Source organism: Dermacentor silvarum, chromosome 1 (genome assembly GCF_013339745.2).
Source record: "Dermacentor silvarum isolate Dsil-2018 chromosome 1, BIME_Dsil_1.4, whole genome shotgun sequence".
NCBI classification, from domain to species: Eukaryota; Metazoa; Arthropoda; class Arachnida; order Ixodida; family Ixodidae; genus Dermacentor; species Dermacentor silvarum.
Window position 1 is genome coordinate 81,399,426 of NC_051154.1, and position 71,892 is coordinate 81,471,317.

The 71,892-nt window shown below is 45.7% G+C and overlaps 3 protein-coding genes across 3 annotated transcripts in view; all 3 read right to left on the minus strand.

Annotated features, from left to right (window-relative positions):
* Positions 1-18,726: 18,726 nt before the first annotated feature.
* LOC119449937 (uncharacterized) lies at positions 18,727-37,037 on the minus strand. The gene is made up of 7 exons (XM_037713241.2): positions 36,881-37,037; positions 29,524-29,593; positions 28,358-28,519; positions 26,317-26,355; positions 23,211-23,307; positions 22,322-22,443; positions 18,727-19,973 (listed from the first exon to the last, which is right to left on the minus strand). Exons 2-7 carry the CDS (start codon positions 29,573-29,575, stop codon positions 18,841-18,843), a joined length of 1,605 nt encoding a protein of 534 aa, XP_037569169.2. The 5' UTR covers positions 29,576-29,593; positions 36,881-37,037; the 3' UTR covers positions 18,727-18,840.
* Positions 37,038-41,026: 3,989 nt separating this feature from the next.
* Positions 41,027-56,563, minus strand: LOC119449947 (uncharacterized). Its single transcript, XM_037713253.2, has 7 exons — positions 56,221-56,563; positions 54,807-54,921; positions 47,664-47,806; positions 46,640-46,769; positions 45,222-45,370; positions 42,770-42,905; positions 41,027-41,277 (listed from the first exon to the last, which is right to left on the minus strand). The coding sequence occupies exons 1-7, from the start codon at positions 56,306-56,308 to the stop codon at positions 41,136-41,138; spliced, it is 903 nt and encodes a 300-aa protein (XP_037569181.1). The 5' UTR covers positions 56,309-56,563; the 3' UTR covers positions 41,027-41,135.
* Positions 56,564-58,206: 1,643 nt separating this feature from the next.
* The window catches only part of LOC119431589 (uncharacterized), a 37,382-nt gene continuing 23,696 nt past the window's right edge, over positions 58,207-71,892 (minus strand). The window contains exons 13-18 of the mRNA XM_037699071.2: positions 69,146-69,260; positions 68,917-69,077; positions 68,057-68,219; positions 64,651-64,829; positions 59,592-59,730; positions 58,207-58,515 (exon numbers count right to left, since the gene is read on the minus strand). Of these exons, the coding sequence (XP_037554999.2) occupies positions 58,302-58,515; positions 59,592-59,730; positions 64,651-64,829; positions 68,057-68,219; positions 68,917-69,077; positions 69,146-69,260 (971 nt within the window). The 3' untranslated portion in view covers positions 58,207-58,301. The remainder of the gene's footprint in view (positions 58,516-59,591; positions 59,731-64,650; positions 64,830-68,056; positions 68,220-68,916; positions 69,078-69,145; positions 69,261-71,892) is intronic.

The window sequence follows — 71,892 nt, forward strand, 5'->3', positions numbered from 1 at the left end:
GTATAGTGAAGAGAAAGGTGGTAGAGAAAACAATGTGAGACATAGAAACAAATAAGGAAACATAGAACGAGGGGGCGGCGTAAAAGGGAGGTAATCATACAACATGATTATCTACATTTATACAAAACACAGGAAATTAACTAAAAGAAATGTCCATCCAGGCAGAATACTTATTACATGTTTTATGGGGTCGAGTCATAGGACAGTCTCTAATCGAAAAGGCCGCGCAGAAAACTCGGAATGCTGCCTGGCATACTTTACGCCATGAAAAATTGTAGACGATCAAGAAGCTTTGAACAATGTACAATGCCATGGACCACCTTACAGAGGAACAGAAGGTCTGATTTAATACGTACTGATTTTAATGGTGCGAGTTGAGGTATATTTGACAGGGCAGGACTATGGTAACCAGAACGGCAAAAGCGGTGCTTGAAAATAGATATCAGTTTATTCCGGACGCGTTCAGTGAGGTCCGAATTAGATTTTCACGTTCAACCCCAAACTGCAGAGGCATACTCTAGTAGTGGATATGGTACATAGCAGAATACAATTGCAGGAAGGCAACAGGGGAGTTGTAGTCATGCGATATACGACACACAATTTCAAGAGCTCGAAGGGCACGTTGTCACGCATATTTATCGGGTGAAGATAAGCTTAGCGTTTTGTCGAAGTACACACCAAGATCTTTCCATTTCATCGAACGAGCAGGGGAGCACCACGAAGAGTGTGTGAAAATTGAAAACGTATTTTATGCCTTTAACTTATAACATAGTTTTGGAAGCATTTAAGAGTAGCTTTGTGTCTCTGCACCAGTTTGAATACGAACAAATGTCTTTTTGGAGGTCAATACAGTCGTGAACACTGTTTACAGTCTTCAATAGCTTAAACAGCTTTAAGTGGGGCTTCTCTCTCGTACTTCTTTCTAAACACGCTCAACCTGCGCGGCCTCCGAGACGAGAAGCGTGGCACGCCGGTGTGTGCGAACGCTGAGAATTGTCCCCTAGCTTGTCGCACACCCAGTGTTACACACACAGTGTCTCAAGATGGCGAGATGTTCATTCAGGAGTGGCGCATACCCAGTGCATTCATGGCACAGCTGGCTAAAGCGTTGGCGTGAAGGACGTTCATTCCTTAGGGAAACCGTGTGACGTGGGTCCGATTCCGCCCAGCATCGCATAAATTTAAATGATCTTTTATGTCATTGTAGAGCGGCGCACACCTACTGACACATACCCAGTGACCCATGTTCGCATCAAAGAGGTTCATTGAAGGCCAGGACAGACAGATTCGCACATACCCATTGCTCCAAGTCGACGTCAAAGAGTTTCACTGAGGAGCGGTGCACACCCAGTCCCAAATCTTCAGTGACCCATGTCGGTGGGAAAGTGGTTCGTTGAAGAGCGGCTCATATGCACACATTGCCTCATACTCAGTGACTCAAGCTGATCCGATCGCCGGTTGGTTTCGAACCCTGTCCCCTCAGCTCTAACCATTCGATCATGGACTACACAGTGACCAAGGTTGGCGGGAAAACGGTTAGATGCAAACATAGATAGATGGATGGATGGATGAACGGTACGAACGGACGGACCCCGGAAAGTCCGCGAAGTACCCTAAGAAAGCCTTTCCCTCGGAGAGAGCATGTCCGGCCTCGCGAAGCGACGGGATGGCGATGCGGCTGGGGCTTTGGTGTGTAGTTAAATTCGGTTCTTGAAATGCGTGAAATTTGGTCCACACACTGGCGGAGCTTTGTAGTAATTCTTGCATACGGAGGATATGGTTGTTTGATGGGATTTAACCTTCTAAAGCAGCACATTGGGTAGGAGAGACGCCGTATTGCCGGACCCATTTGAAGTTTTTTTCTTTCTTTTTTTTAATATAGACAGGGTCTTGAAGGTGCGCTCAAAGAGCGGTGCACGAGCGGTCTTGCATTCCGGCCACGTCCGCCATGCGGCCGGTATAGTGGAGCCAGTATAACCTCGTGCTCAGCAGCAGAACGTCAAAGCCTCTGAACAACGGCGGCGGGCGTAAGCAAAGGCACTCCTCCAAGCATGGAGGAATGAGACAGAACAGGAGAGGCCCTGATGTCACATTTTTGAAGCCGGAAGTGCAGCCATGTTGGTGTGCAATCACCCTTTGAGTCTCCAATCAGCTCGCCGGAGCATATGGCGCGAACTTTGAAATTGCATTGTTACGAGTCGCCGGAATCGTGCGTTGCTGACGTGCGTCAGAACAAAGCCTACGAAACTTCTGTAACAATTTTAGTGAAGCAGACGCGCCCCTGTGTTTTTCGATTGCACGTTGACGAAGACGACGAAGACCAGTGCCCTGTAGTGTGTATGTTGTTGGCTGACACTCACGCTCACAGAACCAAAACACAATTTTCAAACTTGCACACCACACTCCAAACTTGCTTCCCTCGCGAACGGAATGTGCTTCGAGAAAGACCCGGGCCGAAAAACCTTATATCGCTTTTCGGAGGCCGAGAGCAGCAGCGATAGCTTCAGGAACGGGGTTGCTATGGCAACGTTGACGTTTGGACAACAAGTCCTAGTGCTGTTTTGCGAAAAACTGCACGTCACTTCCGCCACACTTTCTCCAACACATGCACGGGCTGTCTGGGGCCTCTCCTACGCTTGCATTCCTGCGTGCTTCCAAATAATGTTTATTGCTTACTTCGGTAATTTTTGGCCGGCATTGTTGTAGAGGAGCCAGTGTCACGATATAATGGACTCGCTGATCGGTATAGCGCGATGTTTGGAGCCACGATAATCCCTCGCTCTCTTCGTGAGCGGAAAGGGAGTTAATAAAAGGAAACACGAAAATGCTGAAAATGTGTGAGCAGTTCCCATCCGGCGAGGGAAGTGGAGTAACTGTGGAGTCTAATTACCTAAAATTTCCTCTCAACGTTCTACCTTGGACAGGTAACTGGGCCTATGCTGAGTCCTGCGACATGTCATGTGCCGACAACATGGGCCTACAACATGTACTTGTAGCACGTCACTTGGTCGTGCCACGTGTCACGAATTGCTTGTGGCGACATTTATATTGCCATAGGCAATTCGTTCCATGCGGTTTGTTAATCTTCAGGTATACGAATACGTACGAATAGATGGGTGCCTCATTTTGAACCCCCTGCCACACACCTGGTGCAACTTTTCGCAAGTAAAGCTGTGGGCAACGCAACCGCCTGCCTTTGCTGTTTATTTTCGCATTTAATGAAAACAACATTTCTCAACCAAAGGTGTCTTAACAGGCTGTCTGACATCTTCTACGCGACCATGTGAAATTTGGAAGACCTTAGTGCGGGGGGAAACCTGGAAAACCGACGCATTAAGTCACAGTTGCCTCGTCAGCGTCCTATGCCGAAGTCGGCGCTAGCAAAAGTAAATAAATAAATATACATCAAGTAAATCAAGTAAGGGAAAGGAGGCCCACGATGGGGCGAGCATTTCGAGAACGTCGGGAAAAAAAAGCGAAGCCTGCCGCTTGGCACTCGTTTTCAGTGGCACACATTAGAATCGATTGCTGGCATGTTAAAGACCTCGGGTGAGCTCCGCAGCCTTTCGGGAGATGCGCGCTAGTTTCCTCTGACGGCTGGCGCGGGCTCCAAAAAGGGCACCCCTTGATAATTAGAATGCATAATTAATCCCTTATTTACATGACGTCGTTCAGTCAGGGAATGATTGGGGAGCGCGGATGCGCTCAGAGAAAGAGCACCAGTCCGACATTAAAAAACAGCGGTGGCATATGCAAATACACGGCGATCGAGGCCAAAAAAACACAAGGGACGAACAAAAGCGGCGCGCGTCCTTTCCTCTGCTTTCTTGTTTTCCTTTCCCATTTCTGTATATGCAGAGAAATGGTCGGGGGAGCCAAGCGCTGCGTCTACTGCGGTCCCTCGTGTCGCCGTTGGTCCGCACGGGGACGACGGAAGGCGCGCCGGAGGCGGCCGGCGCCGATATTTGCGCCGGAATCGTGCTCGCCGCGCCGAGCGCGCGGCTGGGGCGCGCGCGCCACATCAGTCAGCGCGACCACCTCCGATTCGTCACAGTGTTCAAACAAAGATAAGGTGCCGCCGCATCGCGGCGGCGAGGTCTCTAAATCATGGCCGCAGCTCCCAAACAGAGCCGAGTCCGGGCGCGAGTTCTTTAGGACGCCCGCTCGCCTTGGACGCGGCGAGTGCGATTCTCGGCGACTGCGCGAGGAGGAGGTCCTGGTGTGACCGCTGAGTTATGGCGGGTACACACGTTGCTCCGCGGCACGATATATAAAACACGTCTTTATCGGCACCATTGCACTTGTTTCGGGGGACGATGAGAAAAGAGCGGGCCCTCCCCGGAGACAAAGGCGCTGCTGCTCGAGCCGCCGAGATAGCCGCCGAGGCGGAGACGGGTCTTCGCCAGCACCCCCCCTCCGCCGGCTTGAGTCCACAAAACCCGGAGCGCACTATCTTGGTGTCCCGTTGTTTGCGGCGTTCGAGCGCGGTTGGCTCTTCTTCACTACCTCTGTCTTTCGCCGCGACCGCTCCGCACTTGGCGTTGCTTTGCTGCACACGCTCGCAGCCGTGCATATACGTATAGAACCGTATTTGAGGGCGACTGCGAGCACGCTGCTCCGGCAACTATTCGAGCGTGGGCAACTGCGACGCTCTCAGCGGTGTTCGGTGGATGGGAACGTGGATTAGTTTGCCCGATTCGTGAAATGCCCGCGGCGAATAAAAGTTCATATGGCCGCGTGCACGAACCTGCTTTCTAAATACCGTGGCAGCTGCATACCGTGATGTCATCTGTCGCCAGCAAGAGAAAGAGAGAGAGAGAAATTGGTGGGCAAGGCAGGAAGATTAATTTAGAAGAGAAACATGCCGTTTGCTACCCTGCATTGTGGTAGGGTAAGGAGAGGCATAAAGATAAAAAGGATAGCGGAGAAAGAAAGCATTTGCACCGCAGAAAGCGCGGGATCGAGTGTGTAAGGCACACTGAAGATAAACGATAAATTAGTTTAGATTGATAAAGTGTTCTTCCAAAACTATAATTTCGCAATGTCTCGGTAAGAGGTTGATTACTAGTAGAAAACGTTGAGATGAAACTTCGAGTTTGACGTCACAGATTTGACGTCACAGACTTCAAAATATTTTAACGCGACAGCGTTAGGGCCCCGTGTCGCAGAAAATCCGGCGTCGGTGTCGGCTTTGGCGCCCGCGCCCGAGGAAAGCATCCCCAACCACGCAGGCCCTCAGGTATGCCACACCATTCTATCATTAATGTTGCTCATACCTCGTCTTGCATTCTTGGCAAAGCTATTCCTCGGAATTTTGAGAGTGACAATCCACAAACAAACGTCATGAAACAAAACACCCACAGCGCATGCCTTTTATGTTAATCTTCTCAGACAGAAATATTAAAAGTACGAAACAAAAACGGAAACCTGAAAATTATGCAATTTTTTTTTTTTTTTTTTGGGGGGGGGGGGGGGCGCGGCTGTGCAATATCTCTGCGATCGCCCCACGCAAGAGGCCGCGTTTCTACCAGAAAGCTCGCCCTCGTGCATAGCGTTCGCCGCCAATGCTTCCCGGTGTCGGGAAGCGTGAGAAGCAGTCAGGGATCTTTGAATGCTATCGCGTTCCACTCTTAAAAGCGAAGCTTAAGCGTCCTCCCAATTTTTCTTCTATACCTGTCATTCTGCGGCTATAAATGTTCTCGAAACACGATAGATTCAGTCTTTGGCTCCTTTAGAACGCAACGTAGTGCACCTTTACCCATAAAACGCTAGCTAGGCCCGAGTAGGCACCTTCGAAATTCTTGATTTGCATAGTTGTCTCTCGTCCTTGCCTTTTTTTTTTTTTTCTAGCACTGTTGTCTTTCTTGAGGACGACTGGCCTACGTGAACGCCTTTGAATTGCTCAGGCCCTCCGCGAGCGTGCGCTAGCTCACCGTGTCCTTCCTCCCCTCCTCCTCTCTCTACCTCATCTTTCTATTCCCTCTTTCCCGTACCCCAGAGTAGGGTAGCCAAGCAGACGCATTTCTGGTTAACATCCCTGCCTTCTCTTTCTCTCCTCCTCCTCCTTATCAAGCTTCCTTTCATGGGCAAAAGCTACTTTTTTTTTTTTTTTGGTAATGTAGAAGCTTAATTTACTAATAGAGCTCAACTTATTTTTCTTTTTAATTTCCCTGTAAAATCGTTTAAGTAAATCACTTGAACGCAGGAAGCTCTGTAATGGCTTCGTCGCTTTCTGTTGTGACAGGCCGCTATTCGAGGATCGTCTGGTCCGAAAGCGGCCGGTCGTCGAAGCGTGCAAGAACTTTCCAGAGTGACCGCTAGCAATTGAGCGTCAATACTAGAAGGACGATCATGTAATTCAAAGCTTGTTGCAGGCACCAAACATAGGCACTTTCAGCAGCCCGATCGGCAATGCATAGGCGTTATCTATTTTCCTTAAAAATGCTACTGATTTCATTCTTATGAGTGAGCAAACTATTTCTAGACTGGAAAACTGGCGCAATACTGTTTCATGGTGTGATAAGGGCAACAAACTTGACAAGCATGGAAACATGAAAGACAGACAGAGAGAGAGGGATAAAATAGATAAGTGATAAGGAAGAGGCAAGAAGGTTAACCAAGCTGAAGCCGGTTGGCTACCCTGCACTGGGAAAGGAGGAAAAGGGAATGAGAGGTTAGAAGAATGAGAGAAGAAAAGTAAGTCACGACAAACAGCAGCGAACCCAGTCGCGAACTTGCGTGCTTAGCCGAGGCCAAACGAAACGACTGGAAAGAAGCTTCTGTGTCGCCCGTATTGCAGGATGCGATACGTTGTACGTACACGGTTTCGTATAGACGTCTGCGAAGGGATGCCGGAATGTATGGTCGAGGTGCGCCGGTAGAAATTTCGCAGACGACGTACGTGTGCCATGTGGAGTCAAAACGACGTCCTCCAATCTCAGGGACGTTGACGAATTCCGGAGATTACGAAGTTCAGTGTCGTCACGCTTTTGACTGGCAAGCAAGTCGACATCGATAATGAAAGGTTACGACGTCGACGTGGAAATGGCATTGCCGCGACTCAGAACGTCAGATGGAACTTTGTCGGTGTCCTTGATGTGACAGAACGTTGTTGTAAACTCGCAGATGTAGGAAAGGTGTCAACTCTTGCGGGGCGAGTAACAGGACCCCGAACAGTTCATTGCGTGTACAAGGGGCTTGTGGTCTGTCAAGGCAGTAAATGCACGGCCTTCGAGGAAATTGCAAAATGTCTAATAGCTAGGTAAACGGCGAGTAATTCGCGGCCGAGCACGCTGTAACGGGACTGTGCAGGCTTCAATTTCTTGGAGAAAAAGGCGAGTGGATGCCATGCATTGTTGATAATTTGCTGCAGAACGCGCCAACACTGGTGTTTGAAGGGTCTGTCATGATGGCGGTGGGCGTGTCTGGCTTTGGGTGTCGGAGCAGCGTGTAGTCGGCGAGGGCAGACTTTACTCTTGTGAAAGCATCGATAGCTTCTTCAGTCCACTGAAGCACTTACTGACGCTTGTTTCCCAGCAGAGCGTCTAGTGGAGCCATAAGTTGTGCGTAATAGGGAATGAATCGGCGATAGAAATTGACGAACCCAAGGAATTGGTGAAGCTTTGTGAGCATGGTCGGTCAGGAAAGGTCTTCGATGACGCGAATCTTGGACGGCAGTGGTCGAATGCCGGTTGCGTCGACGATATGCTCGAGAAACTCAACTTCCGGTTGACCGAATTCGCTCTTGGTGGTGTTGCTGACAATTCCTTTACTGCCAAGACGTCAAAACAACAACCGCAAGTGTTGATGTTCTTCTGCGGAAGAGCTTGCGACGAGAAGGTCGTCAATGTACGCAAAAACGAAAGACAGACCTCGAGTGACAGAATCGATGAAACGCTGAAAGGATTGGCCAGCGTTCCGTACGCCGAAGGGCATGCGGAGAAATTCAAAAAGACCGAACGGTGTGGTGATGGCGTTCTTAGGAATGTCTTCTGCAGCGACTGGTAGTTGACGATAGGCGCGAACGAGGTCGATCTTAGAAAAGATCGTCGCACCGTGAAACACCACCGTGAAGTCCTGAATGTTTGGGAGAGGGGTCATCATCATCATCATAATCATAATCATCATCATCATCATCATCAGCCTATATTTATGTCCACTGCAGGACGAAGGCCTCTCCCTGTGATCTCCAATTACCCCTGTCTTGCGCTAGCTGATTCCAACTTGCGCCTGCAAATTTCCTAACTTCATCACTGGGAGAGGTTAGCGATCAGGAACTGTAATATTATTTAGTGCCGATAATCGCTGCATGGGCGTCAGTCTCCAGTCTTCTTAGGCACCATGTGAAAGGGTGATGCTTAATTACTGGAGGAAGGGCGGATGACGCCAAATTGCAGCATGTGTTCGAACTCCGCGCGAGCGATCTAGAGTTTTTCCGGGGACCAACGCCGGGGTCGGAAATAGACTGGTGTGCCGGAGGTGACCATGTGATGGCACTCGTAATGTTAGATCGGTTACGTCCACTCCGGCAGGCGCGTTAAAGTGGGAAACTCGCGTTGGAGCTCGGCGAACGTTTCGTCCAACATGGCAGAAATAGGCACGATCGGCGATGTGCTTGTTGCTTGGACACCGGGAACGGAGTCCATGAGATGGCGTTGTTGAACGTCGACAAGGAGTCTGTGGTTGTGAAAAAGTATGCTCCAATGACTGCTCGACGGACGTCTGCAACCAGGAAAATTCAGTGGAACGCTCGTCGAAGGCCAAGGTTTAGAATGACGGAGCCTGGCGCCATTGATGGCTTGCAAAAAGACACAGGTGTCGCTTTTCGGTCGGAGCGTTGGGCGGGAATATTGCTTATGTCACCTCCGGTGTCGACTAGAAACTGTTGCCCGTAACTTTGTCCGTCAGGTAGAAAAGGCGACTTGTGTGTTGGGCCGGACCGCTCGTTGCCGTTAGAGGTCAGGCGGCCTACTTCCCTATCCAAGAGCAGGAACGCCGACAGTGACGAGCGTCGTTTCCAAAAAGGCGACGGTAGTAGCAAACGCCAGACCTTGTAGGTGTTTCATGGCGGATGACTGGGCGTCTTGATTTGCTGGAACTACGCCTGCGTGGTCAACGAGATGACGTGCGGCGATGTTCTGCTGCACAGATGAGGCGTTCCAGGCGCTCACACAAGGAGTCGAGAGAAGATTGCTCTTTTGAAGAGCAGGGAAAGGTTTGCAGGGCGGTTGTATTGTCACCCGGAGACGATGTCGTGGCAGCGATGACTGGGGCGGCTACTTCCATTACTTTGTCGGCCAACGCAGCAAGTCCGGTAAGATCCATGGTAGAGGCTTTCGCCAGGACCATCTGCACATTAGCGGGGAGTCGTTGCAAAAACTATTCGCGCAACAGCGCGTCGTCGGTGGATCTCGCGTTGTCTCCGAGCGGCTGCCTCATTCGGCGAAGAAGTTGACTATGGCGTTGGTCGCCGAGTTCTTCAGTGGGCAGAAGCTGCTAGATGCGAGAACGCTGTGAAGCTGCTGTGCGCTGTAGCAGGGCTGCGTTGAGATCGTCATAGGCGGCGGTAGACAATGGGGCGTTCAACAAATCTGCTACTTCGTCAACGGCAGCCGGCGAGAGCGCTGCAACGGCGTAATGAAACGTTTAGGCTTGAGAGCGGATACCAGCGACTTGAAATTGCGATTCTGCCTGAATAAACCACGCAGAGGGATGCTGGTCCCAGTACTGTGGGAGGCGGACGGTGATGGCCGAACAGGAGGGCTGACCGCGTTCGTCGGAAGGGTTCTGGCGTTAAGCACTCGTAGCGTTGGTCGGGTTCATGGTCGTCTCTACCACAGGAGCGTATGGCTGTATCACATCCGGGACACCAATCTGTGGCGACGAGCGACCTTGTAGACCAGTAAAGTCTCGGCCTTCGTAGAGAGAGAGCAAACTGACACAGGTCTATTAGTATGGTATGATAAAACTTTATTACGGTCCCTCAGAACGCGCGTCAGCATGTAGCGGGCCGCTCCCACGTCGGTACAGAAAGGCCGAGCCTCTCTGCTGCGTCGCGGGCCCGATGGACAGCCCATAACTGTGCTTCAAGATCGGGGCTCCTTAGGGCAGCCTCCCATTTGGACGACGTGACATCGTCGCCGTCGCGTAACGCGGGGCACCGCCAGAGCATATGTTCCAAGTCAGCTAGGTCTGAGCATAGCTCGCAAACATTGGTCGATTGTATCTCTGGATAGATTCTGTGTAACAGTGCGGTGTTAGGGTATGCCCCGACCTGGAGTAATCTGAGTGTTAACGGCTGTGGTCTTTGTGTAGCATATTTAGGGGCGAAGCTCCTTAGGGTGTGGGTCTGTCACTCCTCTGTAGTAGTAGTAGTAGTAGTAGTAGTAGTCGTCGTAGTAGGTAGCCACGTCTACTTTTATGAAAAAAGAAATTCCGAAAGTTGTGTCCGTAGCGCGGAATCGAACCAGGGACCCCTCGCTTCCGAACGCGCGGCGCTAACCACTACGCCACGAAGCGCACATGGGCACACGCACCACGATGACAATAAATACCCAACATTAACGAAAGACTGCGCGTTTCTAACGCGTTTGTGCTAGCGCGTTACGGCCCGTGCAAGAAGCTGGTGTAAGACGCTGTGGCCTCTCCGCCTTACCCCCGTATTCATAAACGCTGATGGCGTCGGCAAACGCGGTGCACGTTCCGGCATGTGTAAACGGCTGCGTAAGACGCTGTGGCCTCTTCCCCTTAGAGTACTGCACGTTTCTAACGCGTTTGTGCTAGCGTCCCCTTAAGCGGGAGATGGTGCAATTATAATGAAGGGCGCTGTTATAAAATAGGAATGACGTCACATATGGCGCGTGTCATTGGTGGAAGTCAATCGTTCGATTTAGTGCGGCGAGACTGGGCGAATTACACGGAAGATTCACGGTTTACCGATGATTCCCTCCGGAGCTTCGCCCACTCATCATCATTCACCCCGTGGATATGCGGTGTTTTTTTTTTTTTTATTTGTCTCGGAACGCCAGCACGTGCCGGTGCTAGCAAGCAGCACCTCCCTCGTGTAGACGCTCTACGTAATTATGATGCGCCGCCGATGCTGCTGCTGCTACAACAGTATGCACGCGTACACATGCAATAGCGTTCGTCATTCATTCAGTAAGAGGTGGTAATATAAGCTAGTGGACCTCAAGAAGCGCAGCAGAGCTTCCGTGGCCTTCCACATCACAGACGCAAGAGACCACTGTCCCATATCGTGTGAAGATCATCCTATATGATGCCATTTGGACTGCTTTAGGGAAACTAGGTGACAAACCCTTTACAGAACTGATAATGGAAACATCAGGTCACGCAGTGCGGTCAGCAAGACGTTTAAGTACGCAAAATATAGTTAAGGAATGCATGTTTGGTACCCAAGCAGAACTGGCTGATGTCCGATGATCTGCAAAACATGAAACATCTGGCTGCCCACTTTCTCGGCCAGCCAAACGTTGACAATAATCAGGCCACGCTTGGTGGCCACATACACCAGTATAAAATCAAAGAGAGTGAAAGAACGCAGCAAGACCATTTCCTAATCTCCGAACAGACCAGCCGGAAAGCAAAAAAAAAAAAAAAAAAAAAAAAGAATCGACGTAGTGCACAGTCGTCGCAGTACACGTTATTGGTTCAAAATTTCATTTTTTTTTTTTAGTGAGAGCCATATGTTTCTAAAATACTTCAATTATAATGACTCGCTACCAGCTCCGCAGCTCAAGCGGGCACGATATCTTGTGTAATATTTTAAACCGCTGTCACAAAGTTTGATGCGTCACACCGCACCACAGGGGAATGTGCCAAGAAATAGCGGGAGATACATACTTGCTGCTCCCATGACCAACAATATTTCATTGCAACGCTCGTAGCCTTAATAAAAAATTGGATTCCTTCACCTCTTGTATAGGACGGTATAATTTTGGTCATGACATTGTAGCTGCCTGCGAAACTTGGCTCAAACGAAACGAATCAATTTCGATACAGGGTTACAAACTGCAGTTGCTACCTCGTGACTCACGTTCACGAGGTGGAAGCGTAGGCCTTTCTGTGAAGGCTGAGAAGGCTTACCAAGGTCTAACGGCGGCATGTGTTATTAATGATATATTGGAAGTTTTGGTCATAAAACTTATTGGCGGTCCAATAGCAGGGGTCGTTTTTCGCGCCCCGAGCACATCTGTACAATCCTTTCTTGTGTAACTCGAGGCTGGTCTCATGGTCATCGCCGCTGCATTGTTATAGCCGGTGACTTTAATATTGACACGTCCTGTGAGAACTACACTAATGAAAGCTTTCTATACTGCAATCATATAACCTTCGAAAACGTATAGCAGAGGTAACACTCGTCACAAGCACTTCTATAGTACACTGATTGACTGTGCCCTTTGCAACTGCGAAAGTGATGTGCATGCGCGCTGTTTATGACGCTCCCATAACCGATCACTCGCCTATCTTTGTTGTTATTAATAAGTGCTTGCGTTTTGGTGTGAAACTGTTTCGTTCTAATGCATGCACAAAAATAGATTACACTGTTCTTAGGGAAAATCTAGAACGAATAGACTTTTCTGTGTTATATGACGACAGCGTTAAACAAATAATTATGGCATTTTACGTACCAAATTCATCTTCTGATGAATTTGGCACTCCGCCGTGGGGTCTCCGGAATAATTTCGACTACCTGGGCTTCTTTAACGTGAACCTAAGTCTAAGTACACGGGTGTTTTCGCATTTCGCCTCCATCGAAATGCAGCCGCCGTGGCCGGGATTCGATCCCGCAACCTCGTGCTTAGCAGCCCAACACCATATGACGACAGCGTGAACAAGGAATATGAGACATTAGTTGATGTCCTCACCACTGCTGTATTAGAAAGCTTTCGTAAGAATGAACGTTGTCAGTATGAGAAGCCTGTCTGCCATGGATGACTCATAATATATTAAAAGTTCTAAAAGAAAAGTATGTGTGGTACCGTAAATGTAAATAACATAAAAAATTTATATTATAACAGTCGTGTCAACAGTTTGCAGAATGGATTAGTTTCCATAATGAGAAAGAGGGAAAAAATAGAGTATTACATTCAGCCTTTCGAACGAGCATGTGGAAATATACTAACAGCTAAAATATGTAGCTTGGTCAACGAGGCCATTGGCCTTCATTCAAATAAGAAAATAATGCCTAATTTGGTAAAAAACAAGACACATTATTTCAAACAGGACAATGATTATTTCATAAATGTAGGCTCACAATTTGCTACTCAGTTCACTGATGTGACAGACCGCATCCCTGCAGGGATATCTATATTAAATACTTGAGTCTTCCATTTAGTAGAGCGGTCTGAAGTTTCAGAAAAAGTCCGGTGTTTTCAAGTAAACAAAGCAGATAGTTTGGATGCAATCGCAATTAAGCTCGTTAAGGAAAACGGAGCTATTCTAGGGACACACCTCCAGCATTTGTTTAACCGCTCCCTAGACGCAGGACTACGCTATAAGGCGTGGCGCCTGACCGGCTTAAAACTGCTAAAGTAGTGCCAGTTTATAAGAATGGGGATCATTATATGCCATCTAGCTACAGACCAATATCCATTTTGGGCGCAATAAACACCAATTCTGAGAAAATTATCTGTAAATATATAAAATACTTTACAATCAAGTATAATATCAGCACTACCCACCAACATGGTTCCAGAACTGGTGGGTGAACTTCTACCGCAGTTTTGGTTCTCCCCCAGAGATTAAATACAGCTCTGCACGACAACCGAATCGCAGTCGTAGTATTCCTAGGCATCAAAAAAGCATTTGACACGGCCTCTTATGTCATTATTGTGCGTAAACTTCTCTGGTACGAGTTTAGAGGCAAATTTTCGGAGATAATTGCAAGTTACCTCTCTAACAGACGTGAATGTGTTGTAATAAAAGATTTAACTTCCTTAGCCCAAAGAATACTAACAGGAGTACCACAGAGCTCCGTTCTAGGGCCTGTTCTTTTCAGCTTACATGTCAGATTTCCCATTTATCCTTAAGTATTCTGAAGCTCTGATGTAGGCTGATGATACAGGATTAATTTTCGAAGCCTGACGCACTGGGTGAACTGGAGGATGCTATAAATGAGGAGTTAAATATGTTCAAAGATGATTTAACAGTAATCAGCTCAACATTAATAAAAACAAAACAAAGTACGCAATCTTTCATTCCGAGAAAAAAAAAGCATATTATGAGAATTTCCGAGTACGTCTAGATAATACCTATTTGTATCAAGTAAAGTATTTTAGGTATCTCCGCGTCACTTTTGAATCTAATATGGACTGGGGTGCCAACATTAACAATATCTGCAACAGCGTGGCATATGGGTGCCATATTTTGTTAGGGGCGCGTGAATTCTACCCAACGTATATTTTGCGCTCACTATATTTTGCTTTTGTTCCAACACACATAGACTATTGTATTGAATCCTGGGGAGCCCCATATTGTAGCTATCTAAAACCGCTTAGCCAAATACAAAAACGCACAATAAGTGTTATAACGCTCTCTAGGTCAACAGATCACAGTGTACCTCTATTTAAATCACTTCGGATATTGCCACTGTTTAGTGGCAATATCCAACAAGGTCGCCCAAGTCACTGATCAAGTGTTAGCTAAAAACGAACCATTTCCATTAAGTGTATTTACACTACCTACACGGAATACGAGAGTCTACACTAATAATCACTTTAACCTGCCTGCTTGTAAAAATGTTTATGGAAAGCGATTGCTCGAATTTAATGGAGCCCTAATTTGCAGTTGTATTCTGAATAATGTTAAATCTGATCACTTTTTACCAGCACTGAAGCAGTTCTTATTAAATTATTTTTCGACGCAAAAAGAATGCCGAGCGATAATATGCGTTACCGCGAAATTCCTACCTTACCTATATGGTAGGCCCTTCAATGTCGTCAGTGAAAACCACGCCTTGTGTTGGCAAAGAACCCTCCAGACCAGTCAGCGCTGATCCTGTTTTCATGTGACTCTATTTCGTCCTTGGCTAGTTCGCGCGGAAGATGTTCGTCTACCTTTCTCTTAAGAAACTCGTGCCATCCTCAGGATTCATTCTAAGTCGATATGTCTTGCATACTCACTAGCTACATTTCGTAGATAGAAATATGGGTCGTAAAGCAATGAATGAAATAGATAATTAGCGTAATTATGTCAATTAACAATTAAACATCTTGATTGCTCGAAGAGGTAATGACTGCCTCATGGAGTAATTTAATTCATGGGGTAGAATTGTGCTATCTGCCACAGGCAATTAAAAAAAGTTAGAGCAGCTAATGAAAACAACCTTTATAAAACCCCTGTCAGGACTAAACTGCGGTACGCTACATCAGCAGAGGCGTATAGCCAGAAATTCTTTTCTGTAATGGGATGCGGAAAGGGGGGGGGGGGGGGGGGGGGGGGGGGCGCTCCACAATTGACCAAGGACGGGGAGGGTGAGGGCGGGTTAGGGGATGCTGCGCAGGCCACATACTAAGCAGAAATGTGCCCCCCCCCCCCCCCCCTCCCCCGCCTTCCCTGGCTACGGCACTGTGCATCACTATGGGACCCCACAGCACACAAATTTCACCCATTCACTCGAAATGGTTCATTACAATTCTGTTCGTTTCATACTAGCTATTTATGACCGTCCGGCTAGTATAATAATAACATTGAGTTTTAGCCTAAAAAACTTCGCAACTTGCCGTAATATAGCTCGTTTAGAGATTTCTCATAGGTTGTATCATCACGATGATCTGCGCAAGCAACTCATTCATCCCACGCAATACGTATAACAAGAATATAACAAGGACTTGATCACGTTCATAAAGCTGTTGTTCCACCCATTGCAGGATGACTACATTTTCAAATTCAGATCTGCCACGTACATCCAACGAGTGGATTGACCTTCCCGCATCACTAGTCACCATTAAATGTGACGACGCATTCATAAAAGTATTAGCTAACATTGTATGATAAGTAAATGATTTTTTCGTAATGTGTTAGTATTGTATAGTTATTAAGCTTGGCCATGTTTGTTTGTTTTTTCATTATGGTTGCGAATATTTCTAGATTAATTCTCATTCGCGTGTAGCGGCATATTGTTTAACATTTATAACATATTTTGTTCTCTATTTTTGTTTCTATATTCTGTAACCACTCCCCTCTGTAATGTCTTTTGACCTTAAGTATATTTTATGTTAATTTAAATACAATTTCCACCCGACACATGAGAAATGCAGTCATCTGTATTTAAACTCTGGGCTTGATTTCCGCAATCTTCTAATTAACTACAGATCTTCCTTTTACTTTTGCAGCACTACTTTGAGCGAACCTGCAAGATCCAGCGTTCAGATTTCTTGCAGTGGATTGAACATTTCGGGCTGTCAGCGAATTGTCATGTGCAGTCGAATGCTGAAAAGAAAAGCATCTTGTGGCCTGCCCTCTAGGAGGAAAAAAGTGAAAGCTCCTATAGAAGGAACTAAACAAAATAGAGACGGTTGCATTGTACCGCGCGAGCGCTTTCGCGTCTGTTCGGGCATGGGGCTCGCCAAACGAAGCGCCACACGGTGCTCGTGGCGCCATCCCACAACTATGTCAAGACACTACGGCGAGGCGCGCTGCTTGCATGCCGTTGTTTTCGCTTCCAGAATTTTCCCTCTTTGCCAACGTGTGGCGCTCAAAGCGCTGTTATCATAACTGCCGGAACGGCGCCAAAATTGACTCGCACGAGATGGGAGCATGAACGTTTCCGTAGGATCTTTTCTTCTGATCAAAGCTTAATACGTGTTACAGCAATATGATTTTGATAATAGTGGCACCATCTGCAGCGACCACTCTAACTAGAAAAAATGTTTGCGCGCTGCCATCGGCTGTAGATGATGCGCATTTCCGGCTTGTTTTCGAAAGCACACAAAGATGTTAATGAGCTCAACAAGCTGCCTTTTAAAACGTCCGTATGATAGATAATTCACGTGCACGTATGCTCCGGAGAGACCTGATTTAGCGAACAGACTGCTTATTTGTTTCTAATGATCCATATGGGGAGGAGGGGGGGGGGGGGGGTTTATGAAGTGTGCTTTGTAAACTGCAATATAATGACAGAAGCTTGCTAATTTGGTACAAGGATGTGCACGCTGCTCAAAATTAATGGTCAGAAAGGCTGCTCATTAATCGAAAACTATTCAAAAACAATTTAACATTTGATTCGATTTGCTTCTGGCCGCTATTCAATTCCTCTTCGATTTGGTCTCAGAAGCTTCTCCGCACAAGCCCTGCTGATTTCACTGTTCGAACGCCATCTTACGTAATAACATCCACTGAGAAGATAGAGAGAGCAAATTTGTTTCTGAATAGACAGAGCTCAGCGTTAGGCATAGACTCCACACAGAAAAATGACAGAGTCGTGGAATGACCCTTGCTGAGCGCCATGATCCTAACGTTTTGGTCATTGTAGACGCGGTGCAGATTATTCGTTTTAATACATCTAGATTTGCCAGTCAAAATAATCTTCCATTACTTCGTATATTATGGGAAGCAAACAATTCGCCATAAAAGTTTGGAATGACTTACCATTTCGCATTAGATTTGCCGCATGCCATAAAGTATCGAACGATTGATAAAAATACGTAGTTCGTAATTCATATAATAAAGTGTTGTCTATTTTGGTCTTTTTCAACATTTCGCTGTTCCTGATGGTTTTCCAATTCTAAATTTACTTTTTCTCGCTACTGATGGTAATTCCGTACACAACCACTTTGTATAACTGCTCTTGTAATTATGTTTTAAGAGCCATTATAACTAGAGGTTCTATTACAGTGCTTCACTCTTGGACCAAATTCTCTATGCTTATTATCGCCTATACTGTACCACATTTGAAACGAATAAACTGAAACTAAAACTAAACATAACATTGACATCAATCAGACTGAGGCTCCAGGTGGTCTCTTCTCCATGTAGCTGAGTATCCGAGTGATTTAAAGTTAAAGCCTGCCTTCCTTTAATCGCAGGCAAATGACGCAACGAGCCAGCCGTTATAAAGTTGCTTACATTGCTTATAGTATGCAAATCAAGGTAGTGTATCGGTAGCTGTTAACCATCATGTTTGTTTAGTGCATCGGGCTTAAAGTTTGTTGCCAAATCTAATTTTTGTGCAGGCTCTGAACTGTAATTTTGAACAATTATGGTTTATTTTGTATGCTCATAAGGGCACACAAAAGAGCGAGAAAACGTTTATTTATCTTGCGCCCCCGGCACGGGGGCATGTTGCTGTCGGAATAGGTTCACAGGGGGCTAAAATATATAAAAAAATAATAAAGGGAATGGTGCGACGCGGTTGGCGTAGTTTCTTGAATACGGTTGGTCCGCGTCCTCTGGTGGGGCTGAGCTCAGCCGCTGTGGTTAGCGCCATTATCGCGGGAACGTTCGCCGACCCGACTTGAAAACTAGACCAAATAAAGAAACAATTCAAACGCAGTGAAATAAAGAACGGATCAGCGCTGGAGCAGCCTCCTGCGCTTTCTGTCTCTCTACCTCGTCCATTGTCTTTCTTTATTCGAAACAGTGTTCTCGTTATGAATCGCACACAAACTAAGCCAAAAATAAGTCCTTTTACGACTAGACGTTCATTATGAGATCACCGGCTCTTCCGATTCATGCACAGAAACAATCAGTGAAGCACTTCGCTCTGAGTACAAGGACATTTATTCGCCAATCGGGATGCACGCGTATGCATCGTGCGGACGTGGTTTACCTTGCCCCGGTTTTTCTTTGTCAAATAATAATAATAATTAAAAAAGAAAACGCCTACCCACTATATCCCAGACTGTTTCGCGTCCACGCGTTTGTGCGCGCCACTGTGCGTAGCATGCCCTTCGTGCCTCCCTTCGTACCGCCCAGTTGGGCCACCTTCTGGTGGCGGACACCTCCGCTCCAGGCACTTGACGAGGCAGTTTGCTGTCCAGTAGCTTGCTCACTGTACAGGCTCGACTGCGCAGGTACGCTCGACACCTCTTGGAGAGGTTGCTGCACGTCTGCTGCCTCGCTCGACTGAGCAGCGATTTCTTCCTGCGACGACTGTGAGCTGGTCTCTTCTTGTTGGCTCGCTGACGTGTCTGCTGCACCGACCTGGCTGAACTGGTGCTTCGTCTCGCGGTAAAAGCCACCGGAGGAAACGGCGGCGTCGCGCGCTCCGGGCACGTGCTGCTGGGTTTGCTGCTGCGCTGCCGCTTCCGAGAGAGCTGCGGAGGTTGCTCCTGATAGGCTTGACGCCGCTAGTTTAACAAGCTTTGCACTTTTGACTTGAGCCTGCAGTGCTTCCTGGCCTGCGCTCGAGGTGCTGAAGGGCTGATAGCTCTGGACCGCAGTTTGTTCGCTGGCATGCCAACCTCCGTCTCTTGTCACTCGTCGTTTTGTCTGGCCTTGATTGTCCGTGGCCACCCGTCTGCTCGAAGACCAAGTCGGGACGGGCGTGGAGAATTTCCGCATGCTAGCTTCACTTATAACGGCCAACCCTTTGTCACCGAAAAGGTCCTTAAGCATGGCGCCTTTACTGGCAACCGATGCTGTCGGCGAATACTGTTGCAATGATTCTTTTGTCGTGTATTGCCCTTGCGTGAAATCGTACGGCTGCGCCAAGTAAACAAAGAACAATGGAACTTGTGGATACATCATTCCATAGCTATACGCCAATGGTTCCGAAATCCGGCTTTGTAGCATTAGCGACCGGAGTTCAGCGCTATTGTAAGCGGAATCTAAAGCAGCTCCTGCTGTTGACGGCAGTAGTTTTTGCTGACCCTCAGAGTACTGCAAACTAGGCTGCTGCTTTAGTTGAGCTTGGGACCTTTTGGTTTGGGCTGTAGAGTAGCGTTGGGACTGAGTGACCTGAGTTTGCAGTGCTTCCGCCGACGATTGGGCGCTGGAAATTTGGGAGTTAGTTCCTGCAAAGAAAAACGGGGATGGGCCACACTTATTTAGTTATTTACACTCCCGTTTTCATGCTTCCTAAGATTGCAACCAAATTTACATGGCGCTCACGAAAAATTACATTTGGTCCTCATAAGTTGCGGACAGAATGCATTGCTCGCGGGAAGTGAAATCATTCATGTTTGGAAGCCGTGCAATGTGCTCACAATCCACCGTGATATACGGGGTGATCATTTTTAAGTTTTACGGAATTTTTAAAAATCACCTGTTGCAAATAGCATAATTCTAGTCTATTAGGTGGATTATTCAAAGAGGCGGACATTACTTGCACGAGAAATCGAAACATATAATCAACTAATTGAGGAAAATTCTCTAATAAACTTCTTAATTAATATGCTGATGGCACATATTGCAATTTACTCATTGTAGCCCGAGAGTTTGCAAGTCCTAACCATTGAAACACATTTTGAGGATGACATGGGTTTCTAGATATGCGCCATCAAACTAGAATTAAAAATGCAGTGTTGTTCCACCTACTTCTTTAACAAAACGCTCTTTCATGCATTGAAGCACAAAAGTAATTAATTTAGCAATGAATATCTCGAAACTGGTGTCTTACTGAAAATTTATTCTAAGTGGATATACGTTGCCAACTCACCGGCTACAATTCGTAAATTGCAATACGTTTCATAAAGCAATTAATTATGAAGATAATTAGTGTTCTTTAATTAGATGAACATGTGTTTCGATTTCTCGTGCAAGTTATGTCCGCCTCTTTGGATAATCCAGCTTAAGGACTAGAATTACATGCTCTCTGCCAAATGCAATCTTTAGAGATTCTCTAAAACTTAAAGATGATCCCCTGGTATACTACTACATGCTAAAGAGGCCCTGCAACAGTTGCTTGGGCATGGTGAATAAATATGCTTCGTCCCCAGGCATGAACACCCAGCCAAATATTTTTTGCACTTGCAAGAGAAAGCTTACAGTTTCATTCAATAAACGGCGTGTTCTTTCCTTTAGCTGTCTAAAGCTTGCTCCACTTTTCACGCGAAATTCCCTACGCGGCCATAAACAGGATGACAAGTGCCTAGGTTTCTTTACCTGTCACGACTAAGAAGTGTCTCCAAGCGTGGACGTATATCATCACTGATAACGCGGTGGCGCCATTGTGCTGCGGATCGAGGACGATACCTATCCGCCGATGCTATGGCCTGCGAAATCAGGCGGCGCGACGTAGATTATGGGCGTAGTATGACGGGCTTTGTTCAGCGTGGACACAAAGGCACAACTTCGAACGCAGAAGGCTCGAAAAAGAGGGAAAGGCCATGAAAGCGTGCAGCGGCAGCATTTAATTGCCAACACCGTTGTTTATAATATATAGACACATTTCAAAATATTTTGCGCTATAGAAAAACGTTCGTGAGAAGAAGCTCTTTAGTACCACGGATATACATTTCGCAGCTCTCATGAATGAATGAATGAACTTTTATTTCCCTTTTTAAGAAAGGGGAGGGGCCGGGGGGGAGAGAGGGAGGCCTGTGTGCTCCAGTCTTAGCACCTTCTGCTGCCAGACGTCCGCCTACCAGTTGCGGTAGACCTCCGCTACCTCCTCAGCCCACCCCAGGACTCGGTCCTGCAGGGTGGGATCGGAGCTGCGCAGGGCAGTCTCCCACAGCTCCTCGCTACTAATTGTTGGTTTGAGGTTGGGGGGGGGGATATAAAAAGTGTTAGGGCACTGCCACGCTAGCGGCAAAAACGCGCGTTTTTGACGCGCGTCAAAAACGCGCGGCAACGCGTCATGCCGGGCGCGGCAAAATCGGCAGGAATCGGGGGTTTTGAGGCGTGCCACGCGAAATGGGTCTCGAACCTATTTCGCGTGGCACTCCGCAAAACCCCCGATTCCTGCCGATTTTGCCGCGCGAGGCATGACGTGCTGCCGCGCGTTTTTGACGCGCGTCAAAAACGCGCGTTTTTGCCGCTAGCGTGGCCGTACCCTTACAAGGCCTCCTTTACACAGGACGTGCACCTAACTGTATACTGTACTGATAATCTGGACTTCGCTAACTGAAGCAACGGAACTTCAATGGAAGGCTTTGAGACAAGGATGTACTGGGTAGAGCCCAATTACTCGTGTCTCTCTTTAGCCTGCAAAAACTTCGTAGTTGAATGAATCAGCAGGCAGTCGGAGATAACATACCGGCGGAGTACATTGTCAGCCAAAGGTAACAGCGACTAATACCTAGCAATGATAAGAAGAGAGGCAGTATACCTCTGTAACAGTTTAGCATGTTAAGTTTTCATACATGTAAAGAAACAATGCAGAAGCTTTACTTTTGTAACCAACAACTCTTATGCTCACCGTCTTGACAAACAGCAGGAAAGTTCCTCGAAGACCTCGTTTCACGGTCGAAAATCCACGTTGGTAGGTCTTCATAATTGCAGCCGTTCTTATCGAGGATGTAACGAACGCATCGGTTATCTCTGTGGACAGTTAAGGCGCCCAGTTATTGAACGGAGTGCAAGCAGAAAAAATCGGACTGCCTCACATGCTACAAAATGCATCGTATACTGCTTTGTTCAAGCGGTTGTATTACGACTTTGTGTCTATATTACCACGTGTCACCCGACATACTCAGGTGGCACGTCGCAGCGAGAATGTTGAAACGAAGGAGTATTGCTCGCTTGCGAGTATAGTTGACGACCAGAGTAATGACGCAACTGCAACCATAATATGCTTTTTACTTAGGGAGATAAATGTTGAAAAATGCGAACATCTTGAACTGGCCTGAAACATCGGCCTGGATCACGGCTGATCAATAACTTAATGCCTCAATGAAAATTGGTGAAAGTAATCTAAGATTCACGAGTTACTCTAATTTCAGTGGTTATGAAAATACGTCGCGTTTCAGAGCCCTATAGCCTAATCTCTTGACTACTCAACAAAAATATTTTCAGTACTTTTTCACAGCTTAAGATGCGCAGCATGACTACTGTACATTGGCTGCAACATACTCACATCGAACACTCAGATTTTCTGTACAAAGGAGCCAGCAAGGGTCATGAGCACGCATTCTTTCCTCCTTTTAGATGAAATGAATGAACAAATGTGAGTGCTATATTTAGTGCGGTTTCCATTTCTTGAGGCCTCAGTGTTGCTTGCAGAGGCAAGGTGCACAGTTTTCACTTTTAACGAAAACACAGCCGAGAAGTGGATGTGTACAAGTAGGAGTAATCCGTGGTATACGTACAGACATTTTTCTGCTGCTCCTGTCGGTGCAAGTATACAACGTCGTCGTAGTAGCCGCACGATGCGCTTTGCTGTACAAGTGACCTCTTGGCAGCGACCTGCACATTAACCATTGTCTCCGGTTGAAATGCTTCAACACACTCGCGTGGTACACACACAAACACACTAGCGACTAACTTTCGGTCCCGACTCCGCTGCCACACACCTCAAAACCACGTATATGACACAAAATAATAATGAACTGTCTTCCGTTATTAACTGTCTGCCGTTCTTGATATTTAGGTATGCTTATGGATGCCGGCTACATATGTCTCCAATTGTTTGAACTTCAATGCTCTGTGTGCATACTGCACTATACTTCTGCAAAAAAGAGTCCTGCATGGTAATCAAAACTGGTGGCACATGTACTTCTTGCTGAGACACTGTAGAATTTGGTGCCTCCGTATAGATGACGTAGAATCAACGTATCTCTCTATCATAAAGTGAGTGTAGCACGAAATAACAAGGCTGTACGTAGAATTGACACCACAAGCGCTTACTTGCAGTATTACCTCTTGAATTGTTGTAATATCTCTCTGCTTAACAATCTGTTTTTTTCACAACTAGACTCTATAGAAAACTGTACGTTACATATTTTTTGCGATTTCCAAAATAAGAAACGGGGGCTGACAGATGGAGTAGCCCACGTGATATAAAGGTTATAAACAGGGATAAGGTGCCTCAGAAATAAATGTGAATTGAAGACTCCATTTAACCAAGCTGTGACTGATCGCATTTGAATACCAGAAACCTCCAATGTAGTTGGTACGCGTAAATGGTGAGCAAAATGCATCGCTGTTGTATATTTTTGACCTAGCACTTTTAATGCCATTAGCATTCTTAGGGTAATTCACACACTTTCATATCTATCTATCTATCTATCTATCTATCTATCTATCTATCTATCTATCTATCTATCTATCTATCTATCTATCTATCTATCTATCTATCTATCTATCTATCTATCTATCTATCTATCTATCTATCTATCTATCTATCTATCTATCTATCTATCTATCTATCTATCTATCTATCTATCTATCTATCTATCTATCTATCTATCTATCTACTTGGGTGACTGCGAGTGGGTAGTCCAAGGCCTAATGGGTAGCGCATCGGGCTTCTGTGCTGATGGAACAGGGTTCAAAACCGACCCTCGGACCAACTTGGGTCAATAGGTAATACATTGCATTGGTTAAGTACTGCTGCTCAATGAAACTCTTTGATGACAAGTTCGAGCATTGGGTATGTGCCACTTGGTTTGTGCCGTTCTTCAATAAATCTATTTGAGGTCACCTTAGGTAACTGAGCTTCAGTGACAAAAATGATCCTTCAAATTTTACCCGGTGCTCGGCGGAAGCGAATCCGCGCCTCGCGCGTAGTTCACGGCATCGCAGCTAGATGGCGCAGCGTGTGCAGTCGAGAGAGAGGACGCCGGCTGCATACACGTTTCGGCATTGGTTTGTCACTATATTTATTCAATGCTAATCGCATTAACGTCGGCTATCATCATCAGATGGTTTGTGCCGGATTTGTTCTTGGCACCTGTGCAGGGCACCAACAAGGTACCGGGTTGATACGGGGCATTGAACGCGCTGAATGTAGGCGACGGATAAGGGGAGAGAGTTCTGTAATGCGAGTAACTGGGAATCTCGCGGCGCCTGTTTGATTATCGTTCGGTGTTGAAGCCACTGCGATAACGGTACAACGACGGTAGGAGTGAGACAGGCGCCGTGTTGTTTCATCGAATTGTACACAAATGTTTGCGCTACTACAACATGAAAGCCTGTTTAACGAAATTTGAGGCTGCAAGTACGAGTTCATTAAATCCTTATTAGATTGCAGAAATTTTTTTCGATACACGAGATTATCACTTTGAAAAAGGGGATAACATTCGTCCTACATTGCTGCGAATCATGGAAATCATTGAGGCCTCTCCTTGTCCAGTTATGGTATTGAACTTTAGGTCAATACATCGCATTAAACAACGCAGTTCACATTTATACAGATAGCTATTCGAACCAGCTCTAAAGGTACTGGGGTTATTCCTTCAACGTCAATCTGCAATAAGTTCAAGGTTAGCGCCGTCGCAACATCGACAGGGTCCGAACTTGTCGCCCCTCCGTAGTGCAGTGCTTTATTTGCTTCAACAGGCACCGAATCACTGGGCTATATTCCATGATTCAAAGGCAGCCCTGCAATCTCTCCTATCAGCTCTCCGTCGCGGCCCACATGAACAGTTGGTGGCAGAGATATGATTACACTGCCGTCAAGCGGTGGACAGAGGCCACGACATAGTAATGCAGTGTATTGCACATAGTATTGCAAACCCGGGCACTGCAACATTATTGGCAATCGAAAGTGCCGACAAAGCTGCCCATGAGGCACGAGGAGTATATGAAAGCACCTCGATCCCATTGTCGAGAACAGGATGCAGCGCGGCATCTCAGCGGTCTTGCCTATATAATTACTCTGAGAAAATTGAATGCACCAGAGTTCACGAACCGACGCCTATGTGCCATGGACTCATCTATGAAATTACAACTTTTACTCGGTTTTACTCGGTGGCAAGGAACATTGCTGTACCGACTGCGACTACACATGACCGCATGTGATTCTGTCAACGATGAACGCTTGATTTTGCGTGTGTACCAGTGCAAAGTGTGAACTTTTCTCTTGCTTCTCATCTTTCAGTCCCCTTTTCCCCTTCCGCAATGCAGGGTAGCTACCCGGGCTCAGCCTGATTAACTTCCCTGCCTCCCCTTTAGAACTTCTCTCTCTCTCTTTCTATTTTATTGCCAAGTCTCTAGCGAGAAAGCTTGGAAAAGAGAAAAGAGAGCGAACGCTGTTGCGAAACTTTCTCAAGAAGAAAAAAGAAAAGCAGTGGCCAAATTTTCCTATCTAAAGTACTAGGAGAAAGACCAGGCCTATACTGCAGCAGTAGCATATGAGTAAAATTTTTTGGGATATTCAAAAAAGTTGCATTTCAGCCAGGGTATTTTAAGGAGGTCAGGCACCAGAAGAGAATACATGCATGTTTATAATTTATCACAGTTAATGCTATTTACCGTTTGGGCATCTTGCATCTTGATCTGTTTTCTGTAGCACTGAAAGAGGTAAAACAATATAAGCGAACTCTTTTCTTATTCCGACCCTTACGCGTTAAGGCCCAACCACACGCGGCTAATCGTACGCGCCCGACTACGTGTCACGTGTCTGCGTCGCCTTGCGCGCTCGTCCTACGCGTCTCGATAGGGGAGACGCGCAGCCCGCGCGCGCGTCAAGCCGGACTTGATTTTGAGCGTCATTTTGAGCGTACGCGGCGGAAGTGGCAGCCCCGACGTCACGTGGCCGGCATGTGATCTTCCGACGGCTTGGAAACAGGTTGTTGAAGTTTCGGAATCGGACCGAGACGCCGGGAGTCGCTGCCGAAGTTTCGCCAGCGATGGAAGGGATCAACAATGAAGCTCTGATCGCCTGCGTTGAGGCTCGGCCTGCCCTTTGGCAGGCCGAGCCAAATGGCGTGCATTTCTCAATTTAAAAACAATGTAGTAGATGTAACATTGATAAATTAAATAGAAACGACCAGCCATAATGAAATAAAGCTTTTCTAAAACCGAAAAGTTTCCGCCGTCACTGGTCTGTCAGCCCTGTGCTACGCGCAGTGAAGCGCGCACGTTTGCGCGTATCGTGTGGCTGGTCGCCCTTCCCTTCATCACCTGCGTACGCACTCGGAGATGCGTATGCTTACGCGTACGCGTAGCGAGACGCGTATCCCGTGCTACGTGTGGTTGGGCCGTTATGCTTAACACTATTCGCACAGGAGTTCGGTTGCAACTACAGAGGACTGCATTATTTCTTTAAAATTGGGAAATTTGTGGAAAATGTATGGGTCCCGATCGGCCAATACAACACTTGTCACTGTTACGTTCCTGGTTTGTCAAGGGAAAACTTTCGAATTTGCCGTCGTCTGCGGTATAGTTCACTATAGTCTGCTCCCATCGTAGTGACGTGGAATAAGGATTATAAACAGGGATAAGGTGCCTCAGAAAGGCTGGATTTTGGATTTTGTTTTTCCCATCGTAGTGAGTAATACTTAACAACGTGGCGACCATGTCACTTCCGGGTTCCGACCTCTGAAGATGAATTTCGACATAAATTTTCATTAATCGTTGGGGGGTGCGATGTCGATACTAAGAGACATGGATTGTTGTTCGTTGTGGGCCTCGGAGCTCTACTTGGAGACTCATACTACTCAAGGGAGTAATGACCCTTGCCTGTCTGTGAACAGATGTAGATTCATGTAATTGATAGTCAGTGCATGGTCCCGTCGTTTCGTGTCTCCCCTTCGTCTTCGTTGTTTGCGCTGTAGTAATTATGAACAAAATGGCAGCTAAGTAGTAAATGAATAAACCAGCCCCGCAGCCCTTTACCGTTGAAAGTTTGTACTGGAATTGCTAACATGATTTTATATGTAATGCCTTTATTTAATAGAGAGCAAAAAAAGAAAGCTGCAGTTGAATTAAGCATTAAAGGCGTGCGCGGATACCACCTACGACGGCCTTGGTTGTTCTCTTCTTCGTGGGTGCTAGCAACAGCGAATAACCGCCATCGGATGGTGAATCATTTTATACTCTGAGGTGACAACTCACTGAACCACAGTATTTTGTTGGGCAGTTGAATAGGCCTTAATGGCTTAAACAGGCAGGGAAAGCTCAGAGAAATTTCATGGGCTATTACACTTAGTCTAACAGAACGCATCACTGTACAACGAAAATACACACATACGATGGAGGGTTTATATTTCAAGTATTTTTTATGCAGACGAAGCAGAATCTGCGAGAAATTTAGTGACGCTAAATTACTCTCCTTCCGATATCAGGGCAGAAACTCGCACCACCATGCCTGGTTCTTGAAGCTACCGGCGCGGACCACTAACAGCTTTTCCGACTGACCCACACAGCCGCCTTTTAAGGCTGCTATCTCTATCTGTCTCTTTTTGTTCTCGTGTAGCGAAATGCAGCTTTGTCCTGTCTACGTCTGGCTGCAAAAACCAAGCGTTATTAAGTTACACCAAAGATCTTGGCTCATGAAAAATGGTCTACGTACCTGCTTGAGCCATATTTTTTTTGAACGTGAGTCGCTGCTGCCGCTGCTGCTGTTGCTGTTTTTGCTGTTGCCTGAAAGGCTGATTCTGCTGCTGATACTGCTGCGTTTGCCCCTCTTGGCTACTTGAGTCGAGCACGGGTGGCCCGTAGACAACTTTCTGACCTTGAGGCATAGATCGCGTGCAGAACTGGTCAATATGTGGTCATCGGAAGAACTTGGTCATTGTTCAACAGGTAGAAAAAGCATCAGAGTCGTCGCAGTGTTTGGAAAGGTTTGTTTTCACCGTGAGATTGCTGTTACAGCCACGGAGCTACCAACTGAAGAAACGCTAAACAGAAACGGTGTATCAGGCTAGACCACCATATGACTTTTTCGGAAGACTCTGCATTAGTTTGTTGGAGAAATATGGCTTATTAGAGGAGAAGAACGAAGCTTGCTTTCTAGAATTTTACGCCCTAATGGCCACATCGATGACTTCCCATTACGTCACCGTCTTAGCCGTAGAAGTGCAGATATGTTTCCTTCTTGTGATTTATCGACTGTCCTCTATTTGTGCTTACTGTTAAAAGGCGCGGGTATCTGCCTGCATGAAGAAATTTCGATCCACGCAGCTATTAGTATGCAGTATTCATATCACTATCTTTTGCCAGACTAAGCCATTAGTGTACCCATTACACTACTTTTCTGTGCTTCTTGTCGACTTGTCCAATCCCGCTGCTCGCGCAGTTCTAAACCACATCAATAAAAAGACACTGCTCCCATTATCTTTTAGAAAGGACATCACTCGACTGTTATGATTATTTCAAAACTGCTGCGATTATGGACGCACGCGCGAAAGGTAGACTGAAACTATGGCTTTTATTTTGTACACTATATATATTTCATTTAAATTTTGGCATTATTTATTTGCCTTTGTGCGTAAAACGCATTAGCAGAGATTTCACACTATTTCACCATCACAAATGAAATAAAAAAGGACTCCAAGCATAAATTAGGCTCATATGTGTGTCGTACTATATGACGCACGCACACACGCACGCACGCACGCAAAAAGAAAAAAAAAGGAAATGGAGCAGTGATAAACAATGTAGAACGCGATCCGCGAATGCATTTTTATGACAGTTCGTGCTTCGATGGGCTACCGTCAAGACACAATCCATTCTTACCCAAAGCAAAAGACGTTGCTACGGCAGCCATTAACATCATATGGAGCTTCATGTTGGCACGGTGGATTCACTGCGACAAAAAGTGAAAACCAGCTGAACACTTCCGAATTCAATCATGAAAATTTCGCGCTGAAAAATGTCTGTGCTCCAGTGGCACTAACTGAAAATCTACAAATCAATATACGTAATTGTCTCGCAGTCCAGAGTGTCGAACCGAAAAAGGTGCCAGTTTGTTTCGGGTTCTGGATCAAGCTCCTTTGTTTTCGTTCCGGTTCAGTTACCCTGTTCATTTATCAGAAAACGATCACTATTCGCGAACCGGTTCAGCACAGTGCATTTAATCCTTGGCATCCCACTGACACGCCACACGGGGCTCGCAGGATATTAACATGTACTTGTGTGTGCAAGTTTTTACCCGAAAGAATAATCAGATGAAGTCACTGGCACGTGGCAGACAAGAAAATGTTTTACGGGTTTCAAGCATGAAAATTTGATGCTACCTTAGCTGTAGAAGAAAAAATTGGGGCCGAATTTGCAAAGCTTTTAGTTTGTAAATGGGCTTTGTTATTGGCCGACCACCTTCCCTAATATTATGTCCCACTTCGAGACTGGCTCTCATCTGCTCTTACGAACAATTTCAGCGTAAGAACATTTTTGCAAATACGGGCCCTGTTTCTTCGAAACGTTTAACTGGTATTTAGTTTTTGGTGAATGGCTTTATGCATTCAAATTGAGCGCATACATGTATGAACATCACCGTGTTAGGTGTAGTTTTCGTGCCTAAGTGCGTTTTTTTTTTTCTCATAAAAGTGCAGATATGTTTCCTTCTTGTGATTTATCGACTGTCCTCTATTTGTGTGTACTGTTAAAGGGCGCGGGTATCTGCCTGCATGATACCCGTGCTTGGAGAGAGAACAAGGTTTCGTGATTGGTATAGTCTATATCTAGAATTTGTACAAGAATATGTTTATCTAGGCCATTTAGTCGCAGGGGACGCGTATCACGAGAAGAAAATCTACAGAGCAGACATCACCGAGTCATGGACGGTAGTTTACCGCGACTCTTGAAACGAAAAGTACACTATCATTGCAGTCTACCGGTACTATCATATGGACCGAGACATGGTTAACGAAGAAGCTCAGAAGAAGTTAAGGACCACGCAACGAGCGATGAAACGAAAACGATAGGCTTAACGTTAAGCGACAGGAAGGGTTGTGGATTAGAGGGCAAATGGGTGTAGCTGATATTCCAGTTGAGATTGAGAGGAAGAAATGAAATTGGGTGTTAGTCAAGGCTAATGGGAGTAGCAAACACCTGCAGGCTAGGTACGTCATTTTATGAAGGGAAAAGAAAGGCGCTTTGAAATGACGAGAAGGATGCCGATGACATTAAGATCGCGGTAACGACGCCCATAACTAACGATAAATATGGCATGACGACGATCATGCAAAATTTCCAAACTTCACTACCAGCTGAAAAAGGGAAAAAAAAAAGCCACAAGGTAATTTTCAGTGATTGCTGGCTTCTGTGGCAGCACTAGCAATGGCTGCGCTTACAATGCGGCTCAATTTTCAATGCCGGTCATAATACTGTATTAACGAAGGTGGTCAACCAATAGCCAAGAGCACTTATCAACTAAAAGCTTTGTGAATTCGCTTCCTAGTTCTTTCAAAGTGCATCCACACGATGAAACAAATCCGGATTTCCCGTGCCCGATAGCCTTTCACGTGACGCACCTGACGGATTGCAGTCGTCCGCAGCTCTTCAGCGACCCGGACGGACAGAAAATGCCGGGCCGTTTCTCACATCCTGATTCTGGTGGTCGAACACCTTGGCTTTAGCATGTAAAATGATTTGTGTGTCTTTTCTTTCTGTGATAGGGGCTATGGCGTTGCATTGCCGAGCTCGCGGTCGCGAGTTCAATCCCGGCCGCGGCGCGATTGACCCCCGCCCCCCATCTCAATGGGGATGAAATTAAAAAAAAAAAAAGAACACTCGTGTACCTTTATTTCGGTGCACGTTAAAGAAACATAGGTGGTAAACAATTAATCATGAACCCCACTACGGCGTGCCTCATAATCAGATCAGGATTTGGCACATAGAAGCCCAGAATATTATATATATATATATATATATATATATATATATATATATATATATATATATAGGGTGTTTCAGCGAACACTTTCAAAAATTCTTAAAGGTTGCCTGTGGCAGATGTTACAATTCTAGTTAATGAACTGGTCTACTCGAAGAGGCGGACATCACTTGCGCAAGAACTTAAAATGCATAATCGAATAATGAACATAAATTCACTAATCAAGTTTTTAACTAATTACCTGATGACCCATATTGCAATTTCCAAATTGTAGCTGTGGAGTTTGCAAGGCGGATCCACTTGGAATTAATTCTCGGGATGACACCAGTTTCGAGATATTCATTTCCTAACTTTGCGGAGAAATGCATTGGCGTTCCAGTTCAGTTCTTAACAAAACGTCACTTATGCATTGAAGCACAAAATTAACTGGAACGCCAATGCATTTCTCCGCAAAGTTCGGAAATTAATATCTCGAATCTGGTGTCATCCCGAGAATTCCAAGTGGATCCGCCTTGCGAACTCCACAGCTACAATTTGTAAATTGCAATATGGGCCATCAGGTAATTAGTTAAAAACTTAATTAGTGGATTTTTGTTAATTAGTCGATTATGCATTTCAATTTGTTGTGCAAGTGATGTCCGCCTCTTCGAGTAGACCAGCTCATTAACTAGAATTGTAACATCTGCTACAGGCAACCTTAAATAAATTTCGAAAGTGTTCGCTGAAACACCCTGCATATATATTTGATTTCCCCTGTAGGTGCTTTCGTAGCCGCACTTGCTGCGGAAATCCGTCGTGTGGATGAACCGTTAACGTGCTGCTAAATTTAAGTACACGAGCTTTTTTTTGCATTTTTCCACCATGGAAATTCGGTCGCCGGGAATCGAGTCCGTGACCTCGTAATCAGCTGCAGAGCGCCATAGCCACCACGGCATGTTAAACAGACGTATGCTCCCAGTTGAATTATTTGGCGTACAAGAAGGTGAAGTAGTGAATTATTTTGTAATTTAGCGACAGTAGAATGACGGTGCGTTATGATGTAAATAATTCTTTTTCCAGTGCAGGCCACCTCAACAGGGACCTACTGTGTACCAGGGGCGTAGCCAGGGGGGGGGGGTTGGGGGGGTTCAAACCCCCCCCCCCGAAATTTTTTCCGCAACTCCCCCCCCCCTTACCCACCCTTTGTTTTCGTCGCTTCGCGCTGACATAATTCAGGAAACCGGTGCTACTATCACAATTTCATTCCTGGGCGCTTACGTTTGGGTTGGAACTTTACAGCGAATCATGTCTGCATATGGAAAAAACTGTCATGGTGTTTGTCAAGGCTTTGACACTCTGTGAAGTTTTGGGCGAGAATGTGGCGGCCGCATTCTGAAGCAACAAATGCGCAACGAATGAAGCAACAAATGCGGCAGCCGCATTTTAGATGATGGCGAAAACGCTCGAGGCCCGTTTACTTAGATTTAGGAGCACGTTAAAGACCCCAGATGGTCGAAATCTCCGGTTTACATTTCCGCCGCTTCCCTTCAAGTGCCGGTTAGGCCACGCTCGCGCAGGATCTTAGGCTACGTGTTGTCTCGAAGCTGTAGGAAGCGGCAAAATCTTGCAAAAATTCGCCCGCCTAGGCGGCAAAACAGGCAGAAAAACAGGCTGCGAGCCACATCGGTCTCGGGCCGATTTTTTCGCCATGGAGAAGCGGAAACGCGGCGGAAAGTCGTTCTGCTTCACAGGAAGCTACACTAGCATGTAAACAAGCGGTCGTAAAATTGAACATGGCACCAAAAGTGTAGGCTGTAATGCTGATCGACGCGATCAAGAACCAGCGCTTGCTCTACGACAAGAGTGGCACTAAAACGTACTGTCAGCAATACTCGCGATAGTATTCAACGTCGCGCGACCGGAGGTGCGGCAACGAAGCCTTGACGTGACCCAACTTTTCGCGCTTTTGCAAAGCCAGGCGAACCCACCACCGCTGTTTCCGAGGTGTCCGCGGCTTCCGTTTATTCATTGTCCATTTCTAGAAAACAAGTAGGTAGAAGTATAAAAGCCATTTCTTCTTCCACTTCCATGGCAGACAATAGTTCGGCAGATTCCTCGTTGGCGCTCTATAATTCTCCTCGCATGTGTACGGTATGTTGCAGAAGTCGCGGGGTGCTTTTCTCGTCGTGACGATAGATTGGGAGCATAGGTCTCACGTAGGACGCGCAGGCTTTGGCGAGCCCCAACACAAGGGCCAGCCCGGGTTTTAGCTGTGGTGTTCCCGTTGCCCCTTTGGTGTCCTGGAGGCGCCGACAATACGAAATGATGAAATGTTATTACAACTTGTAAATAAAAGCTATTAAAGAATTATTATCACGCCTAGGCACCAACCTGTGAGTCAGCGCTACCGCGCCCGTGTGCGGAGAATTACGGAACGCCAACATGGAATTTACGGAAGGTCGCAGATGACACGCGAAGTTGCGTAAAATGATCATTTTTGATGACGGCACGTGGGTCAAAGAATGAACATACCGCTCGAAATAATGCGATAATGAGCGCCACCACGCCGACAAACGTACGCAGACTAGATGGATCTGGACGAAGAAAACGGCAGCGGCGGCCGCGGCGGTAGCAAAACAAACGTGAACTTAGACAGGCGCGGAAACAATTTTCCGGCCGCTTTGGCCTTTCCGGCCGCTTTGGCCTTTCCGCCCACTTGCCGCTTCCCAAGTGTGAACGTAGGCTTAGGCTACGTTCACACTCGGGAAGCGGCAAGCGGGCGGAAAGGCCAAAGCGGCCGGAAAATCTTTTCCGCGCAAGTCCAAGTTGTTCACATTTGTTTTGCTATCGCCGCGGCCACCGCTGCCGCTTTCGCCCACACCCTTCTAGTCTGCGTACGTTTGTCGGCGTGGTGGCGCTCATTATCGCACCATTTCGAGCGGTATGTTCATTCATTGTCCCACCCGTCATCAAAAGTGTTCATTTCGCGCAACTTTGCGTGTCATCTGCGACCTTCGGTAAATTCCTCGTAGGCGTTCCCTAATTCTCCTCATACGGGCATGGTAGCGCTGAGTCAAAGGTAGGTGCCTAGGCGTGATTATATTTCTTTAATAGCTTTTATTTACAGGTTGTAACAACATTTCATCATTTCGTATTATTGGCGGTGCCTCCAGTACACCAAAGCTAAAACCCGGGCTGGCCCTTGTGTTGGGGCTCGCCGAAGCCTGCGCGTCCTACGTGAGACCTATGCTCCCAATCTATTGTCGCGACGAGAAAACCACCGTGCAACGAAAAAAGCGCCCTGCGACTTTTGCAACATACCGCGCCCGTGCGAGGAGAATTGCGGAGCGCCAACGAAGAATCTGCCCAACTTTTTTCTGCCACAGAAGTGGGCGAAGAAATAGTTTTTTATACTTCTACTTACTTGTTTCCTAGAAATGGACAATGAATAAACGGAAGAAGCGGACACCTCGGAAGCGGCTGTGGTGGGTTCGCCCAGCTTTGCAAAAGCGCGAGAAGTTGGGTCACCCCAAGGCTTCGTTGCTGCACCTCCGGTCGCGCGACGTTGAATACTATCGCGAGTATTGCTGACAGTACGTTTTAGTACCACTCTTGTAGAGAAAGTGGTGGATCTAGATCACGTCGAGCACCATCGCAGCCTACACTTTTGGTGCATTGTACAATTTTACGACCGGACGTTTACATGCTAGTGAAGCTTCCGGTCGAGCGGAACGACTTTCCGCCGCGATTCCGCCTCGCCATGGCGAAAAAATCGGTCCGAGACCGATTTTGCTTTTCGCCTGGTTTTCCCCCCGCTTCGCCGCCTAGGCGGGCGGATTTTTAGAAGTTTTTGCCGCTTCCGCCTGCTTCGAGACCAAGTGTGAACGTAGCCTAAGTCTGCGCGAGAAACGTCTCTTGTTTGCGATTGCGCCCCTACGGAAGGCTGGTAATTACTGTTGTGTTGTTGAATCCCAAACCAGCAATTACGGAAGGCTGGTAGTTGCTGTTTTGTTGTGGAATCCCAAACCAGCAATGTACACACGAAGGGGTTGATGACAGCAGTGAAATTGCACCGACTCGCAACAGAATGCACGAAACAGACAGCCGACAAGCATGAATTACTGCTGTGCGCAGTACAGCGTAAGTAAACTGTTGTTGCAGGCGCTGACAGTTCTCGTTGGAGTTCACGCGTCCTGATAAATTGATTATGTGCACTATGTACTGAACAATACCGGAGTTCTTTCCTGCATCACTAGCACACCAATCAGTCGAGATTCTGTGAGGTACAAGGCCGCTTCCTGTTTGCACCGGCGTAAGTGAAGCAGAAATGAGTTGCACGCACTACTTAAAATGCGTACACATGCCATATCTATGCTGTGCTGTGAAATATTCTGTACAATTCTGAATCTGTTGACGTAAAGGCAAATGACGGCTGCACGCTCGCACACAGCGAAAGACACAGCGGCCCATGCACTTGCCGCAAGAAATGCAACCCTCTCGTATGAGGGAAGCAGGGCGACGAAAGCTTCGAAACAAAGAAAGCATTACGCGTTTTTGCGTGCATTTCAGTTTTCTAGCGCAAAGACGCAGCGAACAAGCTATTGCTATGGGAGAGGTATAGCCTGGTCACACGTGCATTTTCACGCGTATAGCCGTCCTTGACTTGTGAAACGCACTTCGCCCCGACGAGGATGACGCCATGTACGCTTTGATCGCACGGGTCGTCTCAAGGATGCGTATTCGAAGACTGGTCCATTCAGTGGCGCGATGAGAGACCGTTGCTCCAAACGCCCACTGCACCTGCCGTACTTACTGTATTTAGTGAGCTTAGTTTACTTTTTACTTAATTTCTTCACAAGCACACGCACACGCGAGGGGGGGGGGGGGGTCCCATGTCTTTATATACATCTATAGAGTCTGCTTAAACTACCGATATTTACTATCGATCACGCGACCTAGAGGAAAGCGGAAGCTTGCCCCCCCCCCCCCCCCCCGGTCGGGCCGGTGAACCCCCCCCGAAAAATATTTCTGGCTACGCCCCTGCTGTGTACGTTAGCGTAACTTGGCGAGTGCAAAATATAATCAGATTCTTATCTAGTTGCATCTCACAGCTGAGAAAATTAGCTGGTGAATTCGTTAGCTTTTCTTACTTCAATTGATGGGTGTAGAGAAGAAAGGGTTAGTTAGGGTAATGCCATGTTGACGATAAAAGCTCGTAAATCATTTCACACGAACACTCCCAGGGATTCCAAAGCGTGCAGCAAGGGTAGATGTGATCACCTGGAAACGCGTCGGAGTTGAAGCTCGTTGACCACTGCCTCGTGGCAAGTGCGGGGGGGCTCTCGAAGCACGTTCTTGGCTGATGCCCACCTCTGGAAGATATAACCTAGGCACGACCGTTCCTAGCCATCCATTTCCAGAGAAGCAGACCCGCCGCTCGTTTCCGCACGCGTTTGATGGCCGTTTGCGTCACTTTCCACTCGCCTATTTCTCAATAGCAAGCCATCGGCTCGGTCGTGCCAGAGCCATCTTGTTTACAGGTCCAGATGGCGCCCGTGGAAGCGCTTTTAAGCTCTCTTGGAGCCCGCCATTGATATCAGTCGAAGAGAGAAGTCACGACATGGTTTTAGATCACGTTTTCAATGAAATATATGCCCATCATGAAAACCGCCATGGCAGCAGTATACGGCGTAGTATCAGATTTTAATTTGTGCGTGCGTTCCGCGAGCATAGGGATTTCTGACGGGGATACGTTGCTTTGTGTTTTACTTGCAGTCATATTACGCAGCATAGCTGCCGATATTGATTTTGTATGCGCCTTCATTCAAAGCGAGCCGCGGCTGGTCTTCTGCATCGAGCATTTCTGTGCACAGGCACTCTCAGCGTACGGCCGGCTCTCGGGTCTCTTCACTGCTAGCGGCTAGTTTCGTTGAACAGCGAAAAAGTGGCGGCTCTTCTGAATAAACCCAATTTCCGTTCAGGCTCCGCCGTATGAGGAGGCGCAGAAAATCATGACCGCTGCGTAATTAGGTACGCCCTGTTCCCCCCTCCCAATACCTTGTCGCCCTTTCTATTCTTCTTATGAGCCGTGCGTAACAGGTTGTGAACGGCGTGCGCGCCCACTATGTTAAAGCTCGCCGATATACTCATGTTTCCTTGAAATATCACTGCAGCTTTCGCAACAAATTAAAAAAAAAAGGCGGGGGGGGGGGGGGGGGGTGCGTGCATTTTAGTTTTTCAAAAGCAATACCTTTTTCTTAATATATTTTTTTTGTTCTCCTACATTCGTCAGAATGTTCTGCAAAGCGTCTTTTTTGATTATTGTACGCTTCGGTGCATCTTACAGCCTCGTGCTGGAAGTTAAGGGCTGTTACTGCATTTACAGAAATTGTTGCTTTTTGGCCTCGTCGTTAGGCTTAGTAACGTGTGAGAAACACCGCTGTATATAACGATGAAACGAGTAAACGCAAATTTATGCTATTTAAGTAAAAACCTTCATCTCAGTAGATTTACCGCGTGTCAACTAGTAAGGGTCAGAAGTTGCAAATATATTTTAATATGCAAGAGAACTTCGCAATTGGGCCTCGATTGTTGTCACCTATCGTGACTGCTGTGAATGGCCATTAATAACTGCATGCGCTCTTGCGTTTGTGAAGCACGCGTGCATGCGGACCGTCCCTGCTCACTGCTAGATCAGCAAACTTCATGGATTCGTCTAGCGCTAAACTAATTCATTGTGACAGCAACAGGCTCTCAGAACCGACGCCGCCATCTTCCATAGAACTTCAACTTTGCTATGTTGAAGACACTGAGGGTAGAAAGACACTAAGGGTAGTGAAACAAGCGCAAGCGCTTATTTCGTTACCCTTAGAGCGTGCTTTTGACGTTCGGCGTTCGTATGTAACACCCATTGTGTTGAAATGATACAACCGTGGAATAAAAGGAACTCTTCTATTAGCATATTTATGTACTTTAAAGATACTTTAGAGCATTATATATATATATATATATATATATATATATATATATACATGGGCCAAGCGTATTTAGGGAAATCAGAAGCACAACTTCGCGGTTATCTTATATATATATTCCGGGTATTCTACGAAATGCGTTCGAAATGCCTTAACATTACGGAAGCTGAGATACTTCATTAAACACTTTCTTCTAGATTACTTTTACCCCAGAGGCACACATTTGAAATTTATTTGATGTAGTAATTAGACGAATAATTATTCAAGTGAGATTATTTTATTTATCTTTTTAAACAAAAGAGCCATGGCGATTGATCCCAATGGAAGACTTGAAGCACGCCATCCTAGGCGCTCATAACCGTTTCCTGAAATGAAGTAAGCTGACGCTGCAGATTTTACAGCGTAATTAATTCCTGCAAGTTTACACAGAGACGCAAAACTGTACAGTTGAAGAGCGCAACTGTCACGCCCTTAGTAGACGCTCATCCATGAGTGACGTGACTGCTTGCGCCTCACCGTCGGGCATGAAGCCAGCGCGTTTGAGGCTTGATGAGGACGCTCGCTTGATGCTCTCCCGACGGTGAAGCGCCAGCAGTCACGTCACTCATGGATGAGCGTGGCTTGGATGTGGCTGCCGTGTATATTTTACGGACAGCCTCCGAGTAGTAATTGAGTTGCGAGCATTCGTCGGAGATGGCTTCTTTGCGGTAAGAGTGTTTGTGCGGAGAAGGCCTGCATTAGTGGTTTCTTTTTATTTGCAGGTGCATGTAGCCAACCTACTGAAAGTCATTCTGCGAGTGTACCCTAGACACAGTGCCATAATATTTCAAAGTATCGGTAAAATTAATTACTTTTCAAAAGCACGGATTGATGCGCTAGTTGCTATTGCATTATTATGTTCAGTGTAGTGCAAACGACACACACAAGGCGGTACGCAAGCGCGGTTTCCCCGTCATTCTGTCGCCTTGTGTGTTTCGTTTGCGCTACACTGCACATATTACTGCGCTACACTGCACGTAATTACCTGCGTCGTTTTTATTCTGACACCGGCCTTCAATTTATCGCACTCCCAATACGCTCACGACCCGTGTTCACAAAACTTCTCTTAAATAAGCGCGTTTCCTCAATGGCCGGCACTCTGGCGTGCGCAGCTAATCATAGCGATCAGCTTGATAATGAGACGGTTAATGAGATGTGACGTGATAATGAGATGGAAAATAGTGGACGGCACTTACAAGAGAGGAGTTTTAATGCGATTAGTATTCTTAGGATACTTTACGCACTTTCAGGTATCTATCTGTGTATGTTTATCCGTGTCTATGACCGTTTTCCCGCCAGCTTGAGTCGCTGGATATAGTCCATGGTTTTAGGGGTACAGCATCGGGCTCCGGTGCTGAGGGAACCGCGTTCAAAACCAGCCGTTGCGCAGGTCACTAGGTATGCGCCACTCCTCAATGACATGAAAAATCCTTTAAAAGTTGTCCACTGCTGGGCGAAATCAGTCCCGCGAACATGCGTTTCGGCAGTGGCAATACGGTGTTTCGCTACATTGCTTCAGTGCTTATCGCATTAATTGACATTCATCATGAGATGAGTTCTGCCGGAGTCAGTGAGTACGTGGTGGACGCCAAAACGACCGCCAAAGCGGAAATGCACTTACTTTAGGAGAAGTTCTGTTCTTATTATGGGGAGCAGTTTACTTTAAATGAAACTGACATGTCTAGGCTCCTGCGGTTTTTGCGAATAGGCTACGTAACTAGCGGTGATTTTGTGAATTATGTAAAAGTGCCAATAGAACCTTTTTATTGCTTATTTTAGGACACCGGTGGCAATTGTGAAATTGTAGTCGAAGAGTAGTGAAGTCGTGCCTGCTTAGCAGAAATCCTAAGACTAGCACCACATGGCGGTCTGCGAGTGAGCGAGGGCTAGCTTGCTTGCCATGGACTCGTGACTTCCATACGCGGACGTAGTCATTGACGCCGAGTTCAGGCCCCCCGACACTGGTCTGTTTAACTCCTATAAAGTTAATGGATTACGAGCTAGGCAAGAAAGTACTTTTTTTTTTGGACAGCCAGGGAAACGAAGAAGTGTTAGGAGGGCGGCTCGCTAGTGAAGGAAGACACGAGCTGGCATTAATGGTATTCATCTGCATGCATCTTGGTATCGTTCCTTTATGTGCTGTCAAGCGCAACGAATGCTCGCTCTAGGGTAGCAGAATTGGCACGCAGCGAGGCTGTGTGCGGCGCAAGCGCCGCATTCTGAACGCTGTTGATGTTTGCTGCATGCACATGTGGTTTAGTGACGTGACAAATCGGGAGTAGTGGCTGCGGTGAAAAAGAAAAACTCAGAAATACGCGCTACTGTTGCCTTCCGAATTTCCGTTGTATAGGCTGCGGCCGTTGTTCCCGGTAACAAGGACATGAGGCAACAAACATTTTCGCGATGTTTATTGTTTCCTACATGTCATGGAGGAAGAGCTTTAGCGAGTCAATGGAGGTGTCGGTGAGGGAGCAAGTGCGTGTGGCAGGCGAGCAGGCGCAGCTTGCGACGATCAGTTCTTGTCAAAACCTGCGGCACTTGACGTTGTATCGAGCGTACGATTCCGCCGTCGTGTCATTTGCAACCCGCATTGAGGAAATGTCACGTGAGCAGCTGGTTTCTTTGAGAGCGTTGTCGATGCATTCTTTCATGAGGTCAAGTTCCCTAGAAACAGTAATAATGCTTTGTTGACTGAGCATTTCACTACACTCTCGATGATACAACTCTATGTGCATTGCTGTATTTATTGTTTGCAAGCTATCATATACGACTCAGTAGAAAAGGTCGGGAAGTGGAGCTTTCGCTGGTAGTTGCACAGATGGTTGGCAATGTTGTGCACTAGTTTTGATATATTTAGTGAGTGTTTCTATAATTAACAACCTCATAAGACAGCCTTATCATGCGCCTCCTGCATCATTTGCACTGAGTGCGTACAGTGCAAAGGTAAAGGAACGCTGAATAAACATTACGCTTTTATGGTCAAATTTCTTATACATAAAAAAATAAAAAAGCCCGCGAGGCAACAGCCGGGGCAGATTTCTGATTAGCATGGCCTGAAATCTAGTAGCCTGCTGATAGGTCGAAAATACATTTAAAGAGACATTTAGAAAACCTATTACCTAATCCCTAGTTTGTAACATGGCTGAGTCTATATCCTTCCCGGCTGTCTGAAATTGCAGCTTAATTTGATGAAAGACAACAATTCATGCTTTTTTTCTTGTGTCTTTTTTTATAAGCAAGCTTCGGAAACAACACAACAAGTCAGTATGCTGTCTGGCAAGGATGAGAATGCACGATTTCTAATGCTTAAGAATAGATGCTGCGCCAAAAACAGACACCTTGTCTGTCTTGGGCACAGCATCTGTTCTTAAGCATTATGAACCAACTCGCCCAACCACACGCTTTATTGGACTATGCTTACTAATGACAAGAAAGGATTGTCATAACTAAAGCTAACGAGGGTTGTTCAATAAAGACCGAGATTGATGCTCCGAAATCTTTATTTCTGAAAATAATTCATTGGTACTTATATCCCTGTCTGTATGCTCCACGGTAAGTAAATTTCAAGTTGTCGCACCGTTTCTACCAAGCCCAGATAACATGAGTGAAGCCATCTTTTCCCCCTTTAAAAAAAGAAAGAAAAAAAAAACCCTCTGATGGATTGTTCAGAGAGTGGCTCACAGGAAAACCTGTTTTCATTCGGCTCAGTACAGTTTCAATTGATCTTATGCATTTGTTCGAGCCGCCAGTTTGTGCTGAAACCTACGGGGACTGTGTTACAAAACTGTAAAAATATGACGACCACTTTCTCGTTCCTGAAGATGAAAGGAAATCGTTCTCCTGTGTGATTTTTTGTAGGCCAGGCAAGATCCTGGTGAGCTGCAGTAGAGATCAGCGAGTCCTGCTCATGGGAGCCGTGCAGTGAGAGGCATGGCGAAATGAGGAAAAGGATTTGTGAAGGTGTAGGATCACCTGGTAGGCTCCTCCAGCTGATCAAACAGAGGGAAAAGAAAGATATTGGAAATAAGAAAAAAAAATGAGGAGAATGCATGTTCTACACCAAGACAGGACTACAAAATTATAGTTCGTGCCAGGATGGGCGCTGACTAAGGGGTGGCTGGACGATTCACATTGAGAGTAATCGAGCTGAACTCACTCGCAAATGTCTGTCTCGCTGTGGACATCCCGTGCGCGGATAGTGCGGTAGGCGCTCTGCTGGCAGGTAAGCACTTTCTCTCTCAGGTCCTCAGGGAGACACGCAGTGTCTTCAACTTGACGAGCTTCCATCATGTCTGCAAGAAATGTCAGACATTTTGCTTCAAATTCTGCTAGGCTGCACAGTTCAAGAAGGTCACGTGCACTGCTCCACATCATATGATGTGTGCGAAAACTCCACTACATGAGCATAAGCGCATAAGCGGGTACAGACATGAACGAAAGCGTTGCCTCTCGGCGCAGCGACTATACTTTACGTATAGGAAAAGCGCGCGCCGACGCAGGCAGTACGAACTATCGCACTCTATATCAGCCCCATCTTGGTTACCTGGCCTTGTGTGTTGACGAAGTAGCATAACTAGAGTAGTGCTTTCTGCCTACGCAACGAAACGAAACATTGCCATTGGGAACGAGGGCTTGGAAACAGGACGTTGCAAATTTCGCCACAGCACCGGCTGCCCTCAAGTCAATTCAAGTGAAAATTTATTTCAGCATTTCTTTTGTATCGAAACAGAAGAATGCTAGGACAATCACAAAAAGCTAAGTTGCAGCTTGACTGGGTGCTTGCACCTTTATTTGGCAGAAGCAAGAGACAGAAAATACATTTGAGTGCGCCCATAACGGCAGGCGTTAATAGATTAAAGGAAGCCTCGAGCTCGCTCATTCCCGCCGTTGCCCCGGCTGCTGTTGGGCCGCCGGGGACCTTCTCCGTCGGCGTCGCCGCCGCCGCTGGGAGGCGGCCCTGAAAAGTTGGGAGCTGGAAGATCAGCTCTGGGCCGTCCGGCAAGCCGAAGATGCCGCCCGAGTCCAAGGACTTCGAGCCGACACCTGAGGCCACTAAAAGCAAAGTGCCGGCACTTTAAATAAAGTTTATTTATTCTTTTGAGTGAAGAAAAAAAAAGAAGTATTTACAGATTTCTTGTCGTCGTAGTTTTAACAAGTGGCGCTAGTTCTTGCGAACTTGTCACAAAGTTTCGTCAAACACTGTTCGTCACTGATCATCAGATAATAAAGCAAAAGGGTCTTGCGCCACTAGGCCAACCGGTTGTCGATATCTTCAACTCTCACTTTCGAGATTAGCACTGTCAATAAAAATGTCACAGTTTCGCCCTAAGGGCGAAGCAATGAATGTGATAGCAACACAGTAATGTCATACGAAGTAAGGTGAGCGGCTTTGGTAGCAATATGAATTGTAGTAAACATGAGCTGATTAAGTAAACAGGTGTGCTGTGGCGTAAGTAGACCGACATGAAGAGAAACTCGATGACCACGAGAAGGTGCGTGTGAAACGGGGGTGTTGATGAGAAGCGCTTCCCGTGGCCAGCGCGTGCGAAGGGACACACCTGTAGTGCTGCACTGCCGATCCGGGCAGCATTGCATGTGTAGCGTGCGTTGGAAAATGTGGCCCGACTATTACTAACTGAATGAACAAGCGTGGTGTGAGCGCGCACAAACAAACATGAATAGATCACACTGAACGACTGCAGACAACGACTGTCAAAGCGCTGGCAGCGAGCGCATACGCCGCAGCGGGCGAAGATACGTGCGGTCTATCGCTTCAACGGAAACTGAGCGGCGAATGCACGGCGCATAAAGGTCAGAGCCGTGTGGAGATAAGAGATGGCGCGGGCGAGCGACGAGCGCGGTTGTTGGCAGAGTAGAAGTGCGACCCCCCCCCCCCCCCCCCAGCGCTCCCTCCGGCGCTGGCTTCCCGCTTCCTTGCTTGCGCGTGGGTGATTGAGTGCGTGCGCTCTCCGTGATAGCGCGCGTCCCCGCACGCTTCCGCTCGGGCATACGGCGCGCGGCGAAGATTTTATCTATAGGGAACCTCACGGCGACGGCGACGGCAGAAATCCGGTTGAAGTGTCCATATAATTGCTATCGCAATAATATTTGTTCGTAACAGTTCGGTGCGCACCGTGATAGCGAATATTATATTAGCGAAAGCGGCCTGCCAAGGATAATCCGCTCTGACAATCGAAAATATTTGTGCCAGTCGAAAGCTGTAGTTTGATTCTATACGGGGCTGTCCTTCGCAACTCTCTTATATCTATTATAAACAAAGACATTTCATGTATCCGCAGGTTCCTTTCTGCACGAATTATTAAAGGTGAGATGGTGTTACGTAAATGGGCGCTTCTCAGAACTCAACGAAATAAGGACTGAACTTCGGGTGCGCTGAGCTAGAAGCCCGGGAGTGGGCCGAGTGGAACAATTTCCCCCGCTCCTGTTTGAAGTACACAAGCGGAGCAACCGAGCGGCTTCCCTTGTCATCAAAAGACGCCGCTCGATTCCTGATCTGTGCATAGGATTATGAGCGATTCGCGCGGGGGGGGGGGGATTGTTTAATATGATCGTGACACGCTTGTGTAATGAGATTTAAAAGGACTTACGTTTCATGGCTATCGTCTTGCAAGATGTTTGATATTCTCCCACCACAGCTCTTGAGAAGTGAAGTAATCTTGAAATGAGGTTTTTGTTGCCAGAGCACGCGTCGTTCTTTATCAGAGGTGTTACGCAGTGCTTGTAGTCCGTCAACGAGCTGCTCTTGAAATGAAGGTCAGAACAGATGAGCACAGAGAGGTTATTCGGGGTGCTCTGCTCGGACCGCGTAAGTGTAGCATGGTTATTTGGCGTTATCGATTCTGCTCTATACGTTCTCGTGCGACACACGAATACTATAGATGAATAGCCCATCCCTATAGGGTGGTCGATTAATTTTTTTAGTCGATTAACGGATATTCTTTCATCATTTTAGTCTCTAAGCGATTAATCGCTTTCGATTCAGGGTTTTTTATCGATTAATCGAAATAATTTACTATTGTAGTACCCTATTTGAGTGTTTCAGAGGTGGAACAAATTTTGACACACAAGTGTATACACGTCTGATAAAGAATTATGTTTAACTTGTGAAAGACTAAATATAGTTGACACTAGTGGCTTTTGAAAATATAAACAATATAAGTTGTATATAAACAATATACATTAAGTGCCATAAAATGGCACATAATTCTGAATTAAATAAGACACATGGCACTAGTGAATCCCTGTACAGCACAGTAAAACAAGAAATAAGAAAAGTGGCACAGGTGAAAGGTGAAGTCCAACTAAAATATGCAAGGAATTTCGATATGCACAGGAGAAAATCAAATTACTGGTTTGGGATTTTAAACCACTCGCTCTTTTCTACTGAGCGAAGGAATGACAATTGGCTATAGGATGTTTTGGGTGAAACTGACACCTTCTTTGAATGACCTCACGACCAGCATGCGAGAATAGATGCTCGGATGCTATAGATTTGCTGGAATCGAGATGAACTCCATCGCTATGTCAAATACGTGCTCTAAACCGGTGCTCATCCTTTGCCAAGCCTTTTGTGGACTGGGAGTGGCACGACGATCAGCGATTGCTATGGTATGCCTTGAATTGCGAGGGCATTTCAAGCCTCCGGTTTCGGGCGCCGTGGTGGCGTGTGCGGTGTCGGGGAAGAGAAGGGAAGCGCTCGGCTCGGCATCACTCGGGACTATATATATGTAGGAAAAACAGTCGACAGTCGCTCTACCACAGCCGCACAATCAGTGCTCGTGCGCTGCCATTCCAGTACGATTTCAACATTTTCGCGCCACTCCTGTCAAACTCTCGAAAACGATTAATCGAACAGATCTAATCGATTAAGTGGAATAAATGAAAGGTGGACATCGATGAAGATTAATCGTTTTGAGGGATACATTTATTCGATTAATCTATTAATCATTCATCGATATTACAAACCTTAACGAATACCATAAAGGAAACACAGCGTTCACGATACCTGCAGAGTTTTTCTTTGTCCTCATCAAGCTCGAAGTTTAGATTGACAATCGACCTGTCGAAAGTGGTGCCGCAAGCAAGGTGGCGATTCAGGAGCGTTTTGCTGTCGCACATGACGTAGTCGTAGTTTTCTGGAAATCGAGATGGTATCAGCATCATACACGTGATTGCAATTTATTGGGCGTGCTCACAGAAATATTCTTTAAATTTAAATTTAAATAGAGTGTATAAAAAAGGGTATTTAATATTTTCTGGGGCGCTCCTTTGCATTTGCCAAATGTTCTCGATTAAGATTGTAACTTCGAAGATCCCCATAGCGCGTTCTTACTGACCGTACTAAGAACACTGCGTGGTCACGTATAATAAACATACTCTGGATGTAAGATTATTTTGCGCAATTGTCCTTTCTTTCGAACACAGCTTTAGGCATCAGAGCCCGTATTCATGAAACTCGTTTCGATGATCACACCCTTGATATATCGTGCGCTCCGACGCCCGCCACTCATTATAGCGATTGCAGCGACCACGAAATGATTGCCGCGCTGATGGGCAATCACAGACGGCACTTTGGTAAGACAAGTTTCATATATGCAGATGAACCCAGAAGTATAGCGCCATTTGTACTACTCTGAGCAGCAATCCAAAGTGCGCGCTGATAACATGATGCAGGTTTATTTTGTTTGAACCAATTTCCGCTCTGCGCAATTACTGTTGCCTTCCTCGCTCAAGAGAAACGCGTGATGAGTTTCGTAAACACCGAATTCCGCTCGCAGGAAACTTGTTGTGCCTTACGGCCAGCAAACAAGGTCCTTTCAATCCTTCCAGGCATCTTCTATGGATATTATTACACGAAAGAGGCTCGAAAAAGCTTGCATTGCAGGACAGTCAAAATACGCATAGCAAGCAGCAGGTGGCAACGAAGACATGCAAAAGGACGTGTCTAATTTCTTCACGTTATCACTTGCACTACTCACAGATAATTAACGATGACAGATCTAAGATAACCCAGAAGAGCTTACGCTTACGCATTTGTAAATTGCAGTCCCAATTGTAGGTCCCCACTTGGCGTTTGCGGCGTTCAACTTCACGACCAAAAACGTAGCGGTCTCTCCGACACTTTGTTGACGTTAGCGCCATGTCGATGCACGTTATGTACTTGCGAAGTTTTCTGCAAGTAAAAAGTTCCCACTGTAACCAGCTTATCGCAAATATCTCACAAACATTGACAAACGGACTTGTTGGCAAGACATACTCGAGGTCATTGACGACAAGGACAAGCAAATGGACACATGCGAGCGCTCGTGTGTGTCCACTCCCTTGTCCTCGTTGTCAATGCGCCTCAGCAATCTTAAGTAGATATCTCAGCTTCAGCGACTTAATTGGGACTATAATTAGATGCAGTCAGTGGCGTGCATGACTGCTGTGTGCTAAATAGAGTAGTAAGTGCGTGCAAAATGGGCGCCATGTCTGACGGCGATTCGCTTATTTGCGCCGGAACCGAAGCATACCTGAAGCAACTTTAACAAACGTAACTCAAGTGAAAGGAATCCCGGCTCAGTCTGCTTGCAGTAGCGTTAGGGTAGGTGAGTAGACACGCATGGCAAATTGTGTTACGTTTGCTTGTACTTTGACCGGTATGCTGCTGCGACTGAATTGGCCTTTTCGTCTTGCTTTTTTTGTGAATCCTCCTGGACATTGCTGACCGTCTACTGCTGCTACTGTTTTGCCGTGCAAGAAAGCACACATATAATGAACCGTCTTATAAGTGGCCATCTGTGCTACCTCTACAGCTGTGCCAGTTACCGGCACCATTCTCTACGGGATTACGCAATGAAATGACAAGCTGTACCTAAATATTATCACTGCAAGCATTATATGCCTTCGAGCGCATAATTCCTTTGTTATAGCGAAGCTTTCTATGGCTTCAATCGTGGGGTCTGGCGTGTCTACTCGGTCGATTTGTCGCTTAGTACAGTTAGATGTTGCCAGAAATAGTTTACTGAAAACCTAGCCGATCCACGATACAGTGTAATCAGACGTCGCGGGGGTGACGTGGTAGAGTGTTGCGAGTCACCGCGTCTTTTCGGGCGATACGTAATCAGAATTCTTCAAAACGCGTTCTAGAAGACGAACAGTTGCATGCGCTTTACCACGAAGCCAAATAACAGAAAACGTATGGGATGGGCAAGAACGCGTACAATTCCTTGCATGCAGTTGGACATGAAATGAAATTGCACGTATCATGTATTTCTGTGCATAACATTTGATTGAAAGATTTCAAGAAAACTTCGCTTAACGTTGATGCCAAGTGCGTTGGATCCGCAATACTTTTTGTCACCATGTGCGGTTACATAGTAATTAGGTACCTTCAAGAAATTAGGGTTAAAGAGAAGTATTACGTGACCATCGAAAGCTAACCTGCGACATAGTTTTGATCGAACTCCCAACCGCTAGCTGAACGCTGACAGAAACCGGTTCTAATGCGCAGCATAATACTGCGAAGTTTTTTGCACAAAATAATCGACAAAACTAGAGTCTGAAACGCGCGACCTGAGCTGATGGCCACTATTATTGGGCCTAACAATGTTACCGTTAAGCAGTTTAGATAATCTATAAGACCGCACTTAATTTCATCGCTCTACTAAGTATGAATATTTACTTCTTGAAACACCTGCGTTACAGTTGATATTCTTGTCTGTGCACTTTTTTAACCACATGTATTCATTCAATAATAAGCTCTTTTACTAACCTCAATTCATTGCTGTACGTACTGAAAATTTGCTTTACCTAATTCTGATACGAGAACATCTCGCAGTTTTTGCTTTCGGTCGTGCTCCTAAAAATGTATAATCTTCATATGTGTATTGTGAATGCACTGATTTGAAACTTGACTGCTTTCGTCACAACAGTCATTGAAAAAGCTCTCATATATATATATATATATATATATATATATATATACAGTAAAATAGAAGGTGATTCCACGTACTTCGTGTTTATTCTTCTATGCTATGCCAATGGAGCCAGTGCACTTAAAAAAGGGAAAAAGTATAAAAATAGTAATGTTTGATGGTTGACTATGTTTCGTGTTTTTAGAAGCACCCTGATCCTGTGAGTAACCTTCTCTTTTACTTTAGATATTTTCTCAATAAATTTAAGCTTTGTCAAGTTATACATGAAGATAATTACAGGAAAAACTTGCAAGTATATACGACTAGCCACAAGAAAAATCATAGGAATTGGGTGAAGTGTTCGTTGGTGGCAAGGGAATAGAACAATTTTGTTTTTGATGAGTTTATCTGTAGCTGGTTAGTATGGCACCACTCCAGCGGGCTGTACAAATTGTCATTAAGTTTAGATATTAGAGTTGTAAGATATTTACCACCAGTCGATGATAGTAGTAGCGTCTGCATAAAGTATTCATTTCGAAGAAGAAAGGCAGTTAGGCAGGTCATTGACATATATTAAAAATAAAAGCAGACCCAGTATGGAACCCTGAGCCAGCATTAATGAACATGCTTTTAGAATAAACACCTGAAATAGTTACTACCTGCATTTTGTCTGTTAGGTAATTTTGTACTAACAGTAGTACTGGGCCGGTAATTGCTAATGATTCAAGCTGATAAAATAAGATATGATGATTTATTTTTGCAAACGCTTTCGTTAAGTTCTCAAAGACAGAAGCTGCATAATTACGCTAATCGATAGCGAGCTTTACTTGATCGGTTAGCACAACAAGAGCAAGCTCGGCCGAGTAACCCGGGCGAAAAACGTATTGGAATGATGAGAGAATGTTAAATTTTGCAAGGTAACTAGTTAAGCGCTTTTCAATAACCTTTTCAATTACTTTGCTAAAAAAGGTAGTAAACAGAGGGGGCGATAATTAGCTATTTAAGAGTGGTCACCTTTCTTAAAAATTGGAGTTATCTTGCCTTGCTTAAGTTCCTGCGGGAAGCTGCCCGATTTAGACATGATGTTGATTATGTCCACAAGGATATCAGTTAATAAGGGTGCAATTATTTTTATTAAGAAGGGTGTAATTTATCAATGCCGGCACCGGTTATGTTCATGTTGTTTATAACATTTTGAACTTCCTGGGTTGTGGTTGTAAACAAAAAGAAAGACTCTGACATGTGGTGGCGCATGGGATTGTCATGCGCAGGGGCCTGTAGTTCACGGCTTAAGAAGAAATCAGCGAACACATTAGCTATTTCAACGACGTTATTTAACACCATGCCCTGATGAGCAATTTCTGTTACTGTTTCGCGACTATTTGTCCTATTTAAGACTTCACAATTTCCAATTTGTTGCTTACGTTTTTACCGCATTCCAAAAATTTCCTTTCATACCATATTTTTTTATCTTTTTATTTCAATTTGGTAGAAAGCTGTTTAGAAAATTTCTTTGAATGGCCCAATTCTCGTTAAATGACTGTCGTTTAGTTTTCTTGTAAGATTATTCTTCTTGCGCATTAAAGCTTGGAGTTTATCCGTTATTCACAGATTCTGAGGCGACACAAATTTCTTTTTACATTTAACTTGGTGGGAATGACGATCAAAATAGGATTTAAGCATACAGAGAAAGAGTGAAAATGTTATTTATGGATCCTTTGTCGCTAAAATGAGGAACAGTCAAGATTAGACACGGCTTCAAGAAATTATTGTTTGTCTAGTATAAATTTCGAGCACGTTTTTTTATCAGAGCCATGAGTATAGTGAAAATTAAAGAATGTAAGATAATAATCAGTTATGTCGGTCATTAGAACACCTATATCTGGTGGATATGCCAAATTTGGCAGTGCATGGTCAATTAATGTATCTATGGGGTGGTTAGCACATCGTGTCACTATCTTAATTAAACATTCATAGCGAAAGCTGTTAAAAGAATCAGAATAATGTAAAGCCTTAGAATAGGAGCTGTCAGCGAGGTTAATGTTGCTGTCACCTATAATTATCACATTTTTGTTTTCATTTGCTAAGATTCCCATAAAATTATGGAAAGCAACAAAGAAATGTATTGCTTATGAAGAAGGTGAGCGATATATGCAACCACTTATTAGGTTTTTGTTGTGTATGTTAAGGAAGTAGTTTTTTAGTTCGATCCAAACATCTTCACAAGTAATTACTGAATTACTTTAATCATTACAATTTATTACGTCATGCACCTAGGGGCGTACTTCCAGCATATATGATATTTGAACATCAACCACATGTCAAGAAACTGAAGCTTGTCGCTTTCCGGTGTCTCTCACTTGAGCCTATGTGCGGCGCTGTTATAGTACCAGCGCTGTTGGTGCTTGAACCGAAGCTTGAGACACCTGAATTCGGCACTGACCAGCTTCCAGAATTGCAACATGTGACCTAAAATGTTAATTCATTTCTTTTTACCTTCAAGGTGCATATGTATATGACAGTGGAGATGACCGATATGGCATGCATATATACAACGAAAAATAGGCGATATATAAAATGAGGTAAAAACATGAGGATAAAAAGTTAGTATCGATAAGAGCTAAATAAAGAGATGATTAAAGAGCACCTTGGCTAATTATTTAGTCATTCACTGGTTATCACGCATTTAGGGATGTCTACTGCCGCTGCTTAATATATATGCAAAATATGCGTTATTCTTTATACTGCACTGTTTTCAAAATGTTTTGGTTCTTCCTATTTGAAGCACGTGATATTATGGGACTTCTAACACATCATATACCTCACTAATGTCTTCATCAATGGTGTAAAAGTATACCAATGCACACACTCACCATGACATTATTCGCGTTTTGGTCACAATATACGGTTAGCACAAATGACCTAATCGATTTACTTGTCCCACGGTACGTATTGATCAAAACTGTTTTTTTTTCTTCAAATTTATTTAGCGAAGCAAAACAGCAAGTGAAACTTGCTGTTTTGGGCGTGCTGTCCGTGGGCGTGGGACTTCTAATCGTCATGTATTTTGGAACACGCGAGAGGTCCTCCAAACATTTTTTTTTCCTTTTCAGCACCCTGTCACAAAAAGAAATATATGTGCCTTTCTTTAGCCCTGAAGGAACGGTAGCCAGAGGTGTCATATACAACATTATAAGCTGGCGGTTTTATATCTGACTGGAAGCCTTACAGTGATACAGTGTTCCTACGCATTCCCTGTAGAGAACGGTCTTGGATGAGCCAATGGCGAATGAGTGCGCTTTTGACTTGAGCCTTGTGTTCTTAGACTTGCTATTTAATTTTTATTAGTTTTTGTTACATATCAAGTCTGCTTATCAAGTCTGTAGCCCTGCTGCATCTGCGGCGCCTGTGGGTGGTCTTATGTTATCATCTGGATGGTGTGTTCGGCAATAAAAGCTCCTAATATCAGGCAGTTTTGATTCATGAATGTGACTTGGAGGATTTCTTTTCCCGTGTGTTTCAATACACTTCGCTTAATCATCATCATCATCACATCATCATCATCATTATCATCAGCCTATATTTATGTCCACTGCAGGACGAACGCCTCTCCCTGTGATCTCCAAATACCCCTCTCTTGCGCTAGCTGATTCCAACTTGTGCCTGCGAATTTCCTAACTTCATCACCCCACCTAGTTTTCTGCCGTCCTCGACTGCGCTTCCCTTCTCTTGGGATCCATTCTGTAACTCTAATGGTCCACCGGTTATCCATGTTACGCATTACATGGCCTGCCCAGCTCCATTTTTTCCTCTTAATGTCAATTAGAATATCGGCTATCCCCGTTTGCTCTCTGATCCACACCGCTCTCTTCCTGTCTCTTAACGTTAGGCCTAACATTTTTCGTTTCGTCGCTCTTTGTGCGCTCCTTAACTTGTTCTCGAGCTTCTTTGTTACCTCCAAGTTTGTTACCCATATGCTAGCACCGGTATAATGCAATGATTGTACACTTTTCTTTTCAACGACAGTGGTAAGCTTCCAGTCCGGATTTGGTAATGCCTGCCGTAAGCACTCCAAACCAATTTTATTCTTACGTAAATTTCTTTCTCATGATCAGGGTCCCCTGTGAGTGATTGACCTCGATAAACGTACTCCTTTACAGACTATAGAGGCTGACTGGCAAAAAACAATGCATGCAAATCTAAGCACGCGAACGTTTCTGCATCACGCCCCCATCAGAAGGCCGCCGCCACCTCGTGCTCAGCAGCAGAACGCCATACCCACTGAGCCGCCTTGACATGTACGGTGGGTTGTACAGATTTGGTAAGTTTGCGCACCTTGGCGAAAGAATACTCTTAATCCGGGAAATTTCTATTTGGACATAATAATTATTGAGATACAGAGCTATCACATATGATATCCCCGACTGCACCTCTCTATTTGAATGTCTATTCAAATTTGAATCTCTATTTGAACTTCGCTTAATGTCACATTTCAAATAGAGCTAGAGGTGCAGTCAGGGATATCATATGTGATAGCTCTGTATCTCAATAATTATTATGCCCAAATAGAAATTTCCTGGATTAAGAGTATTCTTTCGCCAAGGTGCGCAAACTTACCAAAACCGCACGACCCGCCGTACCTGTCAAGGCGGCTCAGTGGTTATGGCGTTCTGCTGCTCAACACGAGGTGGCGGTGGCCTTGTGATGGGGAATTGAATTGAATTATGGGGTTTTACGTGCCAAAACCAGTTCTGATTATGAGGCACGCCGTAGTGGGGGACTCCGGAAATTTTGACCACCTGGGGTTCTTTACCGTGCGATGGGGCGCGTGATGCAGAAACGTTCGCGTGCTTAGATTTGTATGCATTTTAATAAAGCATCAGGAGGTCTTCTTCTTCTTCTTTCTGGGGTTTTACGTGCCAAAACCAGTTCTGATTATGAGGCACGCCGTAGTGGAGGGCTCCGGATTAATTTTGACCACCTGGGGTTCTTTAACGTGCACTACAACGCAAGCACACGGGCGTTTTCGCATTTCGCCTCCATCGAAATTCGGCCGCCGGGGCCGGGATTCGATCCCGCGACCTCGTGCTCAGCAGCGCAACGCCTTAGCTGACTGAGCCACCCTGGCGGGTATCAGGAGGTCGACATTAGTCCAAAGCCACTCCACTACGTCGTCCCTCATAGCCTGTGTGTGGCTCTGGGACGTTAAACCCCACAATTTGATAAGCTTTCAATCCGCATGCCAATTTCACGCCTGCTTCTTTAATGGAAACTCACCGACACGATTCCGATTGGTCCTTTTTCATCCTGAGTCGTGCCACGTCGTCGAGCGAACCTTCGCACTCCAGCCGCAGCCGAAGAAGCCGGTTCTCGAGACAGCCTGTTGCGGGTGCTGCGTGAAAAGAACTTCCCCGCTATATGACTAACACACACAGACACACACACACACGTGCCCACGCACGCACACACACACACACACAAAAAGAGAAAGAGAGAGAGAGAGAGAGGTACAACCATCTATGGTAAATCGAAGGATAAAGTTAAGGAGTGCTGGGTCATGCTCCTTCCTGGTATCCTACTCTCCATCCATGCTCGGGACATACGTAAACGTTCGGGTCGCTGTTCCCAGTCGAGTTAAGCCGGCTGTACACGTTTGCGTTTTCAATCAATCAAGTAATCCGTAGCAGCCTTGAAACAATCACAGAAGACAAGACGGCGTATGTATATTAATGCGGAATTACCGCTCCTGCTCTCGCTATTACTAGGTCACTCGGGACGACACACCACCGAAACGCGAAAGCCGGAGGAAGAGGAGGCAAACAAAGCTTCGCTTTGATACGGCCGCTGGGTGAGATGGCTAGAGAGTATACCACCTCCCCCGGTCCCCTTTCCTCCATCGTGCTTCCGGCGTTCCGCTCACCGTGCAAGAAGGCGGAGCGCGACGTTCGCTGAACGGATCCGCTGCTCACTGACCGTCCTACACATGCGCAATTCGCGTTCTCTTTATCTGTTCAACTGCACCGCAAGGGGCACACAGCAATAAACCGAGCGCGTCAGGGCGCATTTGGCCCGTCATTCCATAAAGGCGCGATGTGTTGTGACCCCTAAATCCGGGAGTGGACGCTGTCACATGCACGCAAACGTGTACTTACAAGGCAAATAAGCGCTTTCTGCCTTCTTTTTCATTTAGTTCGTGTTTTATTTTAATTGAATTGAATTCTGCCAAAACCACAATTTACCACAATTCTGCCAAAACCACAATTGTGCCAAAACCACAATTTAATTATGTGGCACGCCGTAGTAGGGGGCTCCGGATTAAAAAAATTTTTTTTTGCGGATCTTTCACGCACCACCAAAGCACGGGACACGGGTGGGGCGTTTTCGCATTTCGCCCTCATCGAAATGCGGTCGAATTTCGATGAGGGCATGAGGGTGCATATATATATATATATATATATATATATATATATATATATATATATAAATATGTTTCAATGAGTGACATCACTGACGATTGTTGTGGTGTAGATGGTAAAGTTCAGATCTATCGGTCCATTCAACTTTCTGGTATGGTACACACTTCTGCGTAACTGCCTTTGTGCGCGTAGGCCTTGGAATCTGCATAAACGCTTATCTTTGAGACGATAGTCACGGCGCAGCAAAATTCAGAATGATGTCCGGAAAAACTCACAGGCGAAGGGTCGTCTTCGGATCTGATCGCTTTCCGCGCTGATTGAGCACACCACCAGTAGCAGGTAAGCAGGTAATCCGAACCGCATCTCTACCTTTAGCGCTAATGACAGGAGGCAAAATGTGGGGAAATTTTATCTCACTAGCGTTTGTGCACAAGCTCGGCCACACTTGTTTGCAATGCTGTTACATCTAGCGTGGTGAAATATGCCTGAAAATCCTAAGAACTGCGTTGGGCTAGGTTTTTCTGACGATGTTTATGTTGATGCGCCTTCGATTTTTCTGACCATGTTGATATCGACGGCGCTGGCAGCTCAGCTCTTCCGTGATTTTCGACGCAGTAGCTTCAATGTGTAAAAAATATTGTAACCAACGTGAACTATTGTACTACGTTTAATATATTGATTGTACACGTGGTATAATAGTGGTTGCAGAAGAATGTAAAAAAAAGTTCATCGAATAAAAAAAATATGGGGTGATTCTTGTTAGTCGTCCTAAGCTACATTTTATTGTTGTAGCACAGTGGTAGAAGGCTTATTACACACATTCATCTTCTGTTCAGCGCACCAAAGTATGGAGTTGCGCTATGTGTGACTTTCTGAGACAAAGCATGCGTTCCTGCTCATGAGCAGTTTAATTTTGGGCATCGAAAAGCCCCACACACACCGGGACTCAACATTGCGTTCTGTTTTATATGCATCTGCTCTATCGCCAGGGCCATTGCCGAGGATCTCGGAAGATTTTTCTCCGGCGATGGACCCCTGGCAGCATAGCCCCGGGCACCAACAGCCATAACCGTTGGACAAATAAAGTTTATTCCTATCCTATCATGACGCAGTATCCATATCGGTAAATGTGGCTCGTTGGAAGCACAGCTCGACGCTTGCGCGTCGAGTGCTGGCGGTGGCTCCTTATCTTTCAACGATAGCTGTTCATTGCTGCAAGCTGATGAACGTTCTTGCGAGAGTGAGGGCACTGATTTCGAACACTCGGTACACGAGCCGACAACAACACCTCCAAATGAACGCCGAAATTAAATTGAAAGAGACGGCTAAAGATGGTCTCTTCTTCGTGTGCATGCAGCATTGGCATTATGCGCCAATACCCCTTAATCTATAGATACATTCGCAACCTGGCCAATGTTTACATTGCCCAAGCCGTCAGAGGAGATTTGCTTACTTTACTAAGCTTTCCAGTGAAAACACCCAGCGCCTCAGCTTAATACCAGCTGTGTTAGTGCGTGTGAACCTGCACAAACACGCTATGGGGACAGCGGCAGCACGAGCGCTTAGCATCCGTGCGAAACACATGAAATGAACATGGTATCGATTTACACAACTTTCGGGACAGAATTCACGAAGCTTTTCCTTCGTCAGTGCCGTTTGTCACTGAATGGCCGCCTTAGCTAATCTGTCCTATCCGACATCACGATTGGTTGACACCTCCTCTTACTAATAGTTCTGGCGAATGTAGTTGTAAATACGTGCCCTGGGCCGGTATTTTGTAGCGATGCCTTTCCGGTACTAATGCCTTTTCGCGCTTATTGCGCTTTGTCAGTGGTCAGAGTGACTGTCCGCTCGCGTTAGCAACGGGATCAGGCGGCCGTGAGCGGTGGATGACAAGACTAGTATAGAATAAGTCATAAGGCATCGCTACAAAATACCGGCCCTGGGCCCGTATCTGCAGAACTTTGTGCTTTTATCGCGGCGATCGTTTCGACACGTCGATCACAGCCGTCTGCGATTGGCCATCGCCGCGACTATTCTCTGTCATGCCCATAGCAGTCGTAAATGGTGACCACCCGGACGGCGGCCAACGGGGAAGCTCTTCTCGATTGGTCCACTTTTCCCGGTGTGAGAAAGGGCACTGACCGCTGCCTCGGATGCTGTGCGCACTGCATCACACTCGCCAGTGCAATTTCGGAAACAACCAAGTCACCAAACAAGAAACAAGTCATGGGAATTGTAGCAGCCAAGAACCGGCCTATCATTCTTTTTTGCTTCACCTTTTTTTTTCGTGGCCAGCCTTCTTTTAATTTTGACTTTTAAGATTGTTTAATGCGTCCGGCTAACCGCCGTTTAATCACAATTGGCTGGACGGGTGTGCGAGCCAGCCAGCTGCGGTGGCGAGCGCCATCATGCCCCAGACGCCCGTCCTGCGACTGCAGCCGGAACAGTAGATAAGTCCCAGGCGGTCGAACAACTCGTTGCTCATCTCTGCGACCTGAGGTGCCACTGCGGTGCAGTGGTGCTTGTCAGCTGAGTCGTTCAGGCATTTGCGGTAGCCGATGAGGTCACTGCGCAAAGAAATCGCCTCACATTGCGTTACAAGCAAACACATTAGGAAAGAAGGTGAAGATTCCGAACAGGCCGCGACCGATAATGGTTAGTGTTCGTCGACGCTTTAACGAGTAACGGACTCGGTAATCGGTACCACGTATGCCGTTGATTGAGGGTATAGCACTTCAATAACGTACGGCTAGTTTTTGCCCAGCACGAGCCCCTGTCTTGGAACGCCCCTGGAGCACCCTCAACATTAATGTCGACAATGCCGAGAGCGACCGAGCCAAGCTGATGCTTCCTACGAAACTTGGTGCGTTTTTCACGATGCGGAGCGGAGAGCCAATTACACTTAGTGAGTTTTGCGAGGTGCGCGGTGGCGGGGCAATTGCAACGGCAATATCAATTACTATAACATATCGACAATTTGGAAAGCGTGTTTTGTTTCTATAGTGGTGACAGCGGCTGCAGTTCGAGCGGCGTCCGCGGTGTATATTAGTGGCGCTCAAAAGCCATGTTCGGAATACTGAATATGGTGCAACATTCCGCTTATTATGGTGGCGTGTTTCCGTGCCGCGCCTCACGAGTAAGCTTAAAAAGAACTTTTTTAATACCATAGCCTAGGCTTATTGAAAAAAGAAGTACCATCTACATGGGAAAGTATAGTGCACAGTGCTGGAATGACGTCAACAGGGGATCGAGCGGTGCTGGAGTTAGCATGCCTGCCCAAGCGCACTGGTAGGCTCGCTATTTCTTTGGATCTCAAGATAAGCTTGGCGAAAGTAGTTCGTCGAACATGTCCCACAACCGCGCCTGTGGTCTATAACCGGTATACCGGGTGCTATGTTTAGCGCAAATATAAGAGGCACCATTCTTCGTACTCTAATTTAGCTCAAATTTGCAGGAGATGTTACTTCTTTTGTAGGGCAACCGATATTTGTTCCCACGAGCTTAAGATTGCAAATATTTTTGATCTGCAGCTCCCATTCACTGGGTTTGAATTCACCGGTCGCGAGCAAAGAATATTTTCGATGAGAACAAATGAAGGTCGGAATCTCGGCTGCCACTCGCGAGACAAGCCTGGCGTGCTCACGTGCAAAGTCTCCGCCGCACACGGTTGCTGATGGCAGTCTTCCGAAAAGCAGAGCCATTGCGATAGAAATGGCTGATGTCGTCCTCCATTGCCGTGTCGCACGTTTCCCATTCCTGGGTGAATTCCTTGAGCTCGCAAGCTGCGATGAAGGAAAGTTAGAGGACAACGTTAGGCCCGAAACAGTGGCGCATCCCGAAATTCATTATTACCAGTCTCGTTTTACAGCATGGCAACACACTGAGCACCTGCTCCTCACGGTTGATTTTGGAAACAGCCACGCGTTAAGAATAAAATGTTTAGGCTTAACGTTTAATCACGCCTTCCACATGAAAAGCTGTGGATTCATGGTTCTTCTTGGCCAATAACTTTTTTTTTCTCAAATTTTGAGTGTTTTGTATCAGCCGAGCTGTGAAGTAGCAATTAAATAAAGCCGCAATAAAGTACGAGCGATCATACGAGCGACATTGTATAGGTTCTCTGAGGCGCGCAGAGAAGCTATACAATGTCGCTCGTATAATCCTCGTATATTTATCCGCAGACAAGAGCATTATGTAAATATTTGGCGAGTTTATAAATGTGGCAGGAACCCTTGAACTAGCGAAGCGGTGTGCATTCACTATGTACCAGTTCAGGTAATGTGCAACGCATTTTTACCCGCCGTGGTTGCTTAGTGGCTACGGTGTTGGGCTGCTAAGCCGCGGGATCAAATCCCGGCCCCGGCGGCCGCATTTTGATGGGGGCGAAATGCGAAAACACTCATGTACTTAGATTTAAAAGAACCCCAGGCGGTCCAAATTAGTCCCCCACTACGGCTTGCCTCATAATTAGATCGTGTTTTTGGCACGTAAAACCGAATTTTTTTATTTTAATTTTGCAAGACATCTTTATTTGGGACGATTGCATTTGCGTGTTGGAACATTTTAGAGATGACGTTCACGCGACACAATATGAAATGGAGATGCAAATAGAAATACGGGACATTATCTCTATGTACGGCCTCTTGCGCTGTGTAGGTACAATGCATAATTGCCTAGCCAGCCATCCTACTTCCAGTGGCGAACTAGTAGACTTTGGGGTCTTCAACCAGCTCCGCTATACAGGGAATTTTTCATGTTGCTCTGCAACTTTCTCATTGACACTTTTCATCTATTTATAAGAATTGAGAAGTTGATTAATTAATTAGGACTAATTATCAAATTAAACGGATTGCAAGAAATAACCTTAGTATCTACAAGCGACAGAAAACAACATTACCTTGGTTCTGTTGAGCTACGAAGCATCTGCATATTTTTAAAGTTTGGCCCAAGTTAACTGAAACACCCTGCATACTGCCAGCGCATATAAGGGATAGAGACCGGCGTGTACCATTTCGGCTCCAGCACGTGCGAGAACATATCATTACAATTGGTCTATTTCTATGAATGTTCATTTATTTACGTTGGGGTCGCCTACGGAATTTTACGTTCTAATGCTACGCTTCACCACAGAGACATCGTAGCTGGGGGCGTTTGCATTCCGCCACAGTAGAAAGTGTACTAAGTCACCTTGCTACGACGCTCTGTATTTCGTCAACTAGTGCGCATTTTGAAAAAAATCCAACGTGAATCTTCATCCTGAGTTCCCCACAATGTGGCGAAAAAAAAAAAAAGAGACCAGCGCAGAAATTCTCCCTTCAATTTCAATGAGTCGAAAATACTTTTTATTTTTTTCATAACAGAGCCGATTAAGAAGGTAAAGATGCGACTGTTACTCAGTGGACGATACCTATGGAAACAATGCATAGCAACTGCTTCCAACCACACTCACACATCCCGTATCACTCACACCTGGTTTAACGAAAAAAAAAATTGATTGTGGGGTTGAACGTCTTGGAACTGCACAGTGATTTATGAAGGACGCCGCAGTGGAGGACTCCAGATTAATTGCGACCCCCTTTAACGTGCTCGGAAATAAGTAGGCGCGAGCATTTCTGCATTTTGCCCTAATCAAAATCCGGCCCGGATTCGAATCTGTGATCTCACGCTCAGCAGAAGAGCGCCACACACTAATTAAGCCACATTGGTGGGTGATTTACTCCTAGCTTGGGAGAGTCAATGTTAGCTACTTGAAAGCATTATCTATGGTTAAGTAGTTGCCCTTCCATCTCTCGTCTCCGCTATTCGAAAGCGCCACTTTGATATACTCAACTTGTTGCTGCAGATAAGTTAAAAATATTTTGGTTGTGCTTTTCTTTGCGCTTCTTTGACCCTGTTTAAGCCCCTCATACCTATTTCCCCAGTAGACCACCCTGCTCAATAAATTTATAACCAACCAATCGATTCAAACAACCCTGCAGACAAACCACCAATGTTGCAGCACATATGATGTCATTGCCAGCTAACCACGCGCCTTCCTGCGTCACGGGCTCATGCCCCCCCTTCCCCCCGAATGACGCTGTGCTCCCACTTGATGAAGTTGTCTGACCGAACTTATTGCAGCCGGATAGCATGGGCCCAGCTTCGACAGCAGATGCCTGCTACATTATAGTTAATAAACCTGGTGCAGCTGGGCTCGCTTACCAAATACAGCCGCGCATAAACGTCACCTAGCTGCGTTACCTTCGCCGGCCTTTAATATTTATTTCCTTACTTTGTGAGAAGGGGGTGTTGGAATGCTGAAATTTCTCAATCAGATCGAATGTAAATATTTTAGAAAGACGACATCCGAAGGTTGAATCGAATGCCGTATATTTTCTCAGTTCTAAGCGCCAGTGAAATTGAAAGTTACGAGTCCTTCTGGTTAAAACGGCTTGCTTACAGTATTGTATATGTGCATGTAATGCTGTTAAACAATTGGACGTCCTGTCAAGTGAGGAGCATGTAAGTGATAAACAAGTTCTTACACTTATCTGGTGCACCTCGACACTGACAGCAATGAAACAAGAGAACAGCGCCACATGCACGTATAGTGTGGCGTTCTTTGAAAGAGCGGAGTGCAATACTCTAACGCTGCACGTCGTTTTATCGAAAGGCAACAACGATGAGATCGTTCAAGTAAAAATTAAAGAAAAATGTTTATAAAATATCGAAGATGATTGCTGAAGTACTGGCTTGTACCATACTATGTCTGTCGTTATGTCTTTTTTATCCCCTGTGTAGGTGAAGCGTTGTCGTTATGTCCAGCTGTTGCACGGCGGCTTCTCGCAGTCCAGCAGAGGCACGCCAGCCAGACGCGTGGCTGTGCATGAACATCGTCGCAAACATTTGTCTCGCTCTTCTGTTGTATATACTCACGGACAAATTTCTGTGACAATGAAAGGAAAGCTAAGGCGGTGCAGCTTCTGCACGCGCGTTACTTCGCAAAAGATTCCGGAATCGTTTGAGAGGGCTTTCGGTTTCTTGAAATAGACACCGGGGGGAATCAGCGTATTTTTGCATGCGGTTTACTATGTGCTCAAGAGCGGAAGAGAGAAGCAGTAAAATGAGACACATTTAACACTTATTTGCTTATGCTTTTTTTGTGTGTGAATGGGTGGTTGTAAGTAGGACAGCTTAAACTAGCGCTCTTGTGTGCGCTTCTGCCTCCCTATATTTCCTTTCATTGCTATAGAAAACTGTCCGCAAATGTAGCAGTGTTCACATAACATGCAATGCCGGGCTTTCTGTCACCGACCTAGACCGATCCCGAAGGCGGTGCAATGTCACATGGCGTCTCAAAGCGCTAGCTGACCCGAGGAAAGGATGGGGCAAAATGGCGCGGAAGCAGATTGCTGCTGGCGACACGACCGACTCGCCAAACGTCTGAAAGCGCTAACTTGAACGAGGGAAGGAGTAGTAAGGTTGTCATTCTCTTGCCGCAGGCTTACGTGCGTGGCCTAATTGGTAGGGCAGCGGGCTGCAGCGCGTGGAGACCCTAGCTTAAATCCTGTCATCGAGCACGTAATCTTTAATGCGATCAGCATTCTTTGGGAAGTTTACCCACTTTGCGGTATGTTGTAGCTAACCTCTTTCACCTAGTGACCCAGCCTGTCTACTAACTTGGACCACTAGGTATGTTCTGGCTAATGCTTGTCGAAAAGAGCATGGGCCACTGGGTATGTACCCGAATAGACAACTTCGGCACGGCGTATGTGATATTAGTATGTGCCCACTCTTCGCCAATCTCCCGCAATGGATGTGTCAGGTGACACAAGGGGTATGTAGCCTTAAATATGAGCGTAAATTAAAGCGATAGCGCCCCATCCACAGCATAGACCACCACGTCGAGCGCGGCCGCTTGATGGAGAGCCATTGCAATGAAGTTGCAGCCAGGGTGCTAGGGATATTACTAAGTTTCAACTGGCTAAGTTTCAATTGACGTGCAGTGATTGTAACAAGATACACTGTGTCCTGGTATCATTTGGCATTATGGTTGGCAGCGAGATTACCAATTCGTGCGTCTGCGGTAGCAATACCGTGCGTCGCTATATTACTTTAATGCTAATCGCATTAACGCCGACATTCACTAGGAGATTGGTTCGGCCGTAACTTTTTTGATTGAGCGACAACTTGTGCTAAACGCATTATGACATCAGTGTGACGCATATACGTGACGCACCAGTACGCAAACTTTTTACTTTCTCGGGGAGAAACCGGAGCAGCACCAACCCATGGCAAATCCCGTTGAGGTAGGCAAAGGAACCTTCGCTTTCCGAATGCTTAGCCTCAACAAAGACAAGTTCACAGACTGCGTAAATGTGAGCCGTTCTCATTCAATGACTGTAAGTTATTGGGTTCGCCGCTCAAGGTGTTCGCTGAGGAACTGGCGCCTTTTTGCAGTATCCGCGGGCCATCCTGAAGCCAAGCAATTCAGGCCTCGCTTCCTTTTTTATTTCTCCTGAGAGTGTCTAATAAGTGTAGTTCTCCCTTAGATTCAAACAAAACGAGTATTCTGCGATTTATAATAGTGAATTGTTGAATCGTATAGCGAAGACTGTTCGATTCGGATTCGAAATACCTAGTATTCTCACGCCCCTACTCATAAGCTTAATTTCGAAGACCCGGCCAATATGCGGGATGGATTTGTTATCAGCATTTCTTACCTTGACGGTACACCTTGAATTCCTGGTCTTCACTAGAGGGTAGTGCATTGCATGTGTCTTCGAACTCCATGAGCAAGTGTTTCTTTAGAACAGATATCTCAGTGTTGAGAAAAAGGGCATCTGAGCAACCGGAGTCGTGCGTCGCTGAATACATGCAGTATTTCATTTCCTTCACCAGCCTTAAGAGAAGAGAGGAAGAAAAAAAAAGAAAGACGTGTGTGTTGCTGCCATCTCGATGCGTATTGCGTAGTCATATGCTATGCGTAAGAAGACGTCGCAGCGCCTCCTGCTGTTCCCGCGCTCGGCGCACAGCTATACGTGCCTAATGTGGTCATGCAACACTCTTTAATGAATTTGCGAAACTTCTTCGACGTCAGAGGGCATCGCTTCATAGATTTCCTAGTCGCGCAAGAATTTTTCAAGAGCGTTTTGTAAAATCAGAGTTATGAAGTAGCGATTCAATTGACAGGCGAGACGCACAAACAACCATGAGAGCGATATTGCAGGTTCCCTGCTGCGTCTAGTAGAATATTTCGTCGGGATGTTTACAAGAGCAATACGTAGCTACCCGGTGGGTTTAATTAAATAGTAAAGAAATGTTACAGGGACGTTGAACCAGTACGAAAACGCAGTCCCAAGCTTACGAATCGATGTTGCCGAGAGGGGAAGTTTCAACGAATCGAATGCTGTGACCCTCGCCTTTGCGAGATATTACAGTCTGCCAGTTAGACTAGTTTGTAGATGAAAATTCTCTAAAGAACTCACTGCTGTCGGTGAGGCATAAATGGTCTGGATACGTTAGCCTTACTAGAGCCGAAATGAGTCATCCCAAGGTGGTAACTAGCAGAGCACGGATGATTAAAATGGGATAAGTCGTTCGCCTAGCGGCTCTAACAAGATCGAATGGTGGTGCATTTTCGTTTTCTTGAAAATTCTGACCGACGGCTCTTGCGCTAGCCCCATTTCCCTCCTTTTTGAGCTGCCTAGAAAAAAATTACTTTGACGACTTGGATTGCCCTGTGCAAGCCGCTCAGAAGTAAGCTTTCACAATTTTGTCGGCAACCACACCAGCTTTCGAAACTAAATTTGTGCAGCGTATTATTTGACCACACGGACAAAGTTTGCGGGCATAAAGCTCTGAAGTGAAATATCAGTTATGAAAATATTAATGCACCCTTTAATTATATGCGAATATTCTTTCTTCCACAAACATGCTTGCCGGGTGTTGTGTTCCTTACGATTCCCGAGATTGGCCACTTGGCAGGTCCTATCGAAATATTCGGTCCTATCGAAATCTTTGGTCCTATCGATATATTTGGTGCCAGGTGCTATAAAGCTTGATCTTGTTATAATTTCGATGGTTGATTAACATTATTTTCTTAACTGCGTCTTTGTGGAATGTGTATCTCTAAATATTGCCACCTAGTGGCATGCCCTAGAGCTGTGGGAATTTAATTTGCGTAGGTGAATACGTCTTAAAAATATTTCAAGCTTGATTTCAAAGAATGTGAAGGAGAATGGACGCACTTAGTACGAAACGTGCGCGGCAAAGAGCCTCCAAACAAACGCTACTTGAATGGGACCTCAATTTTTCGATGGTTACAATTAGTTATTTCTATACAACACTGCAGTGCACCCTAAGTCTTCCATATTGTCACCCCACCATCATACGCGTATTTTTTCTCTCTCACGCGAAATATATCACAGTATTCAACATAATGAAACGTCGTGAGTCTGACAAGTTCTATTACCCGCTGCAACGCAACTTACGTAAACATCTGCCTTGTTAATTCCGAAAGGGTTTTTGCCATAGAAGACGCTAAACCATTTTTGCGCTTATTTCGCAATGCATAACCAACTCGCCCAAATCAGCACTTTGACTGTTTTGTGAAACCCAACTAGTTGAGTTAACCCATGACCTGCTGCAGTACATGGATCACCACTACCAGATTGACTCCGTTTTTTTTTTCTTGTTTTGAAAACCTTTGATAGCGTTTCCCACAGTCATCCACTAACAAAGCTAAGATCCAGTAGCATCGGCACAAATTTATTAAACTGACTTGAACATTTCCTAAAAGGTCGCGTCCAAGTTATTATTGCCAATAACACGAACTTGCTTTTTGCTGACGTAACGTCGGGTGTTCCACAAGGCGCTGGCCTATCGCCACACCTATTTCTCATCAACATCAATGACCTCCCAAGAAACGTACATGTACAAATAAGGCTTTTCGCGGACCATTGTGTTATCTATAAAGTCATTCGCCCACCTGATGACACAATAGCCCTGCAGCGCGACATCGACACAATCGCTACAGGAGGCGAGAAATGGTTCATGCCACTGAACCTCTCAAAAATTCAAATTCATGACGTTCTCACGCAAACATTCTACCTACGACCACGTGTATCACGTTAAGTCAGTACCATTTTAATCAACACAATGTTCCAGGCACGTTTTTTTGTGACGCTGTCACTATGATGGACCACTCATTCAAAGCATCTGCTCTGATGCATCACGCGCACACTTGGCTACTTACGCCGTAATCATAAAACGGCATTTCCCGAAATAAAGCAGCTAGCACACGGAACATACGCTCGACCCAAGCTTGAATGTACAGCAACCGTGTGGCATCTTTCGCAAACCTATCTTTCTGCTGAACTAGAAGCCGCGCAAAATCGCAAGGCGCGATTTATCTCTTCGACCGCTCTAAAATGCACTCTTGTTCTATCACCACTCGGATCATGTCGAATGATCTCCCGTTTATGCATTCTACACTCATTTTATTACCTCACAGAATCACGACACGTGCTCCTATACCCTCTCCTGAGATCATATTCCTGTTTATCTCGGTCAACCAATAGCACGGCTCACAGGTCTAACACTAGCGATGAACAACTCGTTCTTTCCAGACGCTATTACACTGTGGAGTTCGCCCCCCTGACATCATAGCATCTTGCGAGGACCGCTCAAAATCTCGTGACATGCTCACAGGCCATCATCTTAAGTACACGAAAACGCCTTCGCCGAAGCGTCACGGCCTTTTTTTTTCGGCATTTAGTATTTTTTTTCATTGCATATTTAACGTAAAACTTAGTAACCTGTGCAGTTCCAAACTTTAATTACACTAATCGTATTGTGACACATCCTAAACTTGCATTTTTCTTATATAGTGTTTATCCTGCTAATCTGCGTGTATTGCTGTATTTACTTCCCTCCCCTCAATGTATTTCCTCTCAATGCCTACGGGCCTTTAAGGTGGAATAAATATAATGAACTGAAATGAATTGACTGCATAGAGCGCATATAATAGCGTCTGGTCCAGTGCAACATTCCCTTAAGTATATCTTTAAAAATCTTGCATACGTGGTGCAGGGGATGACAGCGATTTATATTTCACGGGTGACTTACGGGCAGACTTCGGTTCGGTTATCCTTCAGATGCGTTCCATTCTCGACAGACATAAGCATCCGGTGGAATGTGACGCCACAAAGCACGAGCTTCTTGATGGCCTTGAATTGATCACACGTGGTTTGCCGCTCGAGCCCCAAGTAGACGCGCCGCTTGTCCTTGTCTGGACAGTCGCAGAAAAGACGGCGCAATAAAGATGCGAATCGAACCATAGCGTGTTTGCACATACGTGGAAGGAGCTCAAAACACGGAACACAGGAACAAGACAACACACACTGCTCACGGTCAATCGTCAAGCTACGTTTTTATAGTTCGCTAACAGATGACTGGTTCACATCGACAGCGTCTCAAAATACAGGAGCGGTTTGGTCCACACGAAAAACTCCGGTGCCCATCGGACAGCAAGTAGATAAAATTTGCTATTTATAATTCCTAACAGCGTGCGTTACATGCACTGACGCGAAAGCCATTGCCTTTCGTAAAGGGCATCATATTTACCCGCGAAGGCGTCACATGTACGACGACACTAATTAAGTATTAGTGTCGAACAATTAACCTTAACTTATCAGGATAGCAAATTGGGCTAGCTCGTAACAATCCATCTTCAACAGCACCACTGTATCCAGTATTCTTTTACTTGTCCCTGTCATAAGTGGGGAGCTAGAAGATGCGTTCATCTTCACACCACAAGTTTCTCCGGCCTGTGTCGAAATCGCGTAGCGAAGTGCTACGCGTTCATGGTAATCGTTTTCTTTTTTACCTGAATTTTTTAGCATTAATTATCGGATCGGTTGTTGTTGGCGACCCAGGAAATGACATTATGAATGAGGTGACTAAGACAATGGTCGAATGAACGTCACCTGCAGGAGCTTTGCAATCTGATTGGTGCTTGCGGTTGAACATCTTGGCCACATAGTCCCTGATCGTCTTGATGTTATCAAACAACTGGGCAGTCTCCTTGCAGTTTGGTTTGTTCTTGAATACAGATTCAAAGCTGCAGTTGTGGAAATCTTCTAAAAGCCTGCAAGCATGAAGACATGAAGGAGTCTGAACGGGCTCAAAAATTATTTCGTGACGCGTGTGACGTACTTGCAAACGTGTGGCTGAGAAACAAGGTACGTTGAGCCGAACTCGTTGTATGACTGGTAGTACGTCAGACCGCAAGAGAAGAAGTTCTTTATCAAAACCAACTTGTCACAAGTGTCTGCGGAAAAGAGGAATCATTTCTTAAGCGAAGGACAGTTTCAATCTCTACCAAACGAACAGAGCAGAACGAAAAGAAAAGGGTATTTGCGGACTGCAATCCTCAAACTAGAGTTCAATACTAAGTGCTAAAAATTCAGTGTTGAGCGATAAGAAAAACTTTACTTTCAGATAAGTGTGATGGGGAGCATGCCCACTGCGGGCCAATGCTGCATGCTCGTGCCTTGAACGTTTGCTTGAACGACTCCGCTCGCTAGTAGTTAGAAGAACGATCAATTCATGCTGTTTAACGTTCCAAAGAAACTCTGGGGCTATCACAAACGCCGGATGGCGGAGGGCCGCGGAATAATTTCGACCATTAGAGGTGTTTTAACTTCTAAGTGCATGAGCGTTTTTTGCATTTCGTCTCCATCGACATGCGGCCACCGCGAACGGCAATCATACCCGCGACTTCGAGCTCAGTAGCCGAACACTGAGCTGCCATGGCGGGTAGTTATAGAATAGTTAGAAGAGTCGCACTGTCACTTGAACTTTTTCGCTGATCGCGCCGGATTTTGACGTCTTTCGTAACTGTGAAAAAACATTTTTTGTTTTGCTTATTTCCTGAAGCGCCTACAACACATCTTCCACCCCGAAATACTCGACAGCCCAATAAATGAGATGAATTTTTTTTCGGGGGGGGGGGGGGGGGGGTGTAAGCGTAATTTACGTCACTACTGTCGTTTCATAACAAGTTGATGAGAATATCTTATCTGTGGCATAGCGAAATTTCACACTTAAAGCTTAATGTTATTTATATAAATAATTGGAGGTCGATAGGGGTTGTGATTCGAGTTATCGTTTCAAGCGATGTGTGTGTAAAACATATTTTGAACGTATCTTCTCGTTGGGAAATAGAATGGATAGTAAACGTAGATTCAGAACCGTTGATTTTCATATGGTATTCTGGATAAGTATTATCTTGGTCATCATTATTATTACATTAAATTTCTCTATTTCTTATTTAGTAGGAATCTCAGCTTTGTTGACTGACGTTTAACCGAATCACTGTAGGCAATCGCCTCCAAGCGTAAAAAAAAAAACTAACAACTTCTTTAACCTTAACACGTGCCAATAGAATAATTAGCGTTCGTCGCAGTGCTTCCGTCTAGGCTATTGGCTATTGTTCTAAAAATAACTTATGACAACACTGAAGAATGCGGCTCACAAGCCAGTGGAAAGGGGCACGCTCACCGTTGTGTTGGTTTTGCTTATTCGGAAGCGTAGTAGAGCTCCAAGTCGGGCTAGTTGGTTGACATGCATGGTATATGACAAGGACGAGGCGTCTTGTCTGCATCGTCCTTGTCCGTGTGGGTTTAGCGCAGTTAAAATATACCACGGAAGCGTAGGCGTCGAAATATAGACAATGTATAAAACGGCGAGCGATAGACACGATTTCAGTAAGCAGTCTATTTCTGCACGTGCGCTTTATAGACAGTCTTTATTGCGTACACGTGACAGCGAAAGCTTGTTGTCATTGTTGTCCTTGGTGTCATTGTTTGTTGGCTTCATATGATATGATAATAAAAATCGGGCCCCTCGGTTCCCTTTCTTCTCGTTCATATAACGAGGGCTTGAATCCGGCAACATTGATGCCTTCAGGTAGCATATGTGGGTTTATTGACCAGTTACCATCACCCAAAATGATCACGTGCTCGTGATGCCTGCGGCAGAAAGGATGTTCCACATCCGCCCCTAGGTTTGTGAGTGGTGGCACTGGTTAACACTCTCAGGGTCAGTTCTAGCTGTAAAACAAATACCCCAGAAACTGGATGGGAAAACGGCTCCGTGGTAGCTCATCCGTTTTCATTTCCATTCATTTATCATTTCTTTAATTCAATTAGTAAGCACAAGTAATTTCCCCTATGTTGTCCTTGGTGTCATTGTTTGTTGGCTTCATATGATATGATAATAAAAATTGGGTCCCTTGGTTCCCTTTCTTCTCGTTCATCATATAACGAGGGCTCGAATCCGGCAACATTGATGCCTTCAGGTAGCATATGTGGGTTTATTGACCAGTTACCATCACCCAAAAAAATCACGTGCTCGTGACGCCTGCGGCAGAAAGGATGTTCCACATCCGCCCCTAGGTTTGTGAGTGGTGGCAGTGGTTAACAATCTCAGGGTTAGTTCTAGCTGTAAAACATAAATACCCCAGAAAGTGGATGGGAAAACGGCTCCGTGGTAGCTCATCCGTTTTCATTTCCATTCATTTATCATTTCTTTATTTCAATTAGTAAGCACAAGTAATTTCCCCTATGTTGTCCTTGGTACGTGTCATTGTTTGTTGGCTTCATATGATATGATAATAAAAATCGGGCCTCTCGGTTCCCTTTCTTCTCGTTCATCATATAACGAGGGCTCGAATCCGGCAACATTGATGCCTTCAGGTAGCATATGTGGGTTTATTGACCAGTTACCCATCACCCAAAAAAATCACGTGCTCGTGATGCCTGCGGCAGAAAGGATGTTCCACATCCGCCTCTAGGTTTGTGAGTGGTGGCACTGGTTAACACTCTAAGGGTCAGTTCTAGCTGTAAAACAAATACCCCAGAAAGTGGATGGGAAAATGGCTCCGTGGTAGCTCATCCGTT

Coding starts and splice junctions, on each gene's coding strand:
- LOC119449937 (XM_037713241.2), bottom strand. CDS start 29,575: ATGAAGCTCCATATGATGTTAATGGCTGCCGTAGCAACGTCTTTTGCT. Junction 26,356..28,357: donor AAAAAATATGGCTCAAGCAG/GTACGTAGACCA, acceptor TACCTCTTTCAG/TGCTACAGAAAACAGATCAA. Junction 22,444..23,210: donor GGAGCAGCAGAAAAATGTCT/GTACGTATACCA, acceptor AACTGTCCACAG/AGATAACCGATGCGTTCGTT.
- LOC119449947 (XM_037713253.2), bottom strand. CDS start 56,308: ATGCGGTTCGGATTACCTGCTTACCTGCTACTGGTGGTGTGCTCAATC. Junction 47,807..54,806: donor GACCAATCGGAATCGTGTCG/GTGAGTTTCCAT, acceptor TTTTACTTGCAG/AAAACTTCGCAAGTACATAA. Junction 42,906..45,221: donor CAAGACGATAGCCATGAAAC/GTAAGTCCTTTT, acceptor CATTTCTTGCAG/ACATGATGGAAGCTCGTCAA.